We start from the raw sequence: 72089 nt of genomic DNA, 5'->3' as shown, positions 1-72089 counted from the left end.
TCCCTTTTCCTCTCTCCCCACCCCCCTCACTTGTGGGAGACAGATCTCTCTCTCAAATAAATAAATAAAACTTCAAAAGAAAAAAGAAAATGATGCCCAACCAAACGCTTCTGTCTTCTCTTTAGCAATTTTTCAGTGGTCTTTCCTGCTACTATCTTTATCCATTTGTCTTCTATTCTTCTCCCTGCCTTCTCCTCCAGGGAGAAGAGTAGAAGACTCTTCTCCTCCCTGCTCCTACTCATGTGGATCAAAATCCCATGGATATTGGAAAGAAATCCCCAGTGTTCCAGGTGTATGTAAAATGATCATGCTCTGAAGTGAAATGGGGGACAGCAGTAGCACACATGCTCTCCTAATATGCCCACACAATGGAGAGATACTATACCCATGCACTCCATTTAGATGGCTCATCTCTTACTAAAACTATGAAGGCAAGCCCATATCAGAAGAGACAAATTTAGTGACTGTAAATAAGGGACACCCAAGACACAGAGTCCCTCACAAGTATGAAAAACAAGAATCAATGAAATAATTTGGTCATTCATAAATATTCCACCGAAATTGGACAAATTATGAACGGCCTGAAAATAAAAGAAAACCAGAGAATTAGAATGAGTAAAAATGGGAAATGAATTTTAAAGTATTGATTCAAAATTACTTCAGAAAAAAAAAACACAAAAAAACAAACAAAAAAACACAAAATTACTTCAGAATAATATAATGTGAAAGATTGGGCTAGATGAATGCCGAGTTCTCTTTCACTTTTTTTTTTTTTTTCATTTTGCAGGTGAGGTCTTGAAGTGATTTTACCAACTTATAAGCTGTGTGATCTTGATCAAATGACTTAGTCTCTCCAGATCTTTGGTTCTACATCCATAAATGAAGAGAACCGTTGGGAGAAATGAATGTGATAAATTTCAGTGCTTGACAGGTCATGTCATGGTGTTGGTAACTGACTACTAGTAAGTTCATAAGTAGGAAGAGGTTTAATGCTTTAGTAAATTACTGTTTAGTGGATTCAAGGGCAACAGTAATCAATAAATAATTTTTTAAATGCATTTAAATTTTGCATGGTAGTTGTTTTCTAAATGCTAGTCACTTTGCTGGGTTATTGAAATATAATTGCAGATAAAATATAATCTCAGACCTCATCTGCCTCATTCACAAAGCTGTTTTGTGTCCTGATTCAATTGTTTCCTACTTTTCTCTCACCTATTTCTTATTTTTTCCTTTGTATAACCTTTAAGTCATCTTAAATCCTTGCTGAAATAAGTTGCAATATAAATAAATAAATAAATAAATAAATAAATAAATAAATAAATAAATAAAAAATAAATAAATAAATGATTTACTTTGTCTATACATGCATACACACACAAACTAGCCCTTTCTTTTGTAGGGAAGCTACACCTACACCATAAACAATCCCAGCCCAATGTGATATACAATGTCATCAAGGCATGTGCCATGAAGCACAGAGAAGAGAATTAGCTCATTTTGCAACCGGGGATTGTCCATTAGAGGCTTCCCCCAAGAGGTAATATTTGAATGAAGCCTTGATGAATGAGTAAGTGTTTATCAGGAGGAGCAAGGTTTGCTACCCTCAGGAAACAAAAGTGAAGAGGCAGGAAAATGTCCAGGGAATGAAAAATTGTTCAAGTGGTAAAGCACAGGGGGCAGGGCACTGAAGTGTGGTAGTCCGATGGCTAGGGCATGGTGAATGGTGGGGGGACAAAATACCAAATAAAACAATTAATCAAAGTAAAGTACAACACAGTTTCCAGACAATAAACTCAGAGCCATTTATCTTCAGTCGTCATTAGGTATTTTCCAGTGGCCTTCTGTGTCCACCTGGCATTGTGCACCAAGCTAGTACATTCTTTATCAAAGTAATTCTTTAAAATGTCAGGTCCTTTTGCTGTTTAGGCATGAAACACCCAGATTTCCAGCAAGAACTTAGAGATTTCCAATTGAAATATATTTTCATGGTAAAATAGATAAAAGTTTTCCTTTACTGACCCTAAATGAGGGCATTTTAAGGAATTCTGGGCATAGTTAGAAGCATTTATTAAAGCACAAGTATCCTCTCACTACACAGAGCTGAGCAAAAAGCTGTCATAGATGCTATGGTGAAAAAGGCTGGCTTAGTTGTGTGTTGCTCAATGTCTATTTTTATTCTAAATCAACATGATCTTTTAGTCCCTCAGATGTCCATGTCCAAGGAAATCACAGAAGTATAGCATATTTTGCCTTTTTTCTGTATTTATTAATAACCCACTAGCCTACATTTTTTGTTGTAAAAGGCCTACAGTTGATAAGTTGGTGCTTCAGGCCTGCTCTAAGGCCTTAGATTATCAGTGGCCCACACTCCGACCTCACAACCAAGAGGATGGCTCATCTCTAGTAGCTTACCTTTAAAGTGAAATTCAAACTAACATCAGGAGAATTTCTGGTTGACCTGTAAGCCTATAGCAATTGTCTGCCAAAATGATGACAAGTACAGTATCTGACAAAATGTTTGTGCCCTGAATGCTCAAAAAAAGAGTATCTTGGAATCCTTAGGATGCCTGGGTGGCTCAGAGGTTAAGTGTCTGCCTTCAGCTCAGGGCATGATCCTGGAGTCTGAGGATCGAGTCCCACACCAGGCTCCCTGCATGCAGCCTGCTTCTTCCTCTGCCTGTGTCTCTGCCTCTCTGTTTCCCTCTGTGTCTCTCATTAATAAATGAATAAAATCTTTAAAAAAAAGAGTATCTTGGAATCCAACTGGACTCCTCTTATGTTAAGCCAATCTATGTAAGAACAAATGTGTTTCTTCAGTGAAGAATATTTATAGATTTATAAATATAAATATTTATATTTATATAAATAAATATCATGGAGCTATGTAACCAGATAAGTAATACTGATTTAATTCTTATCCATACAAACTTTTAAGTAAGTCATTTAGCCTGTGTTTCAGTTTTCTCATATTGAAGATGGATTCAATGAAAGATTTGGAGAGGACTTTATGAGGTAATCAAGGAAAGCACTTAGCACTATGCTTGGCACTTAGCAAGTGTCATGATCACTATTATTGCTATTAATTGTCTGGAGTGACTCTACAGAGTCACCAGAAACAAGGCCACTAGAATTACTTAAAAATTATTGAACTGTAATAAACTAAAATATTTTGAACACTACTTGATTCAATAAGCATTTACCGTGGGTTTATAAATACTGACATTTATGGTAAAGACAAATGATGCAGATAAGCTCTATTTCCAAAGAATTTATAATCTAAGGGTATATACAGACACATGCATAAACAACTTGATACAACTTATCTGTAAAGCTTGTTATAGTAGATATGGAGAGGGGATTATGGGAATTTAGAAGCCATAGGTCTTGACTCTGATAACATACAAAGTGTGACCTTGAAAGAAACATTTATTGGAAACCTTTTATGGGCTAGTTTCTGTACTAAGCACTGGTTATACACAGTTGAAAACAGGACAGGCATGATTACTACCATCATAAGATTTCTATTAAATAATGCAAGAGGCTTTAGCTTGGTGGAGAGAGATGAACTCAGTTTCAAACATTTTGAGTTTGAACTTACTCTAGAACGTTTAGGCATAGTAGCCATTTCCACTTAAAATGATGGAGATGGAGCTCAAAAGAAAGATGAAGACTGGAATCTTCTCAGGAGAAAGAACTTTGCCATATCAAGTGTTGTATCCCCAGCTCCAAAAAAACCTTGGCACATAGTAGGTATTGGTCAGCATTTTAAAAAACATTTTATTTATTTATTTGTGAGAGACACACAGAGAGAGTTAGAGGGGCTCCCTCATAAGGAGCCTGATGTGGGACTAGATCCCTGGACCCTGGGATCAGGCCCTGAGCCAAAGGCAGATGCTCAACCACTGAGCCACCCAGGTGTCCCTTGGTCAGCATTTGTTGAATGAATTAGTACCAAAAGACAAAGATATTATTATTATCATTCTTCTTACTCTTATTATCAATACTATTTCTCTATAGTGACTTGAGAAGATAACCAGAAATAGAGCCACTAAAATAGGCCCTGCTGAAATCCTCAGATTTAACGAGATCATTGGGGGGCATTTGATGCATTGTGTATATAACAGTGCATAGCTACTGTTGAATTTGCATTTTTCTGCCTTAATGCTGGTCATTCTTGGGAAATCACTCTAATCTTTATCCATTCTTTTATTTATTTAAATAACATGTCATGTTTCACTCATATGTGGAATTTAAGAAACAAAGCAAACAAGCAAAGGGAAAGAGAGAGAGAGAGAGAGAGAGAGAGAGAGGCAAATCAGGAAACAGACTCCTAACTATAGAGAACAAACTGATGGTTACCAGAGGGGAGGTTGATGGGGGCATGGGTGAAATAGGTGATGGGGATTAAGGAGTGCACTTGTGATGAGCACTGGGTGATGTATAGAATTCCTGAATCACTATATTGTATACCTGAAACTCATACAGCATTGTATAACTCACTGGAATTAAAATGAAAACTTTTAAAAAAAGAATAAATAATGTCATAAATACCATATTTTGCCAAGTCCCATGATAACTGCTGAAAATGTAATGACAAGCAAGTTATCTGTCTGTCTGCAAGAAAGCTTGCAGTTCTCAAATGACATTGCTGACATCAAGGTCAGGGTGGCAGGAGAGTATAGTCAAATTATACAAAGAGGTAACAACAAATAGTAGCGTGTCTAATTAAAATTATTACATCTGCTTATTTCCATCCACCAAATCTAAAATCTTATTTCCATTACCAAATCTAAAATCACTCCATCGATAAAATCCTTCATTCTAATGTCCTTGCCTTGTCATCTAGATATAATAGAAGACCATATATAAATATGTCTTGCTAGACCTGGAAGGAGGATTGTTTTTCATATACCAGAACACAGATTCTTTCTTCTGAGGAGACTCAAGATTCATCACAATGAGCCTAAGTTAATGGACCAATTCTTTAAGTAAAGGTAACAGCATTGATTAATGAAAATGATGAAGTGGTCTTATGTTTTTGCACCAGCCTGTTACAGATATGCAAATGATGAAAATGGGGAAAAGTGTCCAGCCTCCAAAGTGACCACGTATGCAAGCTTTCCCGTGATCCGCAAAATGGCAAAAATAAAGAATTGTTTCTCTTCTTCAGCAAATCCCTGCTCAGTTATTTGCGGACACGGAGAGAGGATAGGGAAAATGAACCCTTTTTTGAGCCCCGTGGATTGCATTAAAATTTTGGCTGCTTAAGATTTTCTGGTAGTTGGCCTTGAGAAATGAGCTCCAAAATATGTTAATAAGGTTCAAAAGGAATTAAACTAGCCCTTCATGATTACTTCTGTTTTCTAAAAATGTTTCAGAAATAGATGTTATTTACAGAGATCTTGGGATACAAATGTTTATGTATATCATAGGATCTAACACACCTGAATCTCAATCTAAATATGGCACCTAGATTATGAGATATGCATATTCACACATAAACATGTACACAGATACACACCCTCATGGATAGCATGACCAATTTGACCCAATTTGTTAGGACTGTCCTGGTTTTTTTTTTTTTTTTAATTATTTATTTATGATAGTCACACAGAGAGAGAGAGAGAGAGAGAGGCAGAGACATAGGCAGAGGGAGAAGCAGGCTAAATGCACTGGGAGCCTGATGTGGGATTCGATCCCGAGTCTCCAGGATCGCGCCCTAGGCCAAAGGCAGGGGCTAAACCGCTGCGCCACCCAGGGATCCCGACTGTCCTGGTTTTAAAATTGAAAGTTCCATGTCCCAGAAACTCCTTTATTCCTGGGAGAAATGGAACAGTTAGTCACTCTACCCATGGAAGACAACAATTATGGAAATTACAATGCTACTCTAAGTTGAAAGTGCAGCATGCTTTTAAAGTATAAGCTGAACAAAGAGTACTATACAAATTTCACAAAACTGCACATGTTCATTTTCATTCTTTCCTTGAGTGTCCAACATTTCAGGATTACTAGGTGAGCAACCACCCCCCCACCCATGCTGGTTCACTTTCTTTGGGAAACATATCAAAAGAGATTGCAAAAAATGTTTACAGAAAATCATTTACACAAATTTGCTCAGCAGTGGTTGACACAGAGTAGGCCCTCAATAAATATTTGCTAAATACAATATCTTAATATTTCTACTTCAATGGATTCAATTTCTGGTAATAATAATTTGCAGGATCACCGCATTGGCTGATCCACATAACCTGATTTATGGGAAAATGCATTTTTGCAATAGCTAGCATTAAGCTTACTATGTTCTGGTCTTCCCATGACTTCTGGCACTTTATCTGATGCCCATAATGATAATAATGACCTTCTTTAATCACTTACCATGCTAACTAATGTGTTTGAACTTTTATAAACATTCTTTACTCTGTGCAGTGACTCTTGGAGGATAGCTATTGCTATCATCCCTATTTTACAAATGAGAAGACTGAGGCTTAGAAAGATAAAGCAACTTCAACTTGGAAAAAGTTAAATTTAAGTCAGCTATATTCACCTAATCATTTAGATATACTATATACTGTCTCTCTAATATATTTCTTCCATCCACTTATTCATTCATTCTGTAAATATTAGTTGGGCACCTACTGTGTTTCCAGCACTATTACAGACAGTAGGAATGTCACATTGACTTAACTAGATGAAGTCACTATTTTCATGAAGAGGGGGTGGAGGAAATTAGGAGAGGTTGGTAAAAGGGTACAAACTTTCAGTTATAGGATGAAGCTCTAAGAATCTAATATAGCACATGATGACTGTAGTTGATACATTGCATTGTGTAAATTGAAATTTCCCAAGAGAATAGAATTAAATGTTTTCACACACACACACACATACACACACACACACACACGGTAAATACGTGGGGGTAATAAATTTGTTAATTAACTGGATGGGGATATCTATTCATAATGTAAACATAGATCAAATCATCATGTTTAACTCTTTAAACATCTTACAATTTTATTTTTCAGTTATATCTCACTAAAGCTGGGTGCAAAAACTAAATTGGGTAGAAAATGTGAACCAAGGAATAGAAATTTGAATAAAGGGATAAGTAAATAGAGTGAGGTACAGCTATAATATAGAAAATTATTCATAAATTGTTAAAAAATGTAGTTATATATACTACCATGGTTTGTTATCCAAAATATATTATATATATTTTTAATAAAAAAAACACAGAAAACACTATATATTTTCTACATTGTGTGTGTGTTTATGTATGTGTATCCACACTGGTCTACATTTTATTACTTGAAAACAGCAATGACAGTGTGTTTTGTTATCCTTGCGGTTCTTGCTTCCTGGAATAGCTTTACCCCACTCATTCATCCTTCAGTTCTTAGCTCAAGACCCACCTCATCAGAAGGCCTGCCCTGGCAACATAAAGTAAAGTAGGTATTATCAGTATCTAGCCTTTTGGGATTTGATCTTCATAGCACTCACATTTAGGATTTTTAGTAATTATGACTTCCTTTTTATATGTCTCTCCTAAGTGGAAGGTAACAGAAAGGCACAACTATAATCTTAATCATAACATCTAGCAATCCTGCACATAAGTAAGCTTCAGAAGACAGATGTCACATCTTGGACTTCCCCCTCCAGGTTAGACAGCTCCAATTACTTTGATCGTTTCTGAAAATAATTTCACTCTGAATAGTCTTCATTCTTCATTATTCCTCTTAAACATTTGCACCCCCTTCCAAAATGAGTAGATTGCTAATTACTGTTGAGCAGAGTGAAGTTACTATCTCTCTTATTTTAGACAAAATATTCTTCTTTATGCAGCCTAAGATAGCATTTGTTCTTTGGGAAAATGACACGAATTATACTGTGACTCATACTGAGTTTACCATTGACATTAAAACCAGATGTCTTCTACAAGTGCTGCTACAAAATTGTGCCTCTCAACATGGATGTGTGCATTGGGTTTTGATCCTAAGGGTGTAGATTTACATCAACTTTTATTAAATTTCATTTTGAAATATCTAGTCCACCATCTCAGTCTTTTAACACATTTTTGGATTCTGATTCACTGATATAAACTACATGCTGTCCCTTAAAACTCTGTATTATCCATACATTTGATGACCAAATACTCTATTTCTTTATTTAAATCACTAATAATAATGACAATCAGGACAGGGCTTGGGTTAGAGTTCTGTGACACACCTTTAGAAACTGCTTCATAGTGGAAATACAATTAAATCAGGTATATTCAGCCAGTGAGAAACCCAGTCATGCTTCTATTTCCTTGTGTTATCTACAAAGACAGAAAGAAATCTTTTCCACATATAATAAAAGTGATAACAGTTTATATTTATTAAGTACTTATATGCTATGTAGTAGGCTAAGAATTTTATATACAATATTTCTTTTAATCCCCTGAAAAATCTGAAAGATAAGCATTTTTTTTAATATTTTGAAGATGGAAAAACTGAATCTCTGAGAAATTAAGTCAGAAGAAATTATAATTCCTCTGACATAACTTATTGTTAATTAAAATGAGCTTTCGTTGTTTGTAAACTTGTACTTCTAAAGCAATAATATTTTGTCATGTAGCATGTTCTCAAAATAATTTGAAAGTCAAAATAATACGTTCTGAAACAACAGTGTTATTTATATTTAAATATCAAATTGCTAAGGAATAAGAGCATGAAACATATTGATACTATTAAAGGAGATATGGTGCTGCCCCATCCTAGAAAAAATTTCTTGACATTTTAAAAGCCCATAAAATTTCACCATTCAGCTTACTTAAGGAGTTCTAGTAAAAAAAAAAAATCCATAGTCCATTCTAATGTGACGCTTATGATTCCACCAAGCAGATGTTCTCTTCCCTTGAGACTTCAGTACAAATCTTATCTCCTCCTACTATTTACTGTTACCAGATGAGATTTTTTTTTTCAAAGGCAGTCTCCTTCTCCTTGGCTATCAGAAGTGAGAGCTCTAGCCATGGTTTATTGGTCCATGCAAAGCAGAGAAAAGGGACAAACTCCAACTGGAACGTGAGAGAAGTTTGAGGACTGAGACATGTGGAACTAACGAGAATTGTCCTTTAAGAGCATAACAAATGTAGATACATTGCTTTCCTAAAATCCTGTTTTATTAACCTTTATCAACTGCTGAGAAACTGGGACATGATGGAATTTTTGAACTTTCCTGTCAGCAGCTAAAGGGTAATGCTTGTTATGATTGCTACTTGGCAAAAAGCCAGCCTTTCATTCCAAAAGGTCTCAAATTAACTTTGTTCATAACTGATTAGAGAGCACAAAGACTACAGGGTATTTCTGCCACCTTTGTGTCATATGTAGGTGAGAAATATTTGTTGTTCTTGATATAAAACTACCTATATGTGTTGTTGAATCGTTGGCACAGTATTTACTACTACTGAGTTAATGCAGAAAGTTGCAGGGGGGTGATTGAGAATACATTACAGTCTAAATGAAAATTGTGAAATTTCACTTTTCCTCATTGGAAAGGAAAATCAGTTTCTCCTTATTAACAGGGTTTGACATTTCCCTACAGCGAGAGAGCTTATTTTAATCTTGGAACCATTGTTTTTCCTCCAATGATAACAGACCCTAATGTGTGAAGATGTAGACTAACATGTCTGACTGTGGATATGCTTGAAATATCCTGAGAGAGAGAGAGACAGACAGAGAGAGAGAGACAGAGTGAGTGACTGGGGGGGGGGGTCAGAGGGAGAGGGAAAGAATGCAAGTAGACTCCCCACTGAGCATGGAGCCCAATCCAGGGCTCAATCTCAGGACCCCAAGATCATATTCTGAGCTAAAATCAAGAGTTGGACACTTAACTAACCAAGCCACCCAGGCACCCTGAAATATAATTTTTAAAAGGTCAAAGCCAAACTTCTATTTCAGACTCTAGACCTTCCCAAGCAACACGTGTTAGCTTTTTAGCATTACAGTGTAGAGTCTAGGGCTGAGGGCTTTAGAGTCAGTCTTCCAGGGTTTGAATTCTAACTTCACTGATTGTTACTTATTTGCTCTCTCTGCCTCTATTTTCTCATCTGCAAAATGGAGGTAATAATCATATAATAGTTATCTTATTAAGCTGTTGTAAAATTAAATACATATTATCTAGTAAGAGTGTTTTCTGTTACTGTCATTAATTAGGTGACACAGAAATGAGTGATCTAGATCTAGGTTCTGGCTCAGCTTTACTATTTGTAACCTATGTGATCTCAAATGAAGCATCTGACCTCATCTCACTGGGTGTTAAGCTTCCCATCCACAGCTTGGGGATAATGATGCATAGCTTCACATTTGGTGATAACATAAAATAATTCAGGTAAAGTGCTTAGCCTAGCATCTGGCACCAAGCAAACCAAAGGAATCACTTACCATTAATACCATTTTGTGTGTGTATATAAGAATAATTTATATATTTGTCAATATGAGTAAGAAAAATTTGCATTTTCTAGAGCACAAATGAGATTAAGTAACCTTTTTATGTGTTTGCTAGTCATTTGCATGCTTTTTCCATGAATTACCCCTTTATAACCTGTGCCTGATTATTCATTAGCTTGTTTCTGGTTTCATTTTGATTTGTAGGAAAAAATATATGTTTTATTATTGACTGAATGCTTCCCTCCAAAATTCTTATGTTGTAGCCCTAACTTTAAGTGTGGCTGCATTTGGAGATAGGGCCTCTAAAGAAATAATTAAGATTAAATGTGGTCATAAGGATAGGTCCAGGGCAGCCCAGGTGGCTCAGTGGCTTAGAGCCACCTTCGGCCCAGGCCCTGATCCTGGACACTGGGGATCGAGTCCCACATCAGGCTCCCTGCATGGAGCCTGCTTCTCCCTCTGCCTGTGTCTCTGCCTCTCTCTCTTTCTCTCTCTCTCTCTGTCTCTCATAAATAAATAAATAAATAAATAAATAAATAAATAAATAAATAAAATCTTAAAAAAAAGAAGAGACACCAAAAAGTTCACACTTTCTCTGCCATATGAAGACACAACTTGCCATCTGCAAGTTAGGAAGAAAGCTTTCACCAGAATTATGACCATGCTGGAACTCTGATCTCAGATTTCCAGGCTCCAGAACTGTGAAAAAATGAATTCTGTTTTTAAGACACCTGGTCTGCAGTATTGTGTTATGGCAGCCCAAGATGAATATATAAATATAAATATATATTCTATTATATAAATATATTTCAATAATTATATTAAAATATATTCTAACCAAATAATATATTTTCTATTAAATATTATTGAAAATAACTTTTATTTTATCCTAAATTTACTATCTATCTTTATCAAAATTTATGTTTTTTTGTAATCTATAGGTGCGTGTGTGTTTAATGAAGATAAACCTATTAGCCCTTTTCTTTATGACTCCTGAGTTTTTTGTCATTCTCAGGAATGTCAAGAGATATAACACCTATCCTAGATCTTCTTCTAGTACTTCCATGGTTTTTAATTTTCATGTTTTGATATTTAACCCACCTGGAATATGTTTTATATATATTGTGGGATTGTCATCAAATGTTTATCGTCATATAGAAAACCAATTGTCTCACCATAGTTTACTAAACAGACCATTGTTTCACCACAAATTTGAAAATTCAACTTTAATATAAAATAAACATACTAAAGTCTTCCTGACTTCTTAGATATATCAGCTAGATCTATTTTCTCTAGTAGCAAATCACCTTTTACTACTATAATTGGGTAGAACACAACCCCATTCAAACGTCTTAGCATATCCTCATCTATATATTTTTTATTCCAGATGAACATTATATTTATTTCATCAATTTTCAGCGGCTGTTTTTAAATATTCAAGGAATTTAAAAATTATTAAAACTCATGGCGTATATTAACAAGTAAGGAAATAGTTAAAATACCATCTTCAACTATTTAGCCTACAGAGGGTAATTATGGTGCCTGCTTAGTTTTCGAGAGTGTATTATACAATAACTGCCAGAGAGTAGTAATTAAGAGCATGGATTCTGGAGCCATATTGCCGAGGTTCAAATTCCAGATCTGCCATTTGTCAGTTGTACAACTATGGAAATGTTAACTTCTTAGCACCTCAATTTCCTCAACTATCAAACAGTATTAATAATACCTTTGTCTCGGGAATCCCTGGGTGGCTCAGTGGTTTAGCGCCTGCCTTTGGCCCAGGGCGCGATTCTGGAGTCCCGGGATCAAGTCCCGCGTCAGGCTCCCAGTATGGAGCCTGCTTCTCCCTCCTCCTGTGTCTCTGTGCCTCTCTCTCTCTCTCTATGTCTGTCATAAATAAATAAATAAATCTTTAAAAAAATACTAATACCTTTGTCTCAAACTATAGTGCAGATTAAACACATTGATGTATGTAAATCCCTTAGGAAAAGTTACTGACACAGAGTATGATCCATGGTAAATGCTGGTCAGATAAAATAACTGCTTCAGAAAGTTACTTTCCTTTCCTGTGAAATAAGAAATGATCTCAAAGGGCACTGCCCATTGACTACAAAATCCAATTCTGTCAGTAATGGAATTTGGAGCATGAGGGGAGCCCAAGTTGGTGTCCTTTGTGTTAACTTCTCTGGGTTACATAGAGCAAAGTGTTTCTCTCAAATACTCTGGCAATTCAGAGCCTTAAACATGTTTGTGCCCAAAGTGCACATTTATTCATATATTTGTCATATTTTCTAGAATCAGGAACTTCTAGAAGATCTTGTTCTATGAAAGTATGTATTTCTGTATGAAGCGGATTTAGGCCACTTTATTCTGTCCTCTAATGCTCACTGCAGTATCACTCTATCTAGTTAACAATAGCTTTAAGGTCAACTTCCTGAAATAATATTTTTTTAACTCTAGGAATATTATAGAGTAAAAAAAATTGTTAAAGATACAAGATCAAAGTGAGCCACGAAGCACAACTAAATTGGGCTTATCAGCATGTCTAAATGTGATTAAGGCACAAGCATTTCAGAGAGAGGTAAATAATACCCATCATAGCTATCATTTGCTGACCTCTGACTATGTGTTGGTCCCTGTGTTTGATATAAATTATTTAATTTAATTCTCATAAAGCTTCTGTGATGTTGACATCATTATCTCTTTTTTACAAATGAGGAAAGAGAAGTTCACATAACTTAAGTGACTTTCTCAGGGCAACAGCTAGTAAGTTTCAGAGCTGGATTTAAATTCAAATTAAGGTGAGGGTTTTTTTACTCTATTTTTATTTTCCTCTTAGTAATATGCCATACATTTACTATTTATATTTATTAGAAAGGCTAAAATAGAGGAAGATGATGGTGGAGTAGGAGGATCCTAGGTTCACTTCATCTCACAAACACAACTAGGTAACTAATCATCCTAAATACCCCAGAAGTAGACCTGAAGACTGACAGAACTAATTCCACAACCAAAGGCAAAGTAGAGGCTACGAAGAATGTAGGAAGTGTGGAGACATGGTTTAGGGGAGAAATAGATTCTGGGTGCTGTGGGGGGGGAGAGAAAATCACGGCTGTGGAGAAGAGTGAGAGAGGAACACACAGGTGAACACATGAGAACATTTCCCCAAAGCCACTGGCTTATAAAATGAGAGGGGCTGAATTTCCTGAGTTCTTGCAACCAGCAGGTCTTAATGTCCTGGAGTTCTAAAGGTCAGCGAGCCTAGAGGGGACTAACCTGCTCTTGAAGAAAAGGCAAGCAAACAAACCAGGGGCATACAGCATGGAAACAGAGATCTGAAGAGCACCTGGGGCACACAGTGGGGATATTATTCACTCTTCTCGGAGCATGCCTCTTGAGAGGCAGCTTTCATTGAGAAACCTCTCTAAGAATAAAGGAGCTGGCCAGCACCATTTCACTCCCCCACCCATCAGTGTAAATACAGAGCCACCTGTGGGAAGCAGCACAGCATTGACAATGGCAGCCTAACTTGCTAAGACCAAGCAACACCCCTCTGTGCTCTGGTGGAACTGTACTTTTCATTCATGCTTGCCTTAGTCCCAGTACAGTGGGCCCCTCCCCAGAAGACCAGCACAAACCTGCCCAAACCACATCTCCCAGGCAGAGTTTTGCAGGGCCTCAGTTCCAGTGGAGGTGGTGGAAAGTCTCATTTCACAAGCGGATCAGAGCACACCTAGTTAAAACTTGCTACATTCAGGTCAGGTACCAAACACTGCCCACAGCAAGCAAGGAGAGCCTCTGCAGTTGACTGCCCTAAAGGGCAGAAGATCCAGAACACAATAGCAGACTGCCTGCAGCACACATCTGGGACAGTTCCTGAAGTGCCAGGCCATGGACACTGCATGACCTCTTCATAAGGCCATTACTTTCAGAAGCAGGAGACATAACCAGATTTTCTAACATAAAGAAGAAGGCAGAGACTGACAAAACACAAAGATGGAGGAATTTATCCCAAATGAAAGAACAACATAAGACCATGACCAGAGATCTAAGTGAAACAGAAACAAGTAACGTGCCTGATGAAGAATTTAAAGCAATAATCATAAGGATACTTACCGGGCTTGAGAAAATAAGACATCAGTGAGACCCTTACCACAGAGTTAAAAGAGCTAAAAAAAATCAATCAGAGATGAAGAGTGCAATAAATGAGATTAGAAATACTCTTGATACAATGAACAGTAGGCTGGAAGAAGCAGAGGAATGAATTAATGCCTAGAAGAAAAGGAATGGAAAGTGATGAAGCTGAATAAAATAGAGAAAGAAGAGTTATCCAAAATGAGATTAGACTTAGGGAACTCAGTGACTCCATCAAACATAATAACATTCACATTATAGGAGTCCCAGAAGAAGAAGGGAGAGAAAAGGGGGCAGAAAATTATTTTGAAGAAATAATAGCTGAAATTTTACCTAATCTGGGGAAGAAAACAGACATCTATTCCTGGGGGCATGGAGAAATCTTATCAAAGTCAACAAAAGAGGCTAACACCAAGATATGTTGTAATTATATTTGCAAAATATAGTGATAAAGAACAAAATCTTAAAAGCAGCAAGATAAAATAAATCATTAATTTACAAGGGAAAACCCATAAGGCCAGCTGCAGATCTCTCCACGGAAACTTGGCAAGCCAGAAGAGGGTGACATGATGTATTTTAAGTGCTGAATGAGAAAAAATCTGCAGCCAAGAATACTCTATCCAGCAAAGCTAGCATTCAGAATAGAAGGAGAGATAAAGAGTTTCCCAGACAAACAAAAACTAAAGGAGTTCATGACCACTAAACCAGCCCTGCAAGAAATATTAAAGGGGACTCTTTGAGTGGAAAGGAGCAACAGAAAATGATAGTGTAAAGGCAAGAAACACAAAAGCAGTAAAAATGAATGTTTCTGTAAAAATCAGTCAAGGAACTCACACAGAAAAAGGACATAGAATATAATAACATATACCCAAAATGTGGGGAGTATAGGAGAAAAGAATGGATTCAAATGTGAATGACCACCTACTTAATAAGGACTGCTACTTGCAGAAGAGGTTACATACAAACCTAGTGGTAACCATATATCAAAAACCACTAATAAAAAGAAAACACTAATAAACATGCAAAGAATAAAGAGAAAGAAATCCAAATGTAGCACAAAGGAAACATTTTTTTAAAAAAATGAAAGAAAGACAAGGATCAGAGAAAATTTCCAGAGACAACCACAAAACAAGTAATAAAATGGAAATAAAAACATATCTATTGATAATTACTTTGAATGTAAAAGGACTTAATGCTCCAATCAAAAGACACAGGATGTCAGAATGTATTTATAAAAACAAGAATCATCTATATGCTGCATATAAGAGACTCATTTTAGACCTAAAGACACCTGCATATTGAAAATGAGGGGGTGGAGAAACATTTATCATGCTGGAGTAGTGATATGTATATTGTATAAACACTATAACAAGAGACAAAGAAGGGCACCATAGAATAATAAAGGAATCTATCCAACAAGAAGATATAACAATTGTAAATATTTATGCACCCAAAATGGGAGCACCCAAACATATAAAACAATTAATAACAAACATAAAGGAACTCGTTGATAATAATACAACAATAGAAGGGGACTTTAACAACCCACTTACCTCAATGAACAGATCATCTAAACAGAAAATAAAAAAGAAAACAATGGCATATTGGACCAAATGGACTTAACAGATATATTCAGAACATTCTATCCTAAAACAGCAAAATATGATTTTTTTTTAATGCTGACACAGGAGTTCAAAGAACGCTAACTATGCTATTATCTTTATTACTGTCAATACTGTTGTTACAGTGGAAGGGACTTTGGAGTCAATGGAGACCCAATTTTTTTTAATAAAGATTTTATTTTTTCATGAGAGACACACACAGAAAGAGAGAGTCAGAGACATAGGCAGAGGGAAAAGCAGGCTCCCTGTGGAGAGCAGGAAGCCTGATGCAGGACTCAATCCCAGGAGCCTAGGATCACGACCTGAGCCAAGGGCAGACACTCAACCACTGAGCCATCCAGGCATCCCTGATTCTTTTCAAATGAACATGAAATGTTCTCCAGAATAGATCACAAATTGTGTCACTAAACAGACCTCAATAAATATAAAAAGATTGAAGTCTTAATCATGCATCTTTTCTGACCACAATGCTATGAAACTAGAAGTCAACCACAAGAAAAAAGCTGGAAAGGTCACAAATACATGGAGGTTAAAACATGCTGCTAAACAATTAATGGGTCAACCATGAAATAAAAAAGAAATAAAAAATACATGGAGACAAATGAAAATGAAAACACAATGGTCCAAAACCTTTGGGATGCAGCAAAAGTGGTCCTAGGAGGGAAGTATATAGCAATACAAGACTAGCTCAAAAAGCAAGAAAAATCTCTGATAAACAATCTATCCTTATATCTATAGGGGCTAGAAAAAGAACAATAATCAAAGCCTAAAGCAAGCAGAAAGAGGGAAATGATAAAGATTAGAGAAGAAATAAGTCATATGGAAACAAACAAACAAAAACACCCACAATTGAACAGATCAGTGAACCAGGAGCTGATTCTTTGAAAAAAAAAAATTAAATTAAATTAATAAAACCATAGCCAGACTTATCAAAAAGAGAAAGGACTCAAAGAAATAAAATCACAAAAGAAAAAGGAGAATTAAAAACTAACACCACAGAAATACAAACAAGTATAAGAGAATATTATGAGAAACAATATGCCAACAAATTGGAAAACCTAGAAGCAGATATATTTCTAGAAACATATAAAGTACCAAAATTGAAAAAGGAAGACACAGAAAATTTGAACAGACTGATAACCAGCAAGGATATTGAATCAGTAATCAAAAAATTCCCAACGAACGAAAATTCAGGACCAAATAGCTTCCCAGGGGAATTCTACTAGACATTTAAAGAAAAAGCTAATACCTATTATTCTCAAACTATTCCAAAAAATAGGAAAGGAAGGAAAACTTCCAAATTCATTCTGAGGCCAGCATTACCCTGATACCAAAACCAGATAAAGACACCACTAAAAGAGAGAACTGCAGGTCAATATCCCTGATGAACATAGATGCAAAAATTCCCAAGAAAATACTAGCAAACCAAATCCAATAATACATTAAAAAAATCATTCACCACAATCAAGTAGGATTTATTGCATTGGATTGCAAGGGTGGTTCAATATTTGTAAATCAATCCATATGATACATCACATCAATAAGAGAAAGGATAAGACCCATATGATCATTTCAATAGATGTAGAAAAAGCATTTGACAAAGTACAACGTTCATTCGTGATAAAAACCTCAATAAAGTAGGTTTAGAGGGAACATGCTTCAACATAATTAAGGCCATATATGAAAAACCCATAGCTCATGTCATCCTAAATGGGGAAAATCTGAAAGCTTTACCTCTGTGGTCAGGAACAAGACAAGGATGTCCACCCTCATCACTTTTATTCAACATAGTACTGGAGTCCTAGCCACAGCAGTTAGAAAAGAAAAAGAAATAAAAGATGTCCAAATAGGCAAGGAAGAAGTCAGACTTTTGCTATCTGTAGATGACATGATACTCTATACAGAAAACCCCAAATAATCCACCAAAAAACAGCTAGAAGTGATAAATTCAGTCAAGTTTCAGGATACAAAATCGATGTACAGAAATCTGTTATGTTTCTAGACACCAATAATGAAGCAGCAGAAGGAGAAATTAAAGAAACAGTTCCATTTATAATTGCACCAAAATTCATAAGATACCTAGGAATATATCTAACCAAAGAGGTGAAAGACCTATACCATAAAAACTATAAAACACTGGTGAAAGAAATTGAAGGTGACAGAGAAATGAAAGGACATCCCATGCTCATGGATTAGAAGAACAAATATTTTTAAAATGTACTACCCAAAACAATCTACACATTTAATGCGATCTCTATTAAAATACCACCAGCATTTTTCACAGATCTAGAACAAACAATCCTGAAATTTGTATGGAACCACAAAAAGCCCTGAATAGCCAAAGCAACTTTGAAAATAAAAAATAAAACCAGGGGCATCACAGTTCTGGACTTCAAGTTATATTACAAAGCTATACTAATCAAAACTCTATGGTAGTGGCACAAAAATAGACACACAGATCAATGGAACAGAATAGAAACCCAAAAATGAGCCCACAATTATATGGCCAATTTATCTTTGACAAAGCAGGAAAGACTATCATTGGAAGGAGAGTCTCTTCAACAAATGGTGTTGGAAAATCTGGACGGACACATGGAAAAGAATGATACTGGACCACTTTGTCACACCAGACACAAAAATAAATTCAAAATGGATTAAAAATCTCAATGTGAGACCTGAAATCACAAAATTCCTAGAAGAGAACACACATAGTGACTCCCTTGACATTGGCCATAGCAACTTCTTTCTAGATATGTCTCCTGAGGCAAGGGAAACAAAAGCAAAAACAACCTATTGGGACTACTTCAAAATAAGAAGCTTCTGTACAGTGAAGGAAACAATCAACAAAACTAAAAGGCAACCTATGGAATGGGAGAAGACATTTGCAAATAACATATTTGAAAGAGGGTTAGTATCCAAGATCTATAAAGAACTTATACAACTCAACACCCAAAAACCAAATAATCCAATTAAAAATGGGCAGAAGACATGAATAAACATTTTTCCAAAGAAGACATCCAGATGGCCAACAGACATATGAAAAGATGCTCAACATCACTGATCACCAGGGAAATGCAAATCAAAACTACAGTGAGATACCACCTCACACCTTTCAGAATTGCTAAAATCAACAACACAATGAACAACAGTTGTTGGAAAGAATTCAGAGAAAGGGAAACTGTTGCAGTGTTGGTGGGAATGCAAACTGCTGCAGCTATTCTGGAAAACGGTATGGAGATTCCTCAAAAAATAAAATTACAAATAAAACTGCCCTATGATCCAGCAACTGCACTACTGGGTATTTACCCAAAGAACACAAAAATTCTAATTCAAAAGAACACATGCACCTCGATGTTTATGGCACAAGTATCTACAATAGCCAAATTATGGAAATAGCCCAAGTGTCCCTCAATGGATGAATGGATAAAGTTGTGGTACATACATATGTTGGAATATTACTCAGCTATAAAAAGAATGAAATCTTGCAACTCGCAATGACATGGATGGAGCTAAAAAGTATTACCCTAAGTGAAGTAAGTTGCAGCCAGAGAAAGATTCAAATGACACATGATGTCATTCATATGTGGAATTTAAGAAACAAAACAAATGAGCATAGTTGGGGGAAAGCAGCAAACCAAGAAACAAACTCTTAACTATAGACTGACGCAGTGAGTGCCGGGATGGATGAACTTGGTCATGGGGATTAAGGAGGGCACTTGTGATGAGCACTGGGTGATGTGTGGGAGAGATGAATCACTATGTTGTACACCTGAAACTAGTATTATGCTGTATGCTAACTAACTGGAATTTAAATAAAAACTTAGAAAAAGATAAAAAGAAGTTTGGGCTCCTCTCTCACACAAAATGAATAAAATTCTGCATGGTTTAAAGATGAAAATGAGAAGGACAAACATTATATGTTCTCATTCATTTGGGGAATATAAATAATAGTGAAAGGGAATAGAAGGGAAGGGAGAAGAAATGTGTGGGAAATATCAGAAAGGGAGACAGAACGTAAAGACTGCTAACTCCGGGAAACGAACTAGGGGTGGTGGAAGGGGTGGAGGGCAGGGGGTGAGGGTGAATGGGTGATGGGCACTGAGGGGGGCACTTGACGGGATGAGCACTGGGTGTTATTCTGTATGTTGGCAAATTGAACACCAATAAAAATAAATTTATTATAAAAAAATAAAGATGAAAATGTTAAATAAAATTAACAAACTGAGGGGTGCTGGAGGGGAGATGGGTTGGGGGGATGGAGTAACTGGGTGATGGGCATTAAAGAGTGCATGTGATGTGATGAGCACTGGGTGTTATATGCAACTGATGAATCACTAAATTCTACCTCTGAAACTAATAAAAATATGTAACATTTAAAAAATAAAATTAATATAGATATTTTGAAAGCTTAGGTATAGTCTAAGAGTCAAGAAACCTTTTTATTCAAGTTAGGAAACCCAGACACTATAGAGGAAGCTTTGACATATTTGAGTACCTCAAACTTAAAAGACAATCGTATGGCAAAAATAAAGGTAAAACAGAAAGACAAATAAGAGAGAAAAATATTTTTGCAGTAGATATTACAAATAAAGGGTTCATATCTAACATATAAAAATTTCCTACACTTTAATAAAAAAAAGACAAACACCTGAATTGAAAGTGGTTAAAAAGTATAAGGATTCACAGACGAAGAAATCCATGTTGCCACTGAACAAGTGAAGTTACTCAACCTCACTAACAAGGATGCTGAAATTAAAATAACAAAGAAATATCACTTTAGGGCCATTAAATATGTTACCACATAGTGCTGGAGGGTGGTGGAAGTTAACATGTTATCTCATACATCTGCCGAGGGGTATGTGAAGTAGTAAAGGCATTTGGAATTCAATCTGGTAACATCTATTAAAATTAAGAATTCACATAAACTTTAATTTAGCAATTCCATTTCTGAGGCCCTATTCCATGGAAATAAAAGCAAAAATATACAATGATGAATATAAACAAAATACACACACACACACACACACACACTCAGATTAATTGTAACATTGTGGTGGCCAAAACCTGGAATCACCTTGAATGGCCTCGATAGAGGAATGGTTTAATAATTTGTCTGTCATTCAAACCATCACACTTCACATATTTACTTTAAAAAGTGTGTTATGTCCATACAGATGATGTGGAAAAATTTCTGTGAAATGTTTCCAATTACATAAAACAAGATGTGGTAAAGAGTAACTGGTGCCCTACTCATTTGTATGTATATGTATATATGTTACATTATTGTATGAACATGGAGAAAGATATGGAAAAGAGCACAGCAAGCTTTTAGTACTCATTATCCAGTGAAGGAGAGGGTAGTGAAATGCAAAAATTATATGCAATGCAAGAATTATATAGAGTTAAAGGTTTTCTCAGTATTAAAAAAATATAAAGTTATTTTACTTATGTAAATGGACATGTGTTTAAATCAGTGTAGAGCCATGCACAGAAAGATAGTTGCCAAAATTGTGCTTATTGCAGGGTGTTTTAAGTTTTAGGGATTATGGGTTTTCTAAACTTGGTTCCTGATATTTCGAATTTCTAGTAAGAAAATTTTTAAATGACTTTAAGTTTAACATTTTCTAAGCAAATATTACAGAGCAGATTAAGGAACCGATCCGGTATGTACAATGACTTGTTTACTCCTTCAGTTGTTTATGAATGCATTAAGCAGTCACCATGATATTGTGTTAGGTGTGTTAGGGAAATTGGGATTATACAGATGGATAAAATATGTTCCTCGCTGTTGCATATTGCATATCAGGGGAGATAAATATGTAAATGAATAATTCTCATACAATGTGGCAATTGCTTTAAAGTATTTGTAGGATAACAGGAGCAACTAACTCTGCTTGGCTTTGGTGGTAAAGAGGCTTCAGAGGGGAATCACCATTTGAAATTAGCCTTGAAGAATGAATAAGGTTTAATCACTTACCAGCCCAAGGTGGGGAGGGGAAAGCAACCCCTTCAAAGAAGGAAACAACATCTTGTCCTATTTCATTTGCACCAAGGATGTGGAGGAAGCAGTAAACAGCTTATGAATCTTAGTCTTAAATGATGATAATGCTCAAAGATGGGGAAATATCAGAGACCATAAAAAGAAAATAAAAGCATCAAGGGAACAAGGAAGTGTGGAAGAGAGTTCTGATCAGGAGGTAATAAAATGAGAACCTTTGAAAAATGCAAACAAAAGGAGAAAAAAAAATGAGTGGGAAATGTGAGAAAGGGAGACAGAACATGAGAGGCTCCTAACTCTGGGAAATGAAGTAGGGGTGGTGGAAGGGGAGGTGGGCGGGGGGTGGGGGTGACTGTGTGACGGGCACTGAGGGGGGCACTTGATGGGATGAGCACTGGGTGTTATTCTATATGTTGGCAAATTGAACACCAATAAAAAATAAATTAAAAAAATAAAATAAAATAAAATGTACTTTGATATATATATAAAAAAAGAAAAATGCAAACAGAGTTTTCTGAGGGAAGAAAAACTCAAAGCTGCATTTAATGGAAAGAAGCAACTGCCAAAGCAACCCGACTAAACGCAGAAGGTTATGTTTGCAGTTAGGAGTGAAACGGGTTGCTGTTCATTAAGGATTATGGAAGGAAGTTGGAGAGAAGAGGATAGATTGTCAAGTGATGATTCATTAGATAGAAAGAGGGAATTTTAAAGATCAGCTATCACTGCCACTTCATTATATAAATTAATCGTAAGTCATATACAGACATTTATTGTGAAGTATCTAAAGGTACCAGAATGACTCACTGTTGTGAGAAGATGCCCCAAAATACTCGTGTCTTCAAGAAAAATCAAACAACTGTTTGGTAGTCATGGGTTAACAGCAGCTCACACAAGACATATTAGCTCTTGGGGAGTGGGGGTGTGGGAAGAAACAAGAAGGAATATTTATTTATTTACTTATTTGTCTACTTATTTATGTATATTATTGATGATAATAACAGAACCCACTTAATCAAATGCTTATTATGAGTCTAATTATAATGTCAAGCATTTCACATAAATTACCTCATTCAATCCAAGAATGACTCTAAGACACAGACACATATTATTTCCATTTTACAGGTAAGGAACCTAACCTTAGACATGCTAAGAAACTTACTTGAGGTCAAATAGCTTTTAGGTGGTAAATCTGTATATGGAGGTTGGACTGCAAATCACATGCTCAAAACTGTTCTACTCAACACTAAGTTGTGTTCCCCCTGCTACAACCCTAGTCCCAGCCACCATCACCTCACCCCTGTACTGCTGCAACACAATATCACCTCTCTGGTCCTACACAATCTACAACATCCAGTGAACTTTTTATTTTTTATTTTTTATTTTTTTTAAAAGATTGTATTTATTTATTCACGAGAAACACACACAGAGAGAGGCAGAGACATAGGCAGAGAGAGAGGCAGGCTCCATGCAGGGGGCCCGATGTGGGACTTGATCCTGGAACTCCAGGACCACGCCCTGGGCTGAAGGCAGGCACACCAGTGAACTCTTTAAACATAACTCAGACTACATCACTTGTATCAAACCATCCAGTAGCTTTCTACTGCACATAAAATAAAATGCAAGTTCTCACCTTGCAAGTCCCTGTTTCCGGTGCAGCCTCATCTCTGCCAGCTTCTGGTTTCAGTCATCACCTTCACCCTGCCCCTGTCTCTGTACTCCAGTCACACTCACCCTTTTGCTACTCCTTAACGCATTGTTTTTGTTCTTACCTCATGACATTGCTACTTGCTGTTCTTTCTACAAAAATGCTCTTCTTTCAAGTCTTCACACAGCTTACTCTATCTCATTATTTAGGTCTCAGTTCAAATCTCAACTCCTCAGAGATTTCCCCACATCCGCTGGCTGAAGCAGCTATCCTCTGCTCCACAGCAACACTCTTAACTATCTCTTCATTCATATAAATGTGATTACGTGACAGCAGGAACTATAGACCTTATGTTCTTCATGGTAAGCCCAGGTCCTAGAACACTGTCTGATACATACTAGGCACTCAGGATATATTTTTTCCTGAAATACTGGTATCTTTCTTAAAGTACCATACCTACATACATGCCTAACTAATCTCTCTCCTTCTCTCTCTCCATCTATGGCATTGAATTTCTGTGGAGTATGTAAGCTTGTTGTCACCTTGCAGAAGTAGGAGGTATACCCCCCAATCAAAATTTAGTTCAAGTTTCAAGACTAATGATGCCACACATGGACCAAGAGGGTACAAAAAGATTATTACTTACATAATGAGTTATGCATCAAAAATAGAGTAAAACAAAAAAAACGGTAAATATGTGAAGTGATGAATAATTAGATGGTTGTGATTATTTCACAATATACATATATATCAAAACATTAAGCTGTACCCCTTAAATATATGCAGTATTTGTTTATTTTACTTCAATAAACCTGAAAAAAATGGAGTTAAACTCTACTTCAATTCATCCCTAATGTTTGATAACAAAAATATTTCATGGTATATTTAGCTTAATTTGGACTTGTTTATTCAAGCTATTATGGCACCTGTAGCCTGATACCAGTAGGAGAGGTAAATGCTCCATTGAATATTTTGTTCAAGAGCCCAGCATTGTGTATTCTGAGAATTGAAATGAATGCCTTGGTCACTATCAATGTGTAGAACTCTGAGGATGATAAGCAGTGACATGGTGAGACCTTGTATTGTGTCTTTAATAGGTGAGGAGAAATATGTGACCTTAATTTATATTTTAGATATTTTAGGTGAGGCAAGACATTCCAAGAGGTCTCTACCCTATGTAAGGCAACCCTGTGTAAGGAATTGTTTGCATTGGCCAGAACAGATGGTCAGACCATTGGCAGTGGCCCAAAGATCTGTAAAAAATGTGCGGATGAGACCAATTGTTGGCCAAGACATCCAGTGCTAAGATGACTGCCTAAAGTTTAGCCAATTGAGCTAACCCTTGGGTCCTGTCTTTTATCAGAAACTTCCTGATTAAGGGATGAAAAGCAGCAGCTCTGAAGCAAGCTCCATTAAGTGTGACAGTGATAATATCATTGATTAAGTGAATTAACTCCTTTTGGCATTCTCTCTGTTGATCCTAAGGAGATACCCAGGTATTCAAAAGTTCTAAGAGACAGATAACCTCTTCTAGCACTATGGCATCTGGCAAAAGATTGAGTGCAGGGGAAGTTTCCCTCTCCAGTTGGTGGGTTATACAGAAAGCCCTGCTTGGGCTTCATCCTGGAGCAAGGAGGCCTCATTGGCCATGCTGAGCTTGCAGAGTGCTGCTGTCATAATCAAAGTCATAATGAGCAGCTGGATATGGAGAGTCACAGCTTCAGGACTTGAGAAAGCCTATATTTCTAGGAAAGTACAGTATGTGCCATACTAATGGCATATAGCATTGGGCCAAAGAGGGGAGTTCCTAGTATCAGAAGTGCATGGGCAACTAATGGACATTATGGATATTCTAGGGACTCCAAGAAATATTACAGGAGGTTAAAACCTCTACAGTAAAGGAGTCTCTGGGGGGGCCTAATAGGAGCGCCAGTTCCAAATCAATTTAGAAAGATTCTTAGGCCTTTTATTTCAGGGCACCTCATTCAAGGTAGGCCTATTTGCAAGTAAGGGAACAAATGGACTTAAGTAAAATTTGTATTATGAGGAATATTGCCCCCAGAGTCCAAAAAAATGTCTAAAAGATTTTAGGCTTATTTTAACAATTAAGAAGGCTATTAGAAGGTATTAAGAAGGCTAAAAGGTGTCTCTTCACACCAACAGGACTGGAGCAGTCCTTAGCTTCCCACGTAATTTTCAAGAACTTAACTGAGGTGGTAGGGTCCTGTACGGTGCATGGGAGTAATGGGTCATCCTCTTTTATAAGTTCCTTTGTGACAGTGAATAGGCATGTCATGAATGCCTATGACATGAATAGGCATGTCACAATCATCTCCTCAAAGGATGTCATTAGTGTGATGTCATACCTGTACATACGGGAAAAGCTAGATTAAGGTATTAAGATATTGCCTGCAAGATATTAAGATATTGCGGGCAAAGATTATGTGAGATGATAGGAATGGGAGAAGTATCCCATCCGGTACCCAGGTAAAGGTATAGTGTGTCCCTTTCTAGGTGAAGGTTAACTATAGCTGAGAGACTGCTGAAATAGGCACTGAATACAACATGTTAACCAAATACCTTGCTGTGCCTTCAAAGTATCAGTTACTTATTGGATGGAATCAGTAATTTCAATAATACTAAGATATGAAGTTCTAATGGGTGGGGCCATGACATTAAGGGCATGAAAATTCACACTGAGGCACCATTCATATTTCCCAGGTCTAAAAACAGAGTCCAATTTGACTGTTAAATGCAGAAACAGTGGGGATAATTACACCTTGTCTAAATAGGTCTTATATAATGGGTTTCAATCTTTCAAGTCCCTGTTTTCATTTAGATTGGGCCTTTTAAATAAAATCAGGGGTAGAAGGTGTTATTTTCACTAGGGATGAAGGTCCATAGGGTTGTATTTTTTCAAATTGATAAGCTCTTGGTTTGGGTTCAGGTCATGACCTCAGGGTTGTAGGATTAAGCCCCGCATTGGCCTCTGTGATCAGTGTATCTGCTTAAGTTTCTCTCTCCCTCTCCCCCTCCACACCCCCACTCAAACTCTCTAGAAATAATCAGATTCATTATTACACACTGCCACCCCCCATATATCACCCATCTCCCTATCTGGAACCCCCTAACCTGGAACACACAGAAACATCAAGTCTTTTTCTCACTCTCTAGTGGGATAATGTGTTAGAGGAAACTTATCTTCAGTCTGCAGTTCTCATCTAGTCTTCGTTCCCAATTTCCAGCTAACTATGGACCGGCTGGTCTGGGCCCCAAACTTCAAGGATTCCACCTCCCTCCCATCTCATACACTTGCCCCTTTCCTTTCCCCTCTCACCATCAGAGAACACAAAGACACAGACACACATCTCCATTTGCAACTTGTTGTTTTAATCAATATCCGTGCACTTCATTGGTCTCCTCACAGGTGACCACCATGAAACTTTTGATCTCTACCTAAGCATCCATCTCTCCAGTGCTTTTTCTGGGGAGGTAACAGCTACTTTGAGATCTTTGGCCCCTGGCAGGCATAGGGTGTTGCCCGGAGTGGGGACAGGCTTTCTTCTTCCGTCTTCATCTTCAGCTGATTTTCAGTCTTCACTTTGCTGTGTCTGCGGTAACAGACCAGTATGGTCGATTTCCTTCCTTTCTTACGCTTTTCTACATTGTCCTGAAGGGCCGATTTAACTTTTGCAAGTATCTTCCGCAGCTGGAAGGAAAACAAAGTGAGCCCGGAAAGACATTGGTTTTGGGGAAGGCAATGGAAAATAATTGGGAAGGGGGACTTTAAAAGAATGGGCGCATCCTAAGAAGGGGTTTTGTGCTAGACAAGGGCAGGATAGGGGTCTTGGGTAGGGGATCGAAGGAGAAAAAGAGGAGGTACATGAGTAGGGTAATCTGACCTTCTCACGTTCTTTGTCCTTCGATTGACAAGGGGTCTTCCTCTCTTTGATTTCTGGAACTTTTCTCACATCTGCGATTTCGGTTTTGTTTTCAGCATCTGAATTAGACCCCAGCACTGCCTCAATAACCTCCGCCATGTTGTAGCAACACTGGCCCTCTCCAGGGCCCCTGAGCCCTTTATATACCCTCCAGGGACAATGGGGAGCCACGCCCTTTAGCTTTGATTGGTCAGCAGGAAATTCCTCCAGCCAATGGTAGCCCTGGGGTGTTTGGCATCACAAAGCACCACCTGTGCACAGCCACTGGAGGAGGGGAAGAAAGCAGAGGAGCTCAGATGCTCTGGTTAGAGAAAGGGGGAGCTTTCTCAGCACTTCCTAAAGAGCCCTCTCAAACTGACCTGTTATTCATTCTCATCGACCCTGGTTCAATTCTTGTGGTACACATGGCAGGGAGAAGGTGATTCCTTCAAGCCATTCCCCATGGCCACTCCCATTCATTGGTCCATTCTGTCATCTCCTAGCGCTCAACAGTACCTGGTATTTTGTGCTTTTTAAATAAACTTTTAATTTTAGAACAGTTTTAAGTATACAGAAAAACTGTGAAAATCATACATAAATATCCCATGCCCAATTTCCCTTATTTATTAATGTCTTATATTAGTATGATACTTTCGTTAAACTTAGTGAACCAACAATGAAACAAACTATTATTAACTGAAGTCTGGTCCTTATTCAGATTCCCTTAGTTTTTACGTAATGTCCTTTTTCTGCCATATAGGATACCACAGTAAATTTAGTTAACTTTTTAGGCTCCTCTTGGCTGTGACAGGTTTTAGACTACTTGTTTTTGAGGATCTTGACAGCTTAGCGGTGTTTTTTGTTTGTTTTGGCTTTGTGTTTTCTTACATTAGACACTATTAATCAGACACTATTAATCTTATAGCTGAAGGTTTGCACCTTTTCCCCAACCTTTCCCTATTTCCTTTACTCCTCAGGCCTTGGTAATCTCTTCCATTCTCTTTCTATGAGTTAGACTTTTTTTGGTGGGGGTAAGTGATAAGTGATACCATGCCTATTTGTCCTCTGTCTGGTTTATTTCACTTAGCATAATACCCCCTCAAGTCTATTCATATCACAAAAGGTGGGACTTCCTCTTTTTTCATGGCTGAATAATATATATAATATACCACATATACATTGCCTAACATTTTAGATGTCTTACTTAAAGCCCCTCTGAGCTAATGGGCCCATATTTAAGTCTCAGTAGAGACATGAATTATCACACTTCCCTCCAACACTTGGCTCTACCAGGCAACTTTTCCAGGGTGTGTGTGTGTGGGGGGGGGGGTTGCTGGATATACTTCAGTGGGTTCTTTTCTGCCTGGCTCATATTTATAAGTTTTTCTTCTGGAAAACCCCAAATCAAATCAGTATCATCAGGGTTATGAACCTCCATGGCAATGGTAGAGTTAATCCTTTGGCTTTGTTATAGGAGTGCCATAGATATTTCTCTATAGAACCCTGAGGATCAGTATCTCGTGTGTGTGTGTGTGTGTGTGTGTGTGTGTGTGTGTGAGAGAGAGAGAGAGAGAGAGAGAGGTATAAACAGCAGCAGAAACATTTTGTAAGGTCCTAGTGAGTAGTCTGCTTTTAGAATTGTGACTCAGCATCCCACATAGCAACCATTCTTCCCCCGCCCAATGAGCCTATATATTAAACAGACCATCAGTCTCAACACCTGGTTGAGACACAACCAATATTTATAAGGTAAGAGTCATTCACTTGAGCTTAGTGCCAGTCACATAGTACTTTGTAATTGAGACACATGATTTAAAACTCACATATAGGTCCAAGATGAGACACATAATCTATGACTGCTTTAAGGAAGGCTCCAATCCAATCTTGTCACTATATGCCAATTTGCTAAACTGACTTATATTGATCAAATCTTCAGCACACTCTCAGTAGAATCCACAAATGTAGTACAAAAGATCACAGTTCAAAGTACAAGTCAGCCAGTGGGCAGTAGCTAAGAGTGCATGCTCACCAGCATGCAGCAGACCCAGTTAGGAAGCCAAAGCAAGAGAATAAAGACCCCTGGTGGTGGTGGAAAGTACCCTGGTGTCCGGCTTACAGGGCCAATTACTGTGATCACTCCACAGAGACAGAATGGGTCCTTTACCCCAAATTTAGTTGGATGTCAAGACTAAGGGCACATTCACCAAGAGAGTATGAGAAAGCTTGTTACTTACATAATGAGACTTTCTGGAGAGAGCAAGGCAGGCTCTCAAACAGGTTCAAGAATGGCTTGAGAGGGCAGAAAAAAGAGACTGGTTTGGTTTTTATGGTGGCAAATGAATGAAGCTGGACTAAGTGTTCCCACACAGAGGTCAGGGCTTGAATAGTCTAAACTTCCTCCTGGCCCCACAGGAGAAAGTACCAGGGCTTTCTTATCAAATATACTTAAGTAGAAGAAGAGAAAGTTCCAGGACTTTTTTACAAAACAGTGCTGTGCAAATGAAAGATGTTCTACCACAATTTAGAATTCTCATAACCACTATAACCAAGCTTCTCATATTGTTTTTAGTTTAAGCTGCTTTTCACTGCATTAGTATTTTCCAAATTATGGTTCTTTAAATATTATTTAAGGTGGCTTAGAATTATCCTGGTTCATTAACAGAGAAGCTGTATAAGAGAAGAGACTGCTAACATCAGCAAGCCTGACAATCTATAGGATAGCAGACCTAATTGCACTATCTGCTGAATTATGTAGGGTTTCTTATATTTTCGCCATCCCAGCTGATTACTGTGGCATCCAAAGACTGTAATAATTATAGAAACTAACGTTTATTGACCATTAACTCTATGTAGGAATTATGCTAAATATTCATATCCATATTTAAAACTCATCACAACTCTATTGAGGTAAGTGGCAAAATAGCACTTATTGTCAGCTCTGCTGGGACTCCTAAGGCCATCTCCATTCCATTTGCAGAAGTAGAAAAGAACATGAAAGAGGGCACATGGGAATATTTATGGACCAGGATCAAAAGAGACATGCATTACTCCTACCTACATTTCATTGCCAAAAACTCACATAGCCACACCTAATTGCACAAAGAAGAAGAGAACTTTTTTTTTTTTTTTTTATTGGTGTTCAATTTACTAACATACAGAATAATACCCAGTGCCCGTCACCCATTCACTCCCACCCCCCGCCCTCCTCCCCTTCTACCACCCCTAGTTCGTTTCCCAGAGTTAGCAGTCTTTACGTTCTGTCTCCCTTTCTGATATTTCCCGAAGAAGAGAACTTGAACTGAGAGATTAGCTAGCAATTTCTGTCTCCACTATCCTGTTACATCACAATCTCCAGTATCTAGGGTAGGGCCTAGCACATAGTAGTAAGTGGTCACAAGTATATCTATTGAATGAATGTATTTGAGCTCTTCTGGTTAGTTATGGAGATTGGAAACAAATAGAAGTTTGTTAAGCAATGGTTTGTTAGATATGACACCAAAAGCACAAGCAAGCAAGAAAGAGTATTTTTTTATTTTATTTTTATTTTATTTTATTTATTTATGATAGTCACAGAGAGAGAGAGAGAGAGAGAGAGAGGCAGAGACATAGGCAGAGGGAGAAGCAGGCTCCATGCCCTGGGAGCCTGACATGGGATTCGATCCCAGGTCTCCAGGATCGTGCCCTGGGCCAAAGGCAGGCGCCAAACCGCTGCGCCACCCAGGGATCCCAAGAAAGAGTAAATTGGACTATATAAAAATTTTAGAAGTGTTTTCTCCTGCAAAAAAATACTAGCAAGAAAGTGAAAATGCACACTAGAGAAAAAGAAAAATATTTGCAAATCATATATTTGATAAAGATCAGTCATCCGGAATACAAAAAGAGCTCTTACAACAAAAATACAAATTACCCGATTAAAAATTAGATAAAGGACTTGAATAGACATTTTCCCAATGAAGATATACAGATAGCCAACAAACATATGAAAATACGCTCAATGTCAGTCATTAGGGAAATGCAAATCAAAACCATGATGGGATACCACTTCACACCCACTAGGAAGACTATATATATATATATATATATATATATATATATATATATATATTTTTTTTTTTTTAATTGAAGAGGTCCAAGATGGCAGTATAAGATCTTGAACTTTCTTCCTTCCATGCACACACCAAATTTATAGCTACATATGGATCATTTCCCTCTGAAAGGATCTGAAAACTAGATTAACTTCTCTCCACAACAAAAGATAAAAGGACCACATTTAAACAGGTAGGAGAGGCAAGGCACAGTCTTCCCTCCCCTCACACACAAGCCCACCCGCCTCTGCATGGTTACACACAATAGAGAGGGATCTCACCAGACAAGTGCTTCTCCAGAATGAATGAAGGGCTGATGCCCTACATAGGGCACCCTAGTCCCTGGGATCTGCACCAGAAAGATGAGTCCTCAGAACATCTGACTTGAAAAACCAATGGGGCTGACATCCAGGGGCCCAAAGTGCTATAGGAAACAGATTCCCTCTTGGATGGCTCATATGCAGTTTCACTTACTCTGAGACACAGGGGGGAAAAAAAACAGCAGTTTGAAAAGTACCTAGACTATATATGAGGGAGATTCATATGTTGATTTGGGGGCATCTGCTGGAGGGACAAGGGATAGAGTTAAGATGTTCCCTGGAGGCAGGGATGCTGGTGGATGCCATTGAGGCACCCTCCACACAGCCTGCTAGCACAGGCAGGTAAGCTCAAACACAGCACCCTCCCACTATGTTGCTGTGACTGGGATGGGCAAGCAGTCCCAGCACTTGTTGAGGCTGGAGAGTGTGAGTGATTGCAATGCTCCCCTGCTCCCTGGCTGGGGCAGTGTAGCACAAACAGCCATGGAGTTCTCCACTCTGTACCTAAAGTCTGTGAATGTAGGTTGTTGTGACAGTCCTCCACTCCCTAGCTGGGACCAGCAAGAATGAGAGGTCATGGCATTCTCCTGCTCTCAGACTAAAGCTGGCACATGTCCATCGACAAGTGACTCTCCCAGTACATTGCTGAAGCCTGTGGGAAGGTAGAGTCAAAATATTGTCCCACTACCATTCTGAAGCCAGTGAGCATTCCCTACTTCCAACATTTTCCAGTTGCCATGCTAAAGCCAATAAGTGCACACAATCCACCCAGAGGACACCCCTTGATTGTCTGGACCTGTGGCCAATAGAACTGGTATTCCAGAGATGCATGAGACTGTAACAATTGGAAAGATAGATCTTGGCAGGCCATTACACCCAGGGCATTGCATAGACAGCAGACTGAAAGATAATTCCAGTCTCCTATGAAAAAGACTTATTTACTTAGCCTGCAGCTAAATTCTCCAGTCTAAAGTCATAGAGTGACTGAATGGATTTAAAAAGGAAGACACATCTATATACTACCAAAAACCTCATTTCAGAAATAAGGATACATGCAGACTGAAAGTGAAGGGATTGAAAAAGATGTTCAACATACATGGGAATGAAAATAAATATGGTGCAGCTATACACATATCAAACAAAAGAGACTTTAAAGACTGTAATAAAAGACAGAGGAGGGCACTACATAATGATAAAGGAGCCAATTCAACAAAAAGACATAATATTTATAAACATATATGTACCCAGCAAAAATATATAAAGTAAATATTAACAGACTTAAAGGAGAAATTGATGGCAATATAATAATAGTAGGGGATTTTACATCCCACTTACATCAATGGCTAGATCATCCAGACAGAAAATCAATAAGAAAATATCAGCCTTAAACAACACATTAGATCAGATGGATTTAATAGATATATACAAAACATTCCATCTGAAAGCAATAGAATACACATTCTTCACAAAGAACATTCTCCAGGGTGATCATATGTTAGGTAACAAAATAAGTCTAATAAATTCAAGAAAATTGAAATGATATCAAGCATCTTTTCCTACTATGATGGTAAAATACAGAAATAAAAGAACACTGAAAAACTACAAATATGTAGAGACTAAACAACATGTTATTGACTAACTACTGGTCATAGAAGAAACCACAAAAAATAAAAGTAATTTACAGATTCCATGCAATTCCTATCAAAATTTCAATGGCATTTTTTATAGAACTAGGACAAATAATTCTAAAATATGTATGTAACACAAAGGATCCTAAATAGCAAAACAATCTTGAGAAAGAAGAACAAAGCCAGAGGTATGTTCCCTGATTTCAAATATACTACACACCTATAGTAATCAAAACCATACAGTATTGACAAAAACAGACACATTGATCAATGGAACAGAATAAAGAGCCCAGAAATAAACCCATGCATGTATGGTCAACAATAAGGAGGCAAGAATATGCAATGGGAAAAGATGGTCTCTTTAATAAATGATATTGGGAAAACTGGATAGCTACATGCAAAAGAATAAAACTAGATGACTATCTTACAGCATGTATAAAAATTAACTAAAAATGGATTAAAGACTTGAATGAAAAACCCAAAACCATAAAACCCCTAGAAGAAAACATAGAGGGAAAGCTCCTTAACATCAGCCTTAACCATGTTTTCTTGGATCTGATTCCAAAGGCAAGGGAAACAAAAGAAAAAGGAAACAAATGGGACTACTGCTCAGCTAAGGAAACCATCAACAAAAGAAAAGGAAACATACTAATTTTGGAGAAGGTATTTGCAAATCATATATCCAACAAGAGGTTAACATCCAAAACTTATAAATCAGAGAGGCTGACAGAACATGAGAGACCCCTAACTCTGGGAAACGAACAAGGGGTTGTGGAAGGGGGAGGTGGGTGGGGGGATGGAGTGACTGGGTGACAGGCGCTGAGGGGGGCACTTGATGGGATGAGCACTGGGTGTTATACTATATGTTGGAAAATCAAACTCCAATATAAATATACAAAAAAATAAATTAAAAAATAAAAATAAAAAAAGAATTGTTATATTCTATATTGTACACCTGAACGAATATAACATTGTATGTTAACTACACTGGAATTAACATTTAAAAATAAAAAATAAAATAAAGGTAAAATGTGCTCTGAAAAAATACATAATTAACTCAAACAACTCAATAACATAAAAACAAACAATCCAATTAAAAAATGGCAGAGGATCTGAATAGACATTTTCCCAAAGAAGACATATAGATGGCCAACAGGCACATGAAAAGATGTTCAACATCACCAATCATGAGGGAAACGCAAATCAAAATCACAATGAGCTATCATTGCCTGTTAAAATGGCTTATGCCTGTTAAAATAGCTATTATGAAAAAGGCAAGAAACAGTAAGTGTTGGTGAGGATGTAGAGAAAAAAGAATCTTTGTGTGCTGTTGATGCAAATGTAAATTGATGCAGCCACTATGGAAAAGAGCATGGAGTTTCCTCAACAAAATTTAAAATAGAACTACCATATGATCCATTAATTCCACTACTGTGTATCCGAATAAAACAAAAACACTAATTCAAAAAGATCTATGCATCTTTATGTTCACTGCAGCATTTCTTACAGTAGCCAAGATATGGAAACAACCTAAGTGTCCACTGACAGATGAATGGATAAAAAAAGATGTAGTATATATACATAAACAATGGAATACTATTCAGCGATAAAAAAATCTTACTATTTGCAACAACATAGATGAACATTGAGGGTATCATGCTAAGTGAAATAAGTTAGACAGAAAATGACAAACACTGAATATTTTCACTTTTATATGGAATCTAAAAACAAGATAAAACTTAGACTCAGAGATACAAAGAACAGATTAGTTTGTTGCCAGGGTGAGATGGGATGTGGGAGGGCAAAATGGGTTAAGAAGTACAAACTTTCAGTTATAAGATAAATAAGTCATGGGGATATAATGTATAGTATGGAGAATATAGATAATGATACTGTATTGGGATGCCTGGGTGGCTCAGGGGTTGACTATCTGCCTTCTGCTCAGGACATGATCCTGAGGTCCAGGTATTGAGTCCTGCATCAGGCTCCCTGCATGAAGCCCGCTTCTCCCTCTGTCTATGTCTCTGCCTCTCTCTGTGTGTCTCATGAATAAATAAATAAAATCTTCTAAAAAATATTGTATTAACTTTGTAAGGTAACAGATGGTAACAGATGGTAATAATAACAGACTTATTGTTTTGACCATTTTGCAATGTATATAAATGCTGAATCACTGTATATTGTGGATCTGAAAGTAATATAATGTTGTATATCAATTGTGCCTCAATGACAATAATAAATAAACAGAAAATACCAAGTATTGGCAAGGAGGTGAAGAAATTAAGACCCTCATACACTTACAGTGGGAACATAAAATGGTGTTGCCTCTGGAAAACAGTTTGGCAGTTCCTCAACAAGTTAAACATAGACTTGCCGTATCACCTAGCAATTCCACTTCTGAGTATATGACCAAAACAATTGAAAACAATGGGGGGGCAGGTAAAATGAGCATTACAAAATCAAAGGGCTGATCATGTATAAGAAGGAAAAAATAGTCAACTTTATTAAATATTTTTCATAGGTAAGATGGGGACAAAGGCTACTGAACTTAGTAATATGGAGGTAATTGGTATCTTTTTAAAAAGGATATTAAAATAATGGAAAATATTTAATATAAACCTCAATAGTGTGTATTAAGGAGATCTTGTGAGGTGGGGATGTGGGTGGTAAATAGGCAATTTCTTTTGCAAGGATTGGTGCCAAGGAGAGGAGAAACTGGGACCATAGTCAGAGGGCAATTTGGTATCAAGAGAATATATTTTTAAAAGGGTATATTTTAGAGCACATCTGTATGCTGATGTGAATGATTCAATAAAATTGATAATATAAAAGATCAAGGCAATAGTTGTCAAAGAAAAAATATTGAGAACACTAATGGAGTATTTAGAGCAATGGTAGATAGGATACATAGTAAAAGTAGAAGGGTTCACTTTACATGAGAAGAGGTGATGTTTATATACTGTACAGAAAAGAAGGAAATGATTACCAATGCAGGTAAGATGATGGATTTGGTGGGAAAGATTTAAGGGAATTCTCCGTTGATTCTTCATTTTTCTCAATGAAGGATGAGGCAAGGTCATAAAATGATAGGAGCTAGTCTGGGGTGTTTAAGAACTAAGAAGAGGATAAGATGTTGAGTATTTATTTTGAAAAAATGGAAATGGGCACATGATATGGAAGGATTGCTGATTTGAGATTTGTGGTCAAGAATTTAAGGTGGTATGAGTTAGCTCAGTCTTGTAAATTTCTACAACATTCATCACTCATTTATAGGAACAGAATAGACAGATAGCTAGATTTCACAAGGGTTGTGATTTGTCTAGGAATGTACTAGAGTGTTACAGTAGGCATGGAGATGAAGGTCTATGAAAGTAAGTGATAATAATGATGAAATGTGAACTCTATATTGCTAAAGAATGAGGAAGTGAGGAATAAGAAGGGTGAAAATTACAGTAGATTTCATAGACTGCAATTCAAAGTTGAAGAACTGCTGGATTTGTGTGTATGTGTGTGTGTGTGTACATACATACATGTGGAGGAGGTATTTTTTGCAGAAAGAACAACCAGTTGTAGCTCAAGAGATGTATGTTTTAAAATAAAGATTTCAGAATTGGGGATCCCTGGGTGGCGCAGCGGTTTGGCGCCTGCCTTTGGCCCAGGGCGCGATCCTGGAGACCCGGGATCGAATCCCACGTCGGGCTCCCGGTGCATGGAGCCTGCTTCTCCCTCTGCCTGTGTCTCTGCCTCTCTCTCTCTCTCTGTGTGACTATCCTAAATAAATAAAAATTAAAAAAAAAAAAAGATTTCAGAATTGGTACGATTTATGAGAATGGCAATGTCTACAGCATGAGCATTAACGTGAGTGGCTTAAGTATGATGGAAGAAAAATGTCATTGGACATAAGGACATGAAAGATTTGCAAGGCCAAAACTGTTGGATGAATACCCACATAGATGACAGATGTTGAAGTTGATAAAATGGTGGCAGTGAGAAAAGTGGAGAGGTAAAAGGGACTCCAGAACTAAAGCGTCTAATGAATGAAGGGAAAGGAGTAAGGACATGATATTGTTTAATAATGTGAACTACAAATGAGGTCTGGATTTCCAAGGAGAAAGGAGCAGAAATGGTCAGAAGTGATAATGAGGAGCAAAGCAGCCAGCTACTCCACCTCTACTCCCTGGGGTATATGAGGAGACTAATGTTTGCCTAAGAGTACTGCAGGGAAGTGATTTCCTCAATGCAGAACCATATTCTACTTATAAAACAGAGATGAACATTGAGAGAAAAATTTGAAGCTACTGTAGAGTTTCTTAACCATCAACTATCAGTTACAGAGGGCAGAAAAGAAGAGCTTATGAAGATGGGGAGAGAGTTGAATCCAATTCTGTCATGTGTAGAACAGTATGTGGATAAAAATCTAGGTAATGATGGATAATATACCAGGTAGTGACTTAAGTATAAGTGATGAGACAAATAAACCTTGCCATTGCATGGCAGTCTGGGAGGTAAGTAAAGCCCTCCTGACAGGGGATTGCTTAAGATTGACCTAGAACCCAGAAGAATCCAAAAACACCAATAGGAACATGTTTCCTCTAAATATCATGTATCCTGCATGATGTAGCCTTCCAAAGATAGATTAGGAAGGACATCTAAAAGGGTAGATTTGAAAGGAAAGGAGTGTGTGTGCTCAGGAGTGTGGGTGTGTATGAAAAATAGCAGCATATTCTAATGTCAGCAGGTTGCTATTATAGGCATATGGGGCTGTGCACTATTTTTAGACAACCCAAGATGCCCGCACACATGTGGCCCAGATGTAGGTACCAGCATTGGCCAGCTGCAAAGCTTAAACTGGGGAAGCAAAGAGGTCAAGGGGAAGTGGTATTATCCCAATACAGGAATGCATCTCCTTAGGTCTCCTAAATGGCAGGTGAAAAAAAATGGAAGGAAAAAAAGTGAACTTTTCCCCCCTAGCATCTCTCTTTAGGAAGAAGTACTTGGAATTGTATTTCCTACATAAATTCACCTGCTAAAACTCCAGGGAGCTCATCAGTGGGCAGATGTTCCCACCTAAGTATGGTTACCAGCAAACATTTAATCAAAATCATGGCTGCATCTGGCTCACATTAAAAGGTTTCTCTTTGTCAATGTCTTTTAAAAGAACAATTCCCCATGCTTATAAATCCAGACTCAGAACATCAATTCAACCTGCCTCGGGAGCTGTGTGGCTACCCCTTTTCTTCTGGGAATCAGCACTGTCCCCAGATAATCAATTTGCGAAGTATCGCCAAAGTGTTTTTTTTTTTTTTCTTTTCAGTGTTTATCTACTGGAATGTCTAGGAGTGAAGCATAGACAGGCCAATGCAATCCTAAGATTCAATTTATTTCTTCAAATACATACAGTGTATATGAGCATCAAGGCAAGAGAATGGAGAGCTTTAGTTGAACTTCTAATAATAGATTGGGGCTCAAATCTGGGAATCATACCATATTAACCCTGTGAGTTAAGCTAGGTACCTAACCACTCTGAACCTGTTTTCTGATCTCTAAAAATAGGAGGGATAATATCTCATAAGGCTGTTATAAAGATCAAATGAAATAAATCACTTAGAGAATATAGCACAACACCTCACAGAATGGGAGAAAATATTTGCAAATCATATGTCCTATAAGAAATTTTTATCCAGAATATATAAAGAACTCTTACAAGTCAATGATAAAAAGATAAATAACCCAAATAAAAATGGGCAAAGGATCTGAACAGACATTTCTCCAAGGAAGATATACAAATGACCAACAAGCACATTAACATTCCTTGACATCATTAGCCAAGCAAATAAAAACCACCGAGAGGTACTACATACACACTAGAATGACTAGAATATAAAAATTCAGATAATGGTAAATATTGGTGAGAATGTAGAGAAATCAGAACTCTCACCCACTATTACCAAGAATGTAAAATGGTGCAGATGTTTTGGAAGAGTTTGGCAATTTCTCAAAAAGTGAAACGGAGTTACCATATGACCCACCAATTCTAATTACAGTGTCTCCCCAAGATAATGAAAATATATGTCCACACACAAAAAAATTGTACATGGATGTTCATAGCAGCAATATTTATAATCCTCAAAGTGGAAACAACCCAAATGCCCATCGACTGATGAATGGATAAACAAAAATGTGGCATATCCACATAATTAAATAGCATTCGGTCATCACAAGGAATGAAGTACTAATCCATCTACAACATGGATGAACCTTGAAAACATGCTAAGTGACACAAGTCAGTCACAAAAGACCACATAGTATATCACTCTATTCACATGAAATGCTCAGAACAGGGAAATCTACACAGACAAAGCAGATTAGCAGTTGCTTCTGGCTGAGGGAAAAAGCTATTGGGAAATGATAGCTAAAGAATATAGAGTTTGGGGATCCCTGGATGGCTCAGCGATTTAGTGCTGCCTTCAGCCCAGGGCGAGGTCCTGGAGTCCCAGGATCGAGTCCCACGTCAGGCTCCCTGCATGGAGCCTGCTTCTCTCTCTGCCTTTCTCTCTCTCTCTCTCTCTGTGTCTCTCATAAATAATAAATCTTTTTTTAAAAAAAGAATATACAGTTTCTTTTTAAGGTGTTGAAAATGTTCTACAAAGGACTGTAGTGATAGTTGCACAGCTCTGACTATATTTTAAAAATACTGACTTGTGCACTTCAAATGGGTGAATTGTATGGTATGTGAATTATATCTCATAAAGCTAATTAAACAGCCTGTGGGGTAGGCATGGAAAAAAAAGAAGAGTGCAGCATATCACCTGGAACATGTAAATGCTCATTAAGTGATAGCTATTATTATTCTATCATTTATTATATTCCTCTGACAAATTTCATTTGTCAGGTTCAAAATCAACCCAGAAAAAAAAAAAGAAAAAAAAAATCAACCCAGAGCAAATGATTAATTACTGGGAAGGAATGAAATATGACCAATAAATCCCAATGACTGACAGACTGATCTTTGGAGCCAGCCAACAATGGATCCTTCATTACTAACATATGGCCCTGAGCATATTAGCTTCTCAGTTTCCTCATCTGTAAGCTGGAGGTGATAATAGCACCTGCCTCATATAAATATTGTCAAGAATAAACGAAAGGCCAGCACAGTAACTGGAACATAATAATTGTCAGCAAAAATTAGATCTCCCTATCTCAAGCAAATTCCCCAGATGTTCTAATTTCTCCAAAAGATCTTTTAAATATTTATATGCTACCAATTCTATTTTAAATGTCAAACTTTTCCTGGAAGTTTCTTCCAATAATGGTTCACTGCTTGAATATTGTCAGCTGCCAAAATGTCAATTATTCCAAAGGGCTACATTTTTATTCTCCTGTCCTCTACCGGTAACTTGTTGACGGATACAAGTCACTAATGTTCATTGGGTTAATAGGTATTCTTTATTTTAACCAACTACTGGTGCATCTTTGCCATTCTTTTACCCACCAGAAAGAAAATCATTCATTGAAAAGTCAACAGAATAAATGCGATTCAATGAATATGGCTGCCAATGTTAGAAATGAAAACTACTCCCAGCTAATTCAAGATTGTGCTATTGTGAAGGCTTCCACTCCCAAGGGTTTTGTTTTCAGATTTGCTCAGAATCAGTGACCTTAAATAACTAAAGAAAAAATAAAAAAAAAATAAAAAAAAGAAAGAAAAAATAAAACAAGATGTTAACATGTCAAGATGTGCTTGGAAATCAATACACAGTTTCTTTTAATATAAAGAAAGCAAGACGAAACCTCCACAAAATCCCTGCTGGAACAAATCATGTTCTTCGCTCTAGGGATTAAAGAGAAGAGCAATTTTGTCACAACTATATATCATCCATCCAGATGTGTGACTTTTTTCAAATCTATGAAACCTGCAAATTTCATTCTGTAAACTTGAAACACATACACTGAATTTAAAGATAATCATATGTACTTTCGTAATCAAGCTTCAATTATACTACAGTGGAATAAAATACATTTTTATGCCTTACAACTTTATTCAGAAATTCAGCATAGGAATTGACTATAAACGTCTCAGACTTCAAATATAGCTTCTGAAGTTATGCTTTTGTTCTGGAATTTTAACTGTTTTAAACTAACTTAACAGAAACATTAACAAAAGCAAAACACACATTACAGGCTACTTTAGGGAAAGGTGTGCCCTGCAGCAAGTCTCTACACAGGGAATGGCACATGTCAAGTTCATTGCCTTTTTGCCAAGGTGTGAGCATGTGACAGGCCAATGTGAGAATTTAAATCCTCAGAAGAAATATCATGATGCTACTTCTGAGAACAAAGGTTGTTCTTGAGAGGAAAATCTCTTCAAAGTTTCACTCCGGTCTGCACAAGTCAGTAGCATTATTTCTGCCCACTCTTCCCATCCCCAGTTTTAATTCATAGGGGCACACTCATGGCCTTAGAGTCACCCTTCTCTCTCCTTGGCATTGTCTCTTCTGAAATGCCTCTGTATGTTCTCTTGCTGGGCCATGCCAAGGTCAGTGCCATGCAGATAGCTTCTCTCTCAGAGTCCTCTGAGTTATCTCATCCTGCCCCACTGCCAGGCCATTTCCCTGAACACCTTCTTCATGTTAATAGGTAATGTCATCAGAGCTAACATTTATTGAGCTTCTATCATGCACCAGACCCTATTCTAAGCACTTCACATGCATTACCTTAACTGATCCTCCCAACAATCTAAAAAGTAGGTTTTATTATAAGCTCCACTTATCCATTTTACTGAATGTATGGAAATGTTTCTCCTTTCATTAGTGTCAAATGAAATGAGGAAAAAATATTGAGTAATGTGTCAGTAAATAATCCAATTGACACCAGTAAAATTAATTAATTAAGAAATTAATCTTTCTTAAATTAATTGACCATATGCATTTTATTTTAGGAGTTACCTAACCAAATCTTTGCCCATTTTTCTATTGGGACATTTATATTTTTTTATTGTTTCCTTAAAAAATCTTTATGTATTAATCAATTCTTAAATGACACATGCATTCCTTTTTTTCTGGTTATTTGGCTTTTATTTTGTATATACTTTTATATACAGGATTTTTAATTATATTTATGCAGGAAGAGCCTTGCATTTTTGAAGCACACTTAATCCATAATGAGAATAATAATATAAACCTGAAATAGCAATAATATTGATAGTAACAGTATCAATAGATGTCTGTCTATTCCTATTTTACTTTCATAGCTCTTGTGGACAATGGTAATGGTAGAAAGAACAATCTAATTAACAGGCTGCTGGAATTACACTAATTACAGGTCAATTTACATGGGCAGCTAAAAGAAGGAATTTCTGCCTCTTCCCAGTTCAAGTTCCCTTGCAGAGATTGATGTCAAAGATAAAAATGGTAAAACAATATATATTTCTAATCATATAATTTCTATGCTAGTTTAAACCAAGTCAATGGATGACAAGGCAGGTCGTCAGTGCCCACAATCTCAGGAGTCAGCAGACTTAAGTTTCATTCTTGTATACAGACACCAATTCCTGATAGCCTCATTGCTTTGTCTATGTATAAATCCTACCAAAATTCTTCCTAATATCTTTCCCCGAAATGGAATTACCTTGACACAGTGCCGCTCTGCTTCTTACTATTCTTTACTTCCAGGAATAGAAAATTTTTCTGTAAAGGAACAGATAGTAAGTCTTTTATTTGTTTCTAAACTTCCCCTCCTCTTCCTCTTCCAGCTCCTCCTATTCTGGCTCCTCTTTTTCAAGTCACATTTTTCTTTATGTAATGCCATGAGATTTTGGAGAGTGCAACATGAATAAGAATAGAAACATTATTTTTTAGTGGACCATTTCTGTTTACCCCAGGATCATGTGTTCCCTGCTTTTATAGGCATCCCAGATTGGATGTGATCTGCTGACTCACAGGCAGTGGTGTCTGGTGCTGGCACAGACCTGCTTGAGAGAGTTGATTGTATGTCTCTTCATAATTTTGTGTTTGATGACAGTATATTGGTAGGCTGAAATTAGCCATAGTGGGAATATTTGCTTCATGGAATTAGGCAAATGCTATAAATCAGGTGTATTAGTTTGCTTGTGCTGCTGTAACAATTACCAAAATCGGGGTGGTTTAATCAACAAACTGATTTTCTCACAGTTCTATCAGTTCTATAGGCTAGAAGTCTATAGGCTAGACTGGTAGGGTTGGTTCCTTCTGAAGGCTCTGAGAGAAGGATCTGTTCTAGTCATCTCTCCTTCACTTATAGATGGATATCTTTTCCCATTGTTTCTTCACATTATCTTCCCTCAATAATGTGCCTCTCTATACATGGCATCTTTTTATAAGGTCACCATATTGGATTAGGGGCCCAACCTAGTCCAGTATATTATATTATACTATATTATATTATATTATTTTTTTTTGCATTTTTATTTTTATTTATTTATTTATTTATTTTATTTATTTTTTTTAATTTATTTTTTATTGGTGTTCAATTTACTAACATACAGAATAACCCCCAGTGCCCGTCACCCATTCACTCCCACCCCCCGCCCTCCTCCCCTTCTACCACCCCTAGTTCGTTTCCCAGAGTTAGCAGTCTTTACGTTCTGTCTCCTGATATTTCCCACACATTTCTTCTCCCTTCCCTTATATTCCCTTTCACTATTATATAATATTATATTATATTATATTATATTATATTATAACCATATCATATCTATAATTATTTATAATTATATAATATATTATATAGTATAATAATTATATCTGTAATGTAACTGTTTGGAAATTAGGTCACACTTTGAGGTACTTAGGCTTAGAACTTCAGCATATAAATTTTGGGGGGATACAATTCAATCCTTAACATCTGGTCTTTGTTCCTTCAGAGAACCATTTGTTAAACATTTACCAGCATACCAATGGCCTACAGGCCTGAGATTGGTCTCTTCCTCAATTTTGAATGGAAATGCAAACACCTGATGACTGTAACTTGTTAGAACTTAGTGGCACTATGAATCCAGTGTTCCCCTTTCTTGAAAAAAGGTACTAACGAAAATGTAGAAACCTAAAACCATAAAACTCCTGGAAGAAAATATAGGAGAAAGGCTCCTTGACTTGGTCTTAGCTATGATTTTCTTGGTATGATTCCAAAAGCACAGGTACAAAAGCAAAAATAAACAAGTGAGACTATATCAAAATAAAAAGCTTCTGCACAGCAAAAGAAATGATCAAGAAAATGAAAAGGCTACCTATGGAATGGAAGAAAATATATGTAAACTATGTATCCAATAATAGTAAATATCCAAAATATATAAGGAACTTATACAACTTAATAGCAATAATAATAATAATAACCTAATTAAAAGTGGGCAAAGGATCTTAATAGATATTCCTCCAAAGAAGACATCCAAACGGCCACCAGGTATATGAAAAGGTGTTCAACATCACTAGTCATCAGGGATATGCAAATCCAAACCACAATGAAATAATCACCTCAAACCTGTTAGAATAGCTACTATCAAAAAGTCAAAAGATAAGTGTTGGCAAGGATGTGGAGAAAAGGGAACCCTTGTACACTGTTGGTGGGAATGTAAATTGGTGCAGCCACTATGGAAAACAGTGTGAGGTTCCTCAAAAAATTGAAACTAGAACTACCATATGATCCAGCAATTCCACTTCAAAGTATATATTCAAAGGAAATGAAATCAGTACCTTGAAGAGATATCTTACTCCCTTGTAGACTGCCGCATTGTTTACAATAGCCAAGATATAGAAACAACCCAAGTGTCCCTTGACAGATTAATAAAAAATTATGTATATAATTTGAAAATATAAATATATAATTAAAATATATAATGGGATACTATTCAACCATAAAGAAGAAAGAAATTCTTCTTTTTGCAATGACATGGATGAACCTGAAGGACTTTAAGTAAATAAGCCAGACAGAGAAAGAGAATACTTCACAATCTCAATTCCATCTAGAATCTAAGAGTCAAACTCATAGTAACAAAGAGCAGAAGGGTATTACGGTCTAGGGGATGAAGGTAATGGAGAAATGTTGGTCCAAGGGTAGAAACTGTCAGTTTATGATGAGTAAGTTCTAGAGATCTAACATACAGCATGGTGACTATAGTATTGCATGCTTAAAATTTGCTACAAGAATAGATCTTGAGTTTTCACACACCAAAAATTGGTAACTATGTGAGGTGATAGATGTATTAATTAGCTTGCTTGTGGTAATCATTTCACAATAGGTATATATATCAAAATATCACATTGTTCACATTTCATGTATAAAATTTTGATTTGTCAATCATGCCTCAATACAGCTGGGGAAAAGGACGTTTTGTCAATATAAATAAAGTATCTTTAAAAAATGGAAAATGTAGAACTAGAAGATAAAATTCCCCTACAAGATTAGAAAGGATTACCTAGGAATGTACTGTATACATTTCATCAAAAGGCCTCAGAAAAGATGATTGAAGTGTCTGTGAGAGTTAAGTAGTTGGTGACCCTTCATACAAATCTTACTTCAGTTTAGAAAGTATACAGATTTAATCAATATTATTCAGTTATCATCAAAATTAATTTTATTAAGTGTGAATAGCAGTAATGACTTTACAGGAGCATATCCACCTGAATCCAAAGCAGATCAATCCATCTATATTACAAACCTAAATGAATTCACAAAAAATAGATCAGTGAAATTGGTAAATTAGTGCCTATCAAAGGAATTTTCTAATTTTTAGCCAATTACTTTGACATCACATTGGTCACAAGGTAAGACTGACATATGCTAACTGAGTAGACCAAAATAGGGTGGAATTGGCACGGGATGGGCATGTGCAGACCTCATTCACAGCTAAATTGACTTTTTCAGAAATGGTGACTGAGCAAAGTCATGTAAGCTTCCTATGGCAACAGAGAACCTAAAATAACTTTGCCTGAATAAAATGAAGGCTTCACTCTGCTCCTTCAGAGTCATAGGGCATTTAATTTCTGAAAACCACCTCTAAGGTATAAGGTAGACACTGAGTGAAAGTTCTGGAGTCATATTCAGATAACTAGCAGATTTTCCCTTTTCTCTTTCTGTTGTTTAGAAATACACGATGGTTCACATTTCTCCTTTTTTCTTTAAAAAAAGATTTTATTTGTTTATTTATGAGAAACAAAGAGAGAGGCAGAGACACAGGTAGAGGGAGAAGGAGACTCCCTGTGGGGAGCCTGATGCAGGACTCAATCCCAGGACTCCGGGATCACGACCCAGCCAAAGGCAGACACCCAACCACTGAGCCACCCAGGCATCCTCACATTTCTCCTGTAATGCCATTCATGTGGTCCACCAACCCATTAGTTTATTTTAGGAATATTCTTTTTCTTGTATAAAAGCTAAGACAACAACTCCCATAGCTAGATAAATGAGACTAGTTAGTTATATAATCTAGCTGGTTTGGTTATGCTGGTTTGGTTACGCTTACTAACAAAACAAGCATGAATATGCTCGATGTGGTTTCCTTTCTTTCTTTTTTGCTTTTTTTTTTTTTTTTTTTTTTTGGAATGGGCACTTAGTGAATGGGCAAAATGCTTTACCAGCTCTCTGCTCATTTTGGTCATTAAGAATTATCACCAAAGAAATTTCTAGGATCTCTTTCTCTGAGGACTGTAAGCCTCACAAAGAAGCAAACAGAAATTGTGCCTGTTTTCCCTCTCATCCTTCCTTAATAGTTCTTGGCAGTTATTGATAATTGACAACCAACTGTAATTAATAACCAATATAAATTTTGAATAAATGGATCAATTGGTTAAGCAAGCATTCAATAATCATTGAATGAATGCTTGCTTTGCTGCTGCCATCATGGGACAGGTTTCTGTCATCTTTGGAGCCATCCTTAGATCCTAGAGCCAAGCTCTAGGTTTCTTTTGCAAGTTAAAAAAATGTTCAGCTTTATTGGGACGCCTAGGTGGCTCAGCGGTTGGGCACCTGCCTTCCGCCCAGGGCGTGATCCTGGAGACCTGGGATTGAGTCCCATGCCGGGCTCCCTATGTGGAGCCTGCTTCTCCCTCTGTCTATGTCTCTGCCTCTTTCTCTCTGTGTCTCTCATAAATAAATAAATAAATAAAATCTAAAAAAAGTTCAGCTTTATTAAGGTATAATTGATATATAAAAAGTAACCATACATATCTAATGTGTAAAATTTGATAAGTTTGGACAGTATGTACATCTGTGATCACATCACAATAAAGGTAAGGTTCTTCTGATTATACAGAGGAGATGAAAAACAAAAGCAAAGAAGTAGGTATTTACCCTGTCGTAGAGGTATTTAGTCTAACAAAATAAATTACAGTGTAAACTCAGAAGTTGTCTCTATCATAATATATTTGGGGAGCCAAAATGCACAGTAAGTTAGTCAAAAGGAAGTTAAATTGTAACCATTTGCAGATAAGGTCAAATGCAATTTCTTTTTTTTTTAATAAGATGTATTAATAGGGTAATGTTTCATTCAAAATTTTTTGTTCACTCAGGCCTTGCTGATAAGTGATTCGAACTTCCATCTCCAAAGAGATTAATCATATTTAATGTGTTCATTGGCACAGTGACATGCCTAAAGCAAGTAGGTGGAAAGTGATTTTGCCAATGTCATTGGGGTGTGTTTTTGCCAAGCTCTGAATGATATTACTTAATGGCAATTCTAAGACAGATGATATATGTCTTTCATCTGAAGAAATTTCTTTCTCTCTACTTAAAATAATTAAATGTATAGTCAAGTCTGTTTTCATATGTATGTAGTAAGTAGATTTCTTGAATTCCTACATCTATTCTGAACCCAGGCACATTTTCTTTTCAATGTTGGGAAGACAGACATGTGACTTCATAGGTGTGCTATCCTAACCCCCTATTAATGACTATAGTAGATAGAACAAAGGTAGCCCAAAGATTTCCATGTCCTAATTCCCAGAAACTGTATTTTACTTTACATCATAAAAAGGACTTAGCAGTTATTATTAAGTATTTTGAGATGAGGAGGTTATCCTAAATTATTCATGTGGGACTGATACAATTGCAAGAGTCCTGAGATGGGGACAAAGAAGGCAGAAAAGTTAGAAACAGAGAAATGGTATCATAATAAAAACTCCACCATTCATTGCTAGCTTTGTGAAAGAGGGCCACAAGTCAAGGAATGTGGGAAGTGTCCAGAAGCTGGAAAAGGCAAGAAAGCACATTCTTCCTGAAAAAGAAACCTTTCAGAAAGTAATATAGGCCTGCTGACATTTTTATTTTAGCCCAGTTGAAACCCACTTTGGACTTCTGGACTCCACATCTGTAAGATAATAAGTTTGTGGAGAATGTAGATGGAAAATAAGAAAGCTGATATTGTATGTGTTTTCTGTAACGAGTTCTAGGCAACAGGATTGTCAATCAACTAGTGATGCTATTTTGAGGAATCAGAAGAGACAATAAAGCTGTGAGAAGGTGTTAACTCTTCTAATCAGGTAAGAAAAACATCTGGACCATTATTTCCTACTAAATTTAGGGAAGCAATGGTTTGAAGTGCTGTAGAGTGAGCCTTTGATTCATCAGCACCAAAATAATACATTTCATGGAGAATTTTCCAGCAAGAGAAAAAGAAACTGTGGAAAGGAGTTTCTCTAGAGGCAGTACTACATTATAGTGAACTTGACAGCTCATATTATCTGACTCCAGCTCAAACTACATAAACAATTGCACAAAAATCAAGCATTTTCGAGTTATATAACTCGAAATTAATATATTCCCTTTTCACTACAAAGAAATGGAATTTATAAGCCCAATCTGGGCTATAGATGAAATCAACGTTTCTTTATATGTATCTAGGAAGTCTTTGTGGAGGAGCGAAGAAGTGTAATGCAGCATGCTAAAAGGAAGGCATCATAATCATTACAGGTATGACCTGACAGTCAGAGAGGCAGGAATGTAATGAATACCATCAAAAAGGAGAAAAGGCAAAGAAACTCACAGTTTTGAGATATGAATCCATTCAAATTTTCTGGATCTATGAGAAGAAGCCATTATACTTTAGAACTTGGAAACAATAGAGGTCATATACCTGACAATTCTAAGACAGATATTAACCTGGAAATACATGCACACTGAATCCCATAATCTAAATGAGATGCTTTCTCTCCATCCTCTCAAAATATATTTATTCTTAACATTCTTAAATTAGCAATAGATATCCAATATTGTAGTTGAAGAAATAAACCTTAACTATTCCTCTAACAAATTTCTCTAAGAATTCCTCTGAGATGTCCCCTAAAGAACACTGTAATGAATTTGGGGATCTCATTGGTAGTAAACTCATTCAAAATGTCATTTTTAAAATTTATTTGAGAGAGATAGTGAGGTGAGCCACCCATTCAAAATGTCAAAGAGATAACCTAATATGCTGGATTTATGTTCAAAGTCAGAAAGTGTCTGACTAGACAAAGGGTAGTCAAGTGGAAAGGGCCTCAGGCTACAATGCAGGAGACCTGGGTTTTAGTTCTAACACTGCCACCAGCTGACTAGAAAATCTTCAATAAATCACTTCTCCGATTTGGGTCTCAGTTTATGTATCTTGCAATTATGGGGGATTTAAAGAAATTGAAGAAAGGCATATTTGGAGAAAACAGGCTTCCCCTAGTTCCTCTTTCAGTCATGACAGATACTTATAATGGATCATGGCACCCTTTTTCCTGAACCTGGATGAAACCTCACAATCTCAACTCAGCAATCCAGGCAGCTGCTTCAAGATCATCAGAGTCAACACGCAGGTGAAACATATTCCCCTCCTTGGAAATGATCTCCAAAATGCCTTCCGCCTCCAAGAATTAATGTTTCTGTGCTTTTTTTTTTTTTTTAAATTTCATGTTGCCTGTCCTGGCTATTTTTTTGTCCTAGCTGTTTAAAAATAGGCTTGATACAGTACACCTGGGTGGCTCAGTTGGTTAAACATCTGCCTTTGGCTCTCAGGTCATGATCCCAGGGTCCTGAGATCTGACCCCTGCATTGATGTTGGTGTATCTGGCCTTAATCTGCTGAAAGTAGATAGTAGTTTCAATAATAAGCATAATAATGATCTGTGAAGAAAACAAATTGTATATGGAAGGCTAAAATTTAGTCAAACGATAAAGTTAACTAGAAACAGGAAGTAAGATGCCCAAGAAACATGGAGGCAATCCTATGTGTTGGAAAGGGCACAGGCTCTAGAATCAGGCAGGCCCAGATTAAAAAAACAACAACAGCAAACAGTTCTGCCATTTGAGTTCTGTGCAACCTTAGGCAAGTCACTGGACTTTTTAAAGTCTGTCTTCATATGTAAAAGTGGGCATAAAAGCTACCTCAGAGAGTTGCTATGGAATTTAAATGAGATGAGTTTATTAAGGCCAGTGAAAACATCCAGCGTACTACCTGATACATAGTAAGTGCTCAATAACTGTCAATTTCCTTCCTTCTTTCCTTCCTTTTAAAGAGAAAACATGATTTGAAAAACCTTTCCTTATGCCGAAGTCTATCTACAAAGACTGTTGCATTCTTACTTCCTGAGGTGAACTTTTAAGATTTAGAAAGAATTTTTAGAAACTAATTTTTGATGTAAAGACATCACTGTCAGATTAACTGCTACCTATAGAGTATTTCTGCATATTTATCTCAAGGTGGAGATTAAAAATTGGAATAGGAGGACATTTTGTAGTTCAGCTCTGAGAAAGTCTGATTGAACTGGGATTTTCTGATTAGGTTGGTAACATAAAAATGTTATTTAGTAGAATATAAAATCACTGGTAGTAATTCTACATCGAGCTGAATTTAAAAGGCAAATAATAGTGTATATTAACTGACTCAGCTGGGGCGGAGGTTTGAAAAATGTGGCTTGCAGATCTTCTGGGTCAGATGGTCAGAGAGGAGAAGGAAGGCAGAGCTGCTATCCCTAGAAAAGCAGCATTGCCTCAGGATACATCGCAGTGTTGGCCAGCAAGACCACTGGGAACTTCCAGGATACACCTTGCTGTCTTAAAGGTTACTGTACAAATGCAGGAACATCAGCAAAGAACACAAAATAATGCAAAATCACGAAATCCTTCATCTCTTGAAAGGAAAAGGAATGAAAATATATAATTTTGAGACCTTTGAATCCCACAAGCATGCAATCCCTAGTGCAGCATGGCCTGTGCTAAATAACAATCTCATCAGGATGCCTTGAGGAACATGATTGCTGTTTTCACTGCTGCTCCCATCTCAACCCGTTTTGTCCTTGGCATCTGTACTTGCACAGTCAAATACTGTAGTGCAGTGGGGATCCCTGGGTGGCTCCGTGGTTTAGCACTGCCTTCGGCCCAGAGCATGATCCTGGAGTCCCGGACTCGAGTACCACATTGGGCTCCCTGCATGGAGCCTGCTTCTCCCTCTGCCTGTGTCTCTGCCTCTCTCTCTCTCTCTCTCTCATCTCTCATGAATAAACAAATAAAATATTTTAAAAATGTTGTAGTGCATTTTGAATAACTGAGTATATTTTCTGGAAAGTTAATAGGATTTTTAATCCTTTAGAAAATGGATAACTTCTTGAAAAAATTATTTCCATCCATGGAAAAATAACACAGAGGTGTCATTTCAAGGGTTTCCTATGCATAAATATAAAGTTTGGTAAAGTTCCTTTAAATCTCTACAATCCACTAAGTTCTAGATGTACAACTTATGAAGAGCTGCAATAAAAAATGGCAGAGAACCAACAAAGAGGAGTAGCGCTTATATCGTTGCCACTTGCTTTCTAACCCTTCATCTGATGGAAGATATTATCCTGGTACCATTATATTTCCTTCAAACTCCTACAAGAAGAACTATGTTACTGGAGGGGAGAAATGTTCTGGACTATGAGACAGGTATACAGCATAAAGCGTGCAAAATATCTTTCCCTAAGTCACTGTGATTCTCTCACCTTGGGGCATCAACTATATAACCTACATTAAGGCCAGCTGCTAACATCAAATCCAATCCCACAGAGGTCTGCATCCAAAAGAACAATAGTATATTATAGTGTGAGATTATAGGAAATTTATTCTTTATCTCAAAATCATTTATTGATCATCAGCTATATGCTACTCGTTATGCTAGGACATGCTGATACAACGTTGAACAAAAACAGACACATTTCTTATGGACCTTATCTTCTGATTGGCAAAATATATATTAATTATATATTGTATTAATCAGATATGTGTATATTAATATATTAATCACATATGTACACATACATTGCCTCTTGTACATGATAAAATATTATTCAGTCACAAAAAGAAGGAAATCTTGCCATTGGTAATAAACATGGATGGACATGGAGGATATTAAGCTACATGAAATAAGCCAGATTGAGAAAGATTAACACTATATGATCTCACTTACATGTGGAATAAAAAAATGCAAAGTCAAGTCAGAAGCAGAGAGTAGAACAGTGGTTACCAGGGGCTGGTGAGGTGGGGGAAATGAGGAGATGTTGGTCAAAGGGTATAAAGTTACTGTTATGTAGGATGAATAGATATAGAGAGCTAGTGTACAGGCATGCTAACTATAATTAACAATACTGTATTGAACTCAAAATATGCTGAGAGTAGATCTCAGATGCTCTCATCACAGAAAAGAATGGCAACGATGTGAGAAAATGATACGTTATCTGACTGTAGTAATCATTTCACTATGTATATCAAATCATTATGTTTTAAACTTTATGTATAAATTTTATTAATTAATATATAAATAAATGAAGAATAAAAATATAAAGGGTCAAAAAATAATTTTTTCATGTCTATTTTTTCAGGTCTATTGTACAGATGATGGTTCATTTTGTTCTGTCTTTAGGAAACATAGCTCAAAAGGCGATGGGTTATTTCACCACATAGGTAACTATCTCCTCCGTGTACCCATGGGACCAAATGTGCTGATCATCATTCTCATAGCATCCTATACATTTTCCTTATGCTACTTTTCACAGATATAATCGAATATTTCTTTCTCTCTTAGTGTTGGCTTTAAAGTATCTAGCCTGATAGATTTTAAACTCCATAAAGTTAGCAAATGTGCTTCATTTACCATTGTATGCCTAGTGCCTAGCATAATGCTTGAGTCTTAATAAATGATCCATAACTCTGTGTGAAGCGAAAGACTAGAGGGAAGGAAGAAAAGAACCTAAGAAGGAAGGGAAGAAAGAAGCAAGAAAGAAAGATGAAGGAAATGAGGTGGATATGAAAGTTATTTAGTGCAATCAATGTGACTTATGGATGAATAGGTTGTTAATAATCAACCATTTTAAAATCTAAAAAAGCAGCTTACATGGCAATGCATGGCATCTACTAGACAGTCACGTTCAGTTCTAACGTGCAGAGTGGATGTATGGACTATAACTTGTTTGTAGACGTTTGAAACCACTTTGGTTTTCTCATACTTTATCCTCTGTTTTCAAATGAATTCTGGTCTTTTTTTAAATGCAAGTATCCTGTCCAGAAGTCTTTGAAGTATGCGTATCACATGCACTCAGTAGTGCTACTCAAAAACCTCAGTTATTCTTGACACTTTTTTCTCCCTTATCATACATGTCCAATTCATTGCCAATTTGTCAATGTTGCTTCCTTGATACTTTTTTGAATCTGTCTTTCTCTTAGTCTCAGTCATCACTGTTGCAAGTCTATCCTAAACTATATTTCCTTTGGTAAATGGAAATAACCTCCCAACTGATCTCCCTGATTCCACTCCAGATCCTTCAATTCACCTTCTCTTCTGCAACTAGATGGTTTCAGAACACCAACATGGACACAACTGCATGCTCAAAAGTCATTAGTGACTCACCACTCTTAAAAACCAAACTTCTCAGTGACTTCTTAGTGACTTACATGGTGCTGCTCCCTTCCCATTCCCGCCTCCTGTTGCAGCACTCTCAGCTTCACCTCTACACTTAGTCACTCTGGTCTCATTTGAGTTCATTTCACGTATCATTCTACCCTGCCATTAGGTTATTATTCTACTGTTTCTTTCACCTAAAATGTTCCCACATACCTAGGCCTTTACCTAATCAAGGCCTATTCATGTTTTGAGTCTCAGCTAAAGTAAGATTTCTTCAGGGAAGCTTTCCCTAGTCAGCCTTGCCCCCTTAATCTAGGTCAGGTTCCTTTGTAATATACTCCATTAGCCATGTTCTTGACATTAATAACATTGTTCTCAGATTGGAACGATACACTTACTTATGTGATTATTTTGATTAATACATATTTTGCCAATTAGAAGATGAAGTCCATGAGACCCATGTCGTTTTTTGTTCAACATTTTATCAACATCTCCTGGAGAAATGAGTAGCACATAACTGATGATCAATAAATATTTTTGAAAGAGGTAAACAATAAGTGTACTCAAGGAGGTGTGATTTTTAAAATATTCTCATAAACATAAGGCGATTTTCTTAATCTATTTTTTTCTTAATCTATTTTTAACCTAAAGATGAAGACTCAGATTTAATGTTTAATTAACATCTCCTACGATTATAAACAAAATAGTAACATCACTATTGTCCTTGGTGACAGTTTTTTTATGAAAAATATTAAAACATTAGAGTTGTATTATAACTTTGTGATAAACCAAATTTATATGCTCTATATATCTTGATCTCATCATCAAATCACCTTTAATTTGAATAATGAAATGTCTCCATGAAGCCAAGGTTTTTTTTCTTTTTTTTTTAAAGATTTTATTTATTTACTCATGAGAGACACACACACACACAGAGGCAGAGACATAGGAAGAGAGAGAAGCAGGCTCTACTCAGGGAGCTCAATGTGGGACTCGATCCCGGGATTCCAGCATCATGCCCTGGGCTGAAGGCAGACACTTAACTGCTGAGCCACTCAGGCATCCCATCAAGGTTTTTTTTTCTGTGTTCACATGCCTGCTGATGGGAGAATGCTGCAAGTATATATTCAAATGATATCAAAGAGTTAGGTGAGATTATGGACTATGTCAAGAAATTGATTCACTGATCCATTTTGATAGAAAATGTCCTCAGAGACTGTTTTTACACTTAAAAGCATTGGGTCAGCCTTAGCAGCAACAAAGCACCTTAAGTTCTGTTATTTAAAAATTGTGATCTCTCTCAGGCCCCTCTTGGCTAAAACAACAAGGAAAATGGCTTTCTGTATCTCATGACACATACTGTATCTTGTTCTTACCCTTTTTCTTCCCCCGTTCTTATTCTTAAATGATAGGAAACATGAAGGTTCATTCATGATGCTAGCAAAAAGGTGTGGACACTACTAGTACTGAATGATTATAGCCTGGGGCTTAGCCAAGAAAGAGCCAAAGCAAATGAAACTACAATGTAGGACAAAAATTCATTCAGGACACAGTATTCACAAGAAAAAAGTAAAATTATTTATGGGAAAAGTAAAATTATTTATGGGAATACTTCAGGCTCTTAAAATTAAAACAAAAGTGTCAAAAATAAGCAAAATAAGAAATAAGAATTTCTCTAGCGTTTTTCTAATGAACGCAGGTTCTACTATCTTTACAGTTCTTATCTGGGGACAGAAGACTTCAAACTTGCATTCACTTGATTTTTGAAATGATTTTTGCTTAAATCTTGAACAACCTTATTTTAAAACTGTGCAAGTTACTTACAGCCACCTCCTTCATCTCTTTCCATATCTGTCCCTTGGCCTATCCCTCAAAAAAGACTATTCATGATCCTTTTCTATTCAAAACCTTTCAAGGACTTCCCATACTTTCCAGATGGATTCAAAAACTTTTAGGAGGACATCCAAGTTTCTTTAGCATAGTTTTCAAAGCATTCAAGGACCTGGCCCCAGCTCAACCCTTGCCACCTTGACATGCAGATCCATACAAAAAGTGAACCCTTTTCAGTTTCCAAATCCATCCTTTTTTTCTCTTATTTCTCTCTGTCTCTGTGTATATGCTGGGAATATCTTTTCTCCTGAAGTTAATTCCTCTTAGTCCTAAAAGGACCAGTTTAAGCAATAATCTTTTACTATCTCTGAAAAAGCCTTCTCTGGTATTCTCATTTTGGGTGAGGTATCAACCGTGTGCTCCCAGGTCAAGAATGAGAATAAATAAGCTCTATACCATTAAGTACAAGGAAAAATTATTGCCACTAAGGATAAGAAAACCCCTCTAACTGTATATATAACTAAGTAATATGACTTCATAGTGGAGCTGAAAAGGCCATACGTGTCCTCTACCCAGCAAAGTTTTACCACAGAAAAGTGACTCCCACAATGTAAGATGGCCACCTTGGCACGGTTGGTATGTTTTAGAAGTCCACTCCACTGAGTAATTTATAGTTCATCTCTGCAGGGATTGGGTAACTTCCTCCACAATACAGCAGGAACTGGTTACTCAGTTATCACAGATAGACATAGTGATGATGGTGAGGGTTTCTGCTGTAATCATCATCGTATATGTCTGTTTGATACACTGATGTTTTGGAATTAACTGATAGTCAAACTCTACTCTCCTTTCTCCAAATACCTGGTACCTGAATTGGAATGTTTACCCCAGCTGCAATCTCACTATCACTTGGGGACAGAAATGACATGTAAATCAAACTACAGTTATGACACCATTTTCTATCAAGAAAAGGGATCACTAACATTTCTAGACAATTTTTCCCAAATCCCATGTGACCCACAAAATGTAAAAATAAACTCAACACCAAAGAAACAAACAATCCAATCATGAAATGGGCAAAAGACATGAACAGAAATCTCACAGAGGAAGACATAGACATGGCCAACATGCATATGAGAAAATGCTCTGCATCACTTGCCATCAGGGAAATACAAATCAAAACCACAAGGAGATACCACCTCACACCAGTGAGAATGGGGAAAATTAACAAGGCAGGAAACAACAAATGTTGGAGAGGATGTGGAGAAAGGGGAACTCCCTCTTGCATTGTTGGTGGGAAAGTGAACTGGAGCAGCCACTCTGGAAAACTGTGTGGAGGTTCCTCAAAGAGTTAAAAATAGATCTGCCCTACGACCCAGCAATTGCACTGCTGGGGATTTACCCCAAAGATGCAGATGCAATGACACCGGGACACCTGCACCCCGATGTTTATAGCAGCAATGTCCACAATAGCCAAACTGTGGAAGGAGCCTCAGTGTCCATCGAAAGATGAATGGATAAAGAAGATGTGGTTTATGTATACAATGGAATATTCCTCAGCCATTAGAAATGACAAATATCCACCATTTGTTTCAACGTGGATGGAACTGGAGGGTATTATGCTGAGTGAAGTAAGTCCATCGGAGAAGGACAAACAGTGTATGTTCTCATTCATTTGGGGAATATAAATAATAGTGAAAGGGAATAGAAGGGAAGGGAGAAGAAATGGGTAGGAAATATCAGAAAGGGAGACAGAACATAAAGACTCCTAACTCTGGGAAACGAACTAGGAGTGGTGGAAGGGGAGGAGGGCGGGGAGTGGGGGTGAATGGGTGACAGGCACTGAGGGGGGCACTTGACGGGATGAGCACTGGGTGCTATTCTGTATGTTGGCAAATTGAACACCAAAAAAAAATAAATTTATTATTAAAAAAATAAATGATTAACTCATGAAATTAGGTTGAAATCTCTGCTCCATGCACATTAGTGATATTGATAGAGATAGTTACTATTCTAGAATTTTTATACTATTGTAGTTCGGCATCAGTAGTTGGTTGAGGGAAGTGAAAAGAAAGGCTGGAGAACTTGTCCTGGCTACAACTTGTTCCCTGTTACAAGAGTCCAAAAGCATGATCACCTCCAAAATCTACAAATAGAAGCTGTCTTAAGCTGAACTCAGCATTATTGTACCATGGGTTTTAGGGGCCAGCCTGCATGGTATATATTTCAGTCAATAGCCAGGCATTTGTATACCCTGGCTCTCAAGTGGAATAGTGGCCTTGATCAGTGATTCTCGATTTCTATTGCCCATGAGAAAAAATGATGTTTTCATATGCAATATACAATGCAAGGACCTTTCTGCAGAATAGAGAAGATAGAATTCAAGGTATGCTTCTTTCTCAGAACCTCAGTTATAACTATCCGTTCCTCTTACACTCAAAAAAGCATACTAGAATGCAAGTGAGTTTGTGAGAAAATGACATTTTTATTGGTATAGTTGGTATATGAATATATCTGTCCAAACAGCTGAGCAAGAAATACAATGCTGTTTTTCTATAATTGGGCTTAATTTGCATGTGACAAACTTAATTCAGGATCTCTGTCATATCCCCTAGGGTTGTATCCATCTGACATCTCCTGAGATGTGCATCATCCATCTGGACCTTTGTGGTTGATTCATACAAAACACTTCTTTGTCATCCCTCGATCCCAACCACAGAGACTTTTCTAATTCCAACTCTCTTTAAGAGACTTCCTGGTCACACTTAGGGGCATGGGAAACATTTAACTGTTTCCTTCCACTATTCTGATTCTTCAAGAAACAAGGTAGGGCCTTTAGAGGACATTTATTGCCTGAGTGCTACTCTCAGGTAGCACTCTTACTTCTGATACACTGTGCACAGAAACACAGTGCATGGTAACCATGGAAGGCAGTCTTAGGCCCATCTTTCCAGGTAGAGCACTTGGACATTTCTTTCAATGTCCCACTACTCTGGCCTAGAGGCAATTTTGTCTCTTTTATCCTCTCAAGAATATGTATATGCTCTCATCTCTGGTTCCTAAACCTATTATTGGTTTCTTACATTTAATTATCCTCCACCCACTCAGGAGCTGTAGGAGCATGGGTTGGGAAAGTTCAGCGTACAGTACTCCATCTCATGCATCAACAATATCTATTTACTAACTGTAGATTATGGTTACACATCTCTTCATTCCACACTTCAAGGATGGATCTTCACATGGTCGAAGAAATTACGACTATCCACTAAGATATACTAGTATTTGCTGGAGAAACAGACAAATCCAAACTCTTAGTGGCTTAATATAACAAAGATTTAATTTACACTCATGCTAAATAGCAAGGGTGAGCTATAAAGTCCTATCCACAGGACACTGACTATCTGGATTACATACCAGCAAGTGTGTCAGAAGGAAAACAGAGTCATGGAGCATTTCATATCAGCAATTAAGTATTCTGGCCCAGAAATGATGTTTGCCATTTCTGCTACAGTTCATTGATCTGAATAAGTCATGCCTCTCATTGTCCTTCCCCACCCTAACTGTCAGGATTGGACATATAATTGCTCGTACCAATAAAAAGGAAGTGGAAAAAAACTAGCAGAAGTTGTAAAACCCACAGCATAATTCTTCATGTTCTATGTTTCTTCCACTACAAACTGGCAATGCCTTGCTTCCTCATTCAGCCTGCATCCTAGAATGAAGATGTCATTAAATAGAGCCATAGCTAACATGCAGTCAACAAGCAGCATGAGCAAGAAATTAAGTTTTATTAGTGTAATCCATGGAAGTTTAGGGTTGTTCGTTACTGCAATGTAACTGTTCCTAAACTAATTTATATAGTCTAGAAGGGAGGGGAACTGAAATATTTGATGAACAGCACTAATGACATATCATAAACTTTCTATGTTCTGAACACCTGGGTAAAATAATTATAGACTTGGAAAAACTTGAATTTATGGTAAAAGTAATTGGGGAAGTAAGAAAAAGTGAATCTATTTGAACCTATTGCTTGAAATATGCTCCTTAGAATGGCACTGATGTTCTGACATTATGCCCATAGAGAAAGAAATTTAATCAATCATACTATTGTTTCACAGTATGTGATATTTATATAATCAAGATAATATCAATATTTATGGTTGTCTACCTATATAATTAACTAGATGTAAATCAAATAATATTTAAGATAATCAGTTTTGTAATGATAGTGATCAGCCTTGGCAATATAAAATAAATGTAATGCTTAAAAAGCCTGGGTGCTAGAAAGAGGTAAGAATGGGTGCAGGGGGTATACAAGGAAAGAAGAAAGAGAGAACTACCAATATTTCATTCTACAAAATAGGGAGTTAGGAGAAACTGTTTCTGGTTGGTAAAACAAGAAATGGAGATTCAAATACTCGGTTTGAAGTAAAAGAGGTGCCCAGTGGAGAAACTGGAATAGTAACGTATTGTTGGTCAGAATAGGCTAAATCAGAATCAGCATCTGACATGCTTCTTATTTTTGTAAATAAAGTTTTATTGGAACATAGGCACCCCCATTTTTTTATGTCTTGTCTGCGGTGCCTTTCACACTGCAACAGCAGAACGGAGTAGTTGCAAGAGTCCTAAAACAGAGTCCTGGCTTAAAATATTTACTATCTGATTAATTAAGTAAAAAAAGTTGTGATAACTCTTGCACTAGATTATGGTGTAGTAAAAATTTAGTCTCAGAAACAAAGTGACCTATCATTAACAAGAGTTTTTTTTTTTTTTTTTTTTTTTTTGCTCACAACATGTCCAGCATAGGTCAGTAGAAACCCTGCTCTCCATGTAGTCACTCAGAACTAAGCTGCCTGAGCATCCGTCATTTTACGAGCCTCCATATCAACACAAGGTTTCAGAGTTTGCCACAGTATAAGAGAAGTTCACATGAAAATTCCAGGGTGCCTTTTGAGTGCTTTGGGCTAGAAGCAAAATATTAGTTCTCTTCATACCCCATTAGCCAGCACTAGTCACATGGCCCTAAAACTGCAAGGTAGCTTGAAAGCATAATTTTCCAGGGAGTGTTCTGTGTGCCTGAAAGGAGAGGAAACACAGATAGTGGTGAGCACTAGAAACATCTAGCACAAATGACATAACACTACTGAAAGGAAGATGGAGACATAGAAGTGGAAGGTTGCAAAGAATCTAAATACATATCTCTCATTGCAGGGAATCAACAGATAAGTTGCTAAAGAATGGCACAACTACATGACTTTGAGAGAAGGAATTAACAACCAGAAGAAACTAAAACTAGAAAGTCAACAATGTGGTTTCTTCTGGGGCCCAGAACTGGGAGACGAATAGTGTGGACATAGAACTATTATGTTTCCTTACAAACTCTTCTATAGTCTTGCTCGTTTCTTAACTTAATGCATATATTACTTGGATGCTTTATTTAAACTGGATCATTCAAAAAAAAAATAAATAAACTGGATCATTCTGGGCATGAATACATAACCTCTCTATACCAGCTTATCACACAGTTAATATCTGTCTGTTAAGATCTAGTTCACTGACAAACTAACAGATTTCCCTTTTTTCCCATCCAGTCTTCCCAATGAATTATCCACACTTTGCTAGAATGATCTTTCCAAAGTGCAATTAAATTATTTTACTTATTCTCTCTAATTTTTTTCCAATGTTTAGAGGTTCTGAAATAATAGGATATAAACTCAGTAATATGCTGACAAATGTTTATCAACTGGCTCTCAAAAAAAGCGCTGATTTGTAGCATTTGTAAATATGTGTAAATATTACCATCATGACTGCTTTCAAGCTGCCAACATGACTTCACCAAACCCAGAGTTGGGAAGAAATGCACAGTACCACATCATGATATATATAATATGCCCACCATGCAGATATAATAGAAGTAAATATCCTCAATAGCATAGATAATAGTTAAATGGGGTAAAATAATTAGGAAATGATTAGTTTTGAGTAGATACTACCTTGGTTTTTAATATATTCTGTTTAATTGCATATCTCACATAATTTAATTTTGGTTATTATATTATCTAAAATTAATACTTTTTAATAATCAACTAGGTCAGGAATTCTAGCACACTACTATAAATCTTCTTAGCAAGGCTTACAAAGCCCTTCATAATCACATCCTAAGCTTAGCTTTCCAGCCAATTCCATTCAGCATTCAGATCATAAAGAATGATTAATGGTTCCCTAAGGATGCTGTTCTATGTCCCTTTTCTGTGCATTTATTCTAAATTTCCTCTGCCTGGAGGGCCACCCTTTTCATTATGATAATGGAAAACTCCTAGTAGTCCCACAAGATCCAGATAAGGAGTGATGACAGTGAAAATAGTGGAATAAGTATCTCTACAAATTTTCTCTTTAATAAAAGCAAAGAGAAAACTAACAAAATTTATAAGAATCATCTCTTTCAAAACTGTGGACATTAACAAAAGACTAGTAACAATATGAGAATTATTTAATCAAGAAAAATGGTTGAATGCAGGTAAGAATAGTGAGCTTTATAGCATTTTAACTTGCCCTAGTCTAATACCCAGTTCTCTAGCTCCACAGGAGCCTTGAAAACTAACAGCCTGCATTCACAGTGAAACCAGTAGTCTGGCAGCCACTGGAGGGACAGAACAGTGTGAGAGCTTTTGCAAAGCTACATTCCCAGATGAATGTCATCATTTGATGTGTCTGATGTCTCCTTGGAAGATCCCACTTGCAAGGATGTCTGTATTTGACCTCATTCAGAGATCATCTACTAAGAGAAGCCCTTTCCCTGGAGTTTGAAGAAAACCATTAAAGGCAATTGTTTCAATTCGAGAGCTTCTGAGGAGGTGGATAACTGTTAAAGTGAACAACAGACTAGCCAAGAAAGCTTAAAAGGAAAAGCTAAAGAATGATATGGCTATAAAGACTTCAAATCCAGAAGGCCAAGTACATACAAGTGGCTAAGCATATGGCCAGGGCTGTGTGCATGTTCTGGAAAGACCTAAGAAGGCTCTATGCTCTCGCTTTTGCCTGCCCCCAAGGCTTGTAAAGAAGAAGTGAAAGATAAGCCAGAATGGTCAACTGCCACCCCCAATACACACACAGAGTCCCTTGGCAAAGACTGGAAGGTTTATTGGTTCCAATTTTTTAAGAAAACTTCTGTCCAATCATTAGTTTAGAAAACTTCTGTCCAATCATAGTTGTCATTAGTTGACAACTAATCTGAGTAGAAACTTTAATGGCCACACATGACTAAGAATAGAGACTTTACATGATTAGTTGAGAAAAGTCACTAAATAAATGAACAAGAACAACAATAAACAGCAACAACAACAAACCTTGAGGTACAGAATTTCATTTCGAAAGTTGCTACATTATATTATTTTAAATATCTAGTTTTTGACAAACAATTATGAGACAGGCAAAGAAACAAGAAAGAATGGCTCATACAAAAATTAAAAACCAATCAAGAAAAACTATCCCTGAGGAGCAGACATTGGACTTATTAGAAAAGAATTTTAATAAGCTATTCAAAATATGTTCAAAGGACAAAAGGAAATAATTTATAAAGACATAAAGGAAAATATGAAAATCATGTCTCATAAAAGAGAGTATATCAAAAAGAAGATAGAAACTATAAAAAGGAACCAAATAGTAATTCTATAATTGACAAGTAAAATAACTAAAATGAAAAATTCACTAGAAGTCTCACCAGCAGATTTGAGACGACAAAACAAAGAACCAGTCAATGTGAGATTATCTAATCTGGAAAAATAGAAAGAAAGAAGAAAAATGAACAATACACAGAGACTAACATCAGTCATACCAAAATATTCATAAAGAGAGTCCCAGGAGGAGAGAATGAATAATGACTACAAAAGCTTTGAGGAAATAACTGCCAAAGCTTCCCAAGTTTAAGGAAAAACATCAATCTACACATCCAAGGAGCTCAGTGAACTCCAAGTACTATAAACTTAGAGATCTGCACCTAGATACACCATAATCAAATTGACCAAAACAACAACAACAAAAAGAATCATAAAAGCAGTAAGAGAGAAGCAACTCATCTTCCACAAGCAATCCTCAATAAATTAACAGCTGTTTTCTCATCAGAAACCATGGAGATCAGAAGGCAGTAGGATGGCATATATAAAGTGCTAAAAGATAAAAGCAGTGAACCTAAAATTTATATACAACAGAGCCATCCTTCAAAGTGAGGGAGAAATTAAGACACTCTCATATAAACAAAAACTGAGACAAGTCATCAGCAGCAGACATGCCCTACTATAAATTCTAAAGGAAGTTCTTTAGCTTGAAATGAAAGGAGACTAGACAGTAACTCAAAACCACTTGAAGAAATAAAAAGCATCAGTAATGATTACTACAAAGATAAAAATAAAAAACAGCATACATATATTTTCCTTGTAACTCCTTTTATCTTTTCATGATTTAAAAGATAATTGCTTAAAACAATAATTATGAATCCATGCTGAGAGGCATGCTTTGCACAAAGATGTAATTTGTATGACCATGAGAGCACAAAAGAGGAAGGAGAAATCAGAGCTATGTAGAAGCAAAGATTCTGTATACTATTAAAAATAAATTGGTATCAGGAGTACCTGGGTGGCTCAGTTGGTTAAGTGTCTGACTCTTGGATTTGGCTCAGGTCATGATCTCATGGTCAAGATTGAGTCCCCTCTCAGACTCTGTGCTGGGTGTGGAGCCTGCTTATGATTCTCTCTCTCCCCCTCTCCCTCTGTTCCTCCCCACTCCATCCCTGGGGTGCTATCTCTCTAAAATAAATAAATAAATAAATAAATAAATAAATAAATAAATATCAATCCAAAGTAGATTGTCATTAATTAAGATGATGATCACAATTCCCAGGGAACCACTAATTAAATAATTTAAAATATGCATTATGAAGGGGCACCTGGGTGGCTCAGCTATTGAGCATCTATCTTTGGCTCAGGGCGTGATCCTAGGGTCCTGGGATCGAGTCCCCCATCGGGCTCCCCACATGGAGCCTGCTTCTCTCTCTGCCTCTGTCTCTGCCTCTCTCTCTGTGCATTTCTCATGAATACATAAATAAAATATTTAAAATATATATGTATCATAAAATAAATGAAACAAAATGGTACACTACAAAATGTATTTAACACAAAATGAGGCATTAGTGGATTAATAGAAAAAAAAAGTAACATAATATAAATAAAAAAACAAATAGCAAAATGGCAGACACAAATTCTAATTTATCAATAATTACATTAAGTGTAAGTAGATTAAACATTCCCATTAAAAGGAAGATGCTGGCAAAACAGATTAAAAATAATCCAACTCTATGCTATTATTTAATAGATACATTTTAAATGCAAATACACAAATAAATTCAAAGTAAATGGATGAAAAAAGATATTCAATGTAAACATTAACCAAAGAACAATGGAGTAGCTTTCTTTTTTTTAAGATTTCATTTATTTATTCATGAGAGACAGAGAGAGAGAGAGAGAGAGAGAGAGAGGCAGAGACACAGGCAGAGGGAGAAGCAGGGAGCCCTATGTGGGACTCGATTCTGGGACCCCAGGATTATGCCCTGGGCCGAAGGCAGACACTTAACCACTGAGCCACCTGGGGATCCCCTCGACAAAATAGACTTCGGACAAAAATTATTACTAGAGACAAATAGGGCCACTTTTGCGACAGTAAATTTGTTATATCCATCAAGGATATATAAAAATTATTGAACCTAACAAGAGAGCCCCAAAATACATGAAGAAAAACTGGACAGAACTGAAAAAAGACTCAACCATAATCACTGGAGACCTCAATGTCCCACTCTCAGTAATGGAATGAAGAACTAGTCAGAAGACCAACAAAGAAACAGAAGACTTGGATAACACTATAAACCAACAAAACCTGACAGAAGTCTATTGCACACTCTATCCAACAATAATAGGATACATATTTTTCCCAGGTGTACATTGAACATTCTGTGTGGCAAACCATATTTTTAGGGTACAAAGCAAGTCATAATAAATTTACATACAGAGTATGTTCTCTGATCACGAAAGGATGTAATAGAAATCAATAAAAGAACAAAATTTGGGGAATATGTGTAAATTAAATCACAAATCCCCAAGTAACCAATGGGTCAAATAATAAATCATGGGTAATTTTAGGAAACACTTTGAGATGAATGAAAATAAAAATACAACTAACTAAAAGTGATAGGATGCAGCTAAAGCAGTACTTCAGGAGAAATTTATAGTTGCGAATATCTATATTTTTAAAAATTCAAATAGGCAAGAATGTCGAGAAAAAGGAAGCATTGTGCATTGTTGGTAGGGATGTAAATTGGTGCAGCCACTGTGGAAAACAATATGGAAGTTCCTCAAAAAATTAAAAATAGAATTATCGTATGATTCAGCAATTTTGCTTCTGGGTATCTATTTGAGGGAAACACAAATACTAATTCAAAAAGATATCTGCACCCCCATGTTCATTGCAGCATTATTTGCATTAGCCAAGACATGGAAACAATGTAAGTGTCTATAATTGGATGAATGGATAAAGAAAATATGTATATATATACAATGGGAATATTATTCAGCCATAAAATGAAGGAAATCCTGCCATTTGTGACAAGATGAATGGACCTTGAGGATATGCTAAGTGAAATAAGTCAGAGAATGACAAATACCATATGATTTCACTTATATGTGGAATCTAAAAACAAAACAAAATAAAACAAGCAGAAAAAATAATTAATTGATACAGAGAACAGACTGGCAGTTGCCAAGGAAGAAGGTTAGGTGGGTGAATGAAATGAGTGAAGGTGGTGAATAGGTACAAACTCCCAGTTATAAGATAAATAAGAAAAAACCCAAAACCTCAAGTCAATAACCTAGCTTACCACATTAAGAACCTATAAGAGCAAAGTAAAGTCAAATCAAGTAGAATAAAGAAAATGATAAAGATTAGAATAAAAATAAATGAAATACAGGTTAGAAAAACAACAGAGAAAATCAACAAAATCAAAATTTGGTTCTCCAAAAATCGACAAAATCAACAAACCTTTAGCTAGACTTGACCTAAAAAAGAGAAGATTCAAACCACTAAAATTGGGAATGAAAGACGGTGATTGAAAACATTTCATTCACACAAAAACTTATACACAAGTGTTCACTGCAGCATTATTCATAATAATCCAAAGGTGGAAACAACCCAATTTCCATCAACAGTGGAATGGATAAATAAAATGTGGTGTGTCCATACAATGGAATATTTTTCAGTTGTAAAAAGGAAAGAAGTTCTGATACATGCTACAACATGGATAAACTTTGAAAAGCTTGTGCTAAGCCAAAGCTAGACACAAAAAGTCACATACTGTATGATCATATTTATATGAAGTGTCAGCCAAAATATCACCATATATGAGTCAATGTAAACTATCTCCACTATTAGCTACAAAATGTTTCCATGACACTTACTATTCTATTTCTCCATCGTGGTATATACCACCCATATTGCAATTGCCTGCTTTCTTGTCTTCCTCCCCCACTATATCTACCAAACCATATTTCTTCAACGGTAGGGGACTGAGATTTACTCATCTTTGTATCCAGAGAACCTGCACGGTGTCTGACACGTCGCAGTTCCTCAAAAAATGTTTGTGTGATGGATGGGTAACTTTTATGACACAAATTTATTAGTGTTACCATTCTGTGTAAATCATTAAAGACTAGCCATTTAAGTCTCACTTTATACTGCCAAAAGAATGCTAGGTGAAAATCATGGGAAGCGAACAATATCTATATCAAATTTGCAGAATAGTAACAATCCTCACCTAGGATTGAGTACTATTTTTATTATTATTAATATCAACATGATTGTTTTACATTGTTAAGCACACATTTTGCCTTGAGACTTCTCCAGGTATCTTTTCACATTTTTTTCAGTTAATACTTTCTCATATTAGGCTTTGTCATGATTTAAAAGAGTAATTGGAAGAACTTACCCCTTTTTTCTACAGGAGACAGTAATACATACAGAAGCAGAACATTTAGTAGAACATCTTGGATCTTCTGTAGAAGTAACTGAAGCAGTCAAGGGCATAAACTTCCACAGGCCTCCATCACATCTATCCACCCATCTGCATCTGTACCATATACCACTCCCCCTTCATCCTGGTCACTCTGGATGAAGCATTCTTACTCCTAGTTAAAAGTAATTTCTCCACAGAGGCATTAGGTCCCATCTTCTCTTGCCAATTGAAGTACACAATTGAAGCAATTATCCCTTTTATTTACAGTATCATCAGGTTTTCCTTTTCCATCGCATATTTACATCCATATACAAGCACACTCTTTCCTCCCATATTGACAATCAACAAAACCCAAACCTTTCTCGATTCTACTTCATTTTGCCCTCTACTCACTCTCCAATAAACTCACTCCAATAAGAATTTCACCCTTACTGGTCCATCTAAACTTTTTTTTAAATCAATATCACTAATGATATCCACATTATTACATCCAATTTCAACTCTCAATCCTCATATTATTCAACCTCTGTACAGCATTTGACACAATTGCTTATTTTATCTTCCTCAGAAAACTTTTTTCACTGGGGTTCCAGGATGCTGTACTCTTCTTGTTTTTCTTAAATTTCCTGGTCTCTATTAGTCCTTGCCAATCTTTTCTCTTACTTGTAAATGATAAAGATGGATCAAAACTGAATCTTCTTATCAATACATCTCTTTAGGTGATTGCATTCATTCACATGGCTTTAGGTACCATCTTCATGTCAAAAACTCCCATGTTTGTTTCTCCAGCACAGACTTTTCCCCTGAAGTCAACACTCAAATGCCTAATACAATTTTACACGAATGGCCCAACTAAGATTGTGATTCCCCCTTCTCCACTCGGTCTTTTCCATAGCAGTATATGGCAACAGCCTTCCAAGTTGCTCAGGCTACAAACCTTGGAGTTATCTTTGAGTTCCTCTCACTCCTCACATCTAATCAGACAGAAATTCCCACTTGGCTCTACTTTCAAAGTAGATCTACAATTCATCCACTTACCACTATTCCCTTGGATATCCAAGCCACCATCATTTCTTGTCTAGAATATCACAAGAGCCTCCTATCTGGACTCCTGGTTCCAGCCATTTCCCTCCTTTAGTCTATATTCTCAACACAAGGATCCTGATAAATCTCAAGTCAGATCACATCATTCTTTTTCTCAAAACACTCATCTTCAGAGTTAAAGCCAGAGCCCAAAGGCTTTTTATAATCTGCCCACCAGGAACCCTCCTTCCTTACCTCCAGTTACCTCCAGTTACCTCTGTGAGCTCATCTCCTACTACTCTGCTCATTCACTTTACTCCTTCACTGACCACCTGAATTTCTTCGAATATTCTAGGCACATTCTCACTTCAGTCTTTAAAGTTCTTTTTCCCTTTTTCTGAAGTTTTCTGCCTTTAGTTATCTGAATATTTCTCTCCCTCAAGTCTACTTACTCATCTCTTTTCCAGCTCTATACTCTCGGCCCTGATTTATTAATGGAGGTTTTGGAATTATTTTTGAATAACAACATACTTTAAATGAATGCCAGGATTATAAGCAATTAAGCAGTCCTGGAAAATACCAATTATACCAAGCATTTTCCCGGTTGAATCTCCCATTATCCTTAATGGTGCCATTATCTTCTGACTCTGTGCCCCAAATCTGACTGTCTTCTCTGATATCCCCTTGTTTACAGACATATTCTCTCCCCTCTGTTCCATTGTATACCTATCTATTGAAATTATGACTATCCCCCAAGACCTACTTGAAATGTTTCTTCTTCCATGAAGCATGGCCAAGACTTCTGACTAGAGATTGGCTTACTTCCTTTGAATTCTTATATTTCATTGTGACTCTCTTGCAACATTTCACATATGAAATATAGGGAGGATGTTGTGATAAAGTGGAAACAGCATTTGGAATTAGAACATGAAGGCCAGGATTCACATTCCAGCTGTCATTTACTAGATCTGTGATCTTTGGCATCGAAGTTTAGATAGATGATAGATAGATAGATAGATAGATAGATAGATAGATAGATAGATACCTATATCTCTATATATTTATCTTCCACTAACTGGGATTGTCTTAAAGATCCCATTAGCTAATACATGCAGAAGCATGTAACACACAACTTGGAATCTAGCAGATAAATAAATAATTAAAACACAAGGCTCATATCTTTAACTAGACTGAAAATTTATTGGTAACCAAGGTCATGTCCTGTCCAACTCTGTTTTACCCAACCCCACCTCAGATATAGTTAGCATATTGCCTGATTCATGGTACGTAATCAATGTTAAATGAGTTAATATTTAAGAATAAGGGCTTTTAAAAAAACCCTGTTATCCAATACTGAAGACATCTTATTCTGAGGCTTGTTTCCAAATCTTCACTTTGCCACGTTAGAATAAGGTGACTTACCACATATACTCTCTTTGATTTGAGTTGTAAAAGATGTATGTTTCAGGAGTGGATCGTATCGATGTTTCCTTCAAGATCATGGCATGTGATAGTGATATATCTTATGTGTTAAAGGACTCTATGCAGGACCCCACACCCTTTGATCACACACTGTTTATTTTCCATTTACACCATTACTCTCCGGGCTACAGCAAAGGAGCAGTAAGATAGTTATATAACAAACTAGAAATAAATAAGTCTTATTTGGAATGTAAGTTGTTTAATTCCTCAATTCAACTTTTTCTTTCTGTGTGATAACTGTATCTTCATTTATAATAAGAAAAACTTATAAATTATACTTTTCTACCTGAAAGAAGATTGAAATGAAGGAGTAATATGAAAGATGTAATTATAATGTGCCAAAATAGGATCATTGCAAGTTGTTCTTTTTAAGAATTTATTTTGGATGACATTTAAATTAAACTGCATTTTAATTCAAATACAAAGAAGGAAACCCACATCACTAACTAACTTTGCCAATCAACCTGTCAATACACTAATTATCAAAAACTTAACAAGACAGAGTTGCCCCCCTTACAATTCTTATACTCTAGCCCCAGACACAAAGGCAATTACTTTGTTCAAGTTGTCAACTTTGTGAGTTAAGTTTAAAAGTGCACTCGCCAACAGTGCTAACAAGTCCTATCCATGAAAAGATTTTGGTAGCTACAGAAATGGCACTCCTTAACTATAGCAGAAACAAATCCACTAAGGGAACAACACTGTTTGCCCCTAAACCAGCCCTGTGCACAATCATAAACAATGAAATAACCATGTCAAACTAATCATAATTGCTGTCATTTACTGGGCATCTATCAATTTTAGATTTTTAAATGATACCTTTGATTTTCAAACTCTGAGAGATAGATATTAGGGCCAATTTAATAAGAAAGTGAGACTCAGCTAAGTCAAGCAACTCAACCAAGGCTGCATACTAGGAACTGCACAGTTTAGCCAGCTTTTATTTATTTTTTTTTAACCTGTGCTCTTGTTTTTTCATCTTATACCAAAACCGGAAGAAAAAAAATGCTATCCTTTAAGCAAGACTCCTGAAATCTGACTGCCCCAAAGTCAAGTGCCTCAAG

The 72089-nt window shown here is 36.7% G+C and overlaps 1 protein-coding gene across 1 annotated transcript; it reads right to left on the bottom strand.

Annotated features, from left to right (window-relative positions):
- Positions 1 to 27192: 27192 nt before the first annotated feature.
- LOC612108 lies at positions 27193 to 43540 on the bottom strand. The gene is made up of 3 exons (XM_038586624.1): positions 43404 to 43540; positions 27726 to 28028; positions 27193 to 27532 (listed from the first exon to the last, which is right to left on the bottom strand). The coding sequence occupies exons 2-3, from the start codon at positions 27861 to 27863 to the stop codon at positions 27323 to 27325; spliced, it is 348 nt and encodes a 115-aa protein (XP_038442552.1). The 5' UTR covers positions 27864 to 28028; positions 43404 to 43540; the 3' UTR covers positions 27193 to 27322.
- Positions 43541 to 72089: the final 28549 nt, after the last annotated feature.

The sequence above is a fragment of the Canis lupus genome, chromosome X (genome assembly GCF_011100685.1).
Source record: "Canis lupus familiaris isolate Mischka breed German Shepherd chromosome X, alternate assembly UU_Cfam_GSD_1.0, whole genome shotgun sequence".
In the NCBI taxonomy this organism is placed as follows: Eukaryota; Metazoa; Chordata; class Mammalia; order Carnivora; family Canidae; genus Canis; species Canis lupus.
Note: the sequence above shows the minus strand (reverse complement) of the source record. Positions and strands in the feature narration are given on the sequence as shown.

Excerpts from the sequence above, each read along its gene's own strand:
- LOC612108 (XM_038586624.1), bottom strand. The coding sequence starts at position 27,863 with ATGGCGGAGGTTATTGAGGCAGTGCTGGGGTCTAATTCAGATGCTGAA. Across the intron at positions 27,533-27,725 it reads AGGACAAAGAACGTGAGAAG|CTGCGGAAGATACTTGCAAA; the intron begins GTCAGATTACCC and ends TTTTCCTTCCAG.